Here is a 66,949-nt window from a genome sequence, read left to right on the forward strand (position 1 = left end):
TCGTAATGACCATACCGAGTCTTGAAAGCAGTCTTCAGGATATCTGGCTCCCGAATATTCAACTGATGGTAACCTGAGAGCAAGTCAATCTTAGAAAACACTTGTGTGCCCTGAAGCTGGTCAAACAGATCATCAATACGAGGCAAAAGATAACAGTTCTTCACTGTAACTTTGTTCAACTGGCGATAATCAATACACATACGCATAGAACTATCCTTTTTCCAAACAAGACAGGAGCATCCAAAGGTGATACACTGGGCCGAATAAAACCTTTATCAAGCAATTCCTGCAACTGATCCTTCAACTCCTTCAACTCAGGAGGAGCCATGCGATACGGAGGAATAGAAATGGGCTGAGTGCCCCGCAACAAGTCAATGCCAAAATCAATATCTCTATCGGGCGGCATGACCGAAAGATCAGCTGAAAACACATTGGGAAAATCTCGTGCTACTAGGACTGAATCAACTGAAGGGGTATCAATACTAACATCTCTCACATAAGCTAGATACGCATCACACCCCTTCTCAACCATTCGTTGAGCCTTAAGGAAAGAAATAACTCTACTGGGAGTGTGATATAAAGTACCCCTTCACTCAATACGCAGTACACCTAGCATAGCCAGCGTCACGATTTTGGTGTGACAATCAAGAATAGCATAATGGGGCGACAACCAGTCCATGCCCAAGATAATATCAAAATCTACCATGCTGAGTAATAATAAATTGGCTCTGGTCTCAAAACCACTAAGAGCAACCAAACACGACCGATAAATGCAGTCCACAACAAGAAAGTCTCCCATAGGAGTAAAAAAATAAACCGGGGAACTCAAAAAATCCTGAGGTACACCCAAATATGGAGCAAAATAAGAAGACACAAAAGAGTAAGTGGAGCCTAGATCGAATAGAACTGATGAATCTCTATGACAAACCAGTATAATACATATGATGAACGAATCGGAGGCAACAGCCTCGGTACAGGTAGGAAGGGCATAGTATCAGGCCTGGCCTCCCCTTCTAGGGAGACCTCTACCTCCCCGACCTCCACCTCTAGCTGGCTGAGCAGGTGGGGTAGCAACTAGAGCTGTAACCATAGCTTGAGAACTCTGCGGGGCGCGCTGTGGCTGAGAAGTCTGTGGAGGCACACTCCTCCCAAGTCTAGGGAAATCCCTCACCACATGGCGTATGTCACCACACTCAAAACAAGCTATGGGAGGACATGGCGGTTGTGACTAGCTCGGGCTAGGTCTACTGGACTGACCCCTGAAAACTCCCCACGTAGGAGGCGCGCTAGATATCGGAGGTGCATAATAAGGCTCTTGAGGCCTAGGAGGAGCTGGAATACCACTGACTGCTGGAAAAGCTGAATGAACAGGGTGACTCATATAACCCCCACCATGACAACCTGCAACTGGGGCACGGGCACTAGAATAATGGGTCGACTCTCGAGACCTCTTGGCCTCCCTCTCCTCTCTCTCCCTAGCATGCATACCCTCAATCCTCCTAGCAATGCTCGCCACCTACTAATAAGAAATATCCATCTCCAACTCACGAGCCATGCTAGACCTGATGTTAGGAATAAGCTCTTAATAAACCGGCGAACCCTCTCACGAACAGTAGAAACCAAGGCTGGGACATGTCTAGCCAAACTGGTAAAACGGACAGCATACTCCGAGACAGTCATAGCACCCTGGCACAAATACTCAAACTCTGCACGCCATGCATCCCTGAGGCTTTGAGGAACAAACTCCCTTAGGAACATATCTGAAAACCGAGTCTAAGTCAGTGAAGCTGCCTCATCTGGACTGTCTAACTCATAGGTGCGCCACCACTCATAGGTGGCTCCTCGAAGCTGGAAGGCAGTGAAAGAAACCCCACTCGATCCTGATATGCCTATAGTGTGGAGGATACGGTGACACTCCTCCAGAAATCCCAGGGCATCATCTGAAGCTAACCCACTGAATATAGGAGGATCATACTTCTTGAACCTCTCAAGCCTCCGTTGTTCATCTTCTGAAACCGTTGCCCTATCCTCGGGCTGACCTGGGGCTGCTGGCGGTACAAGAATAACCTCTGGAACCTGATCCATGTGCACTCGCTGCTCAGGAGTGCGGGCGGCAGGAGTCTATGCTCCTCCCCCGGCCTGAGATGTAGCTGCAGCAAGGGGAAGCAACCCTGCCTGAGCCAAAGTGGTGTACATGCTCATAAACTATGCTAGAGTCTCCTGAAGTGCTGGAGTGGTAGTCGCAGTAGGCATATCAGGTGCCTGGACTCCGGCTGGAAGTGTTGGTGGTAATGCGGTGGCAGCTCGAGTAGGTGCTCTGGCTGCACCACGTGCGCGTCCTCGGCCTCTACCCTGGCCTCGGCCTCTGACGGCTGCAGTAGGGAGCGCGGGTGCCTGATCATCTCGGGTAGCACGTGTCCTCACTATCTGTGAGAGAATAGAACACAGAAGCTTAGGATTGTGCTATCAAAATCTCGCACGACAAGGAAGTCAAATGAAGTGGAATCTTCCTAACAGTTACATAGCCTCTCGTAGATAAGAACAGATGTCTCTGTACCGATCAGCGAGACTCTAATAAACCGGTTTGTGATTCATGACTCCTATGAACCTAGAGCTCTGATACCAACTTGTCACGATCTCGGTACGCCCTCCATGAACTATCGTGACGGCACCTAGTCTCTATGACTAGGTAAGCCTAACAATACGGAAAAATAAACCAATTTGCGGAAGAAATAATTAAAGAAATGAAATAGTAAAATAAAACAGTGTTTAAAAGTGCTGCTTGTCATACACAATGACGACTTTAGAAAACTAAATACATTTTTCCAAAACCCAAAATATTATGATCACAAGACTTTGAATGTTTACAAGTATCTAACTCCAGAATATCTAGCAAAGGAAAGAAAATACATAAGGGCTAATACTTAAAAGGGAGAGTAGAAAGGGACTCTTCGGTCTGCGGATGCGGCAGATATACCTCGGAGTCTCTACGAACGCCTCATCTCAAGCATGATAAGTCTAAGTGGAGGTACCTGGATCTGCACATGAAAAACATGCACTGAAAGGGCATGAGTATACCACAGCGGTACTCAGTAAGTGCCAAGCCTAACCTCGGACGGGTAGTGACGAGGAAGGTCAGGGCCCTACTGAGGTTAAATGAAATATAAGATGCGTCAGTATAAGGGAAAGCAGTACAGTTTAAAGATAATAATAAGAATCAATACATGATAATAAGGATAACTACAACTAAAATAGAAGTAGAAATAATTACCAGGAATACCACTCTTCACCAAGATAATAACCAGGGATCTCTTAGTACCCTCAATATATGCCAGGGATCTCTTGGTATCCTGAGGATCTCTTGGTATCCTCAATATATGCTAGGGATATCTTGGTATCCCGAGGATCTCTTGGTATCCTCAATATATGCTAGGGATCTCTTGGTATCCCAAGGATTTCTTGGAATCCTCAATATATGCTAGGGATCTCTTGGTATCCTCAATATACGTGTTGGGGATCTCTTGGAATCCCGCACCTCAGCTCAAATCATAAAATACGTACAGGGGATCTCCCGGGATGCCATCCCGTAGTCCCAAAGTAAAACACACAGCAATAACACAAGGAGTACTCAATTAAACTCAATTTCGTACCAAGTAAAACAGGTAATTCTAACCTAACATGCTTCACATAATACAATTAAGGCAGTTCAAGCAATAAGGAAATTAAGTCAATTAAACATGCTTCTCTAAGCTAATAGCAGGCTTAAATTTGAAGTAGAATAAGCATGAAAGGAAAACACAATTAAAGCTACTTTAGTGAAAACAAGATTTTTCAATAATTAGCACAAGTACTTACTCGTCACCTCACGTACAAGGCATTTTAATTACCACAATACCAAATCCTAAGGGGAATGTCCCCCACACAAGGTTAGGCAAGTCACTTACCTCAAACCAACTCAAAATCAACCCGAAACCACGCTCTTGCCACGAGTACTCGACTCCAAATGGCCCAAATCTATTCAATTCAATTGCATAATGTAAATAACACTTCAAATAACTGATTTCACAAAGAAATTCTAAGCTAATACACGAAATTAGGTAAAATGACCAAAATGCCCTTCGAGCCCATGTCTCGAAATCGGGTGAAATTTAAATTTTTAGAATCCTCACACTCTCACGGTCTTTACATATTAAGAACACTGAAATCGGAGTTCAATTGACCCCTCAAATACCCATTTTAAGGTCTCTTAATCTCAAGCCCTAATTACCCATTTTGCATTGATTTTTTCCTAATATTTCACCACTAATTAGGCCTTTAATCACATATAAACGAGATACCTCCAAGAGATTCTCCTTTGGTTTCCTCAAGAATCTCCCTCAAAAGATTCAATCACGTTCAAAAATGGTGGAAAAATGAAGAAGGGTTGCGGATGGGCTATTTAAATACTGTCTGGATATTCCTTCTTCGCGAACGTGGATGGACCCTCACGTTCGCGAAGTACAACTTTGCTTGGGTCCTGCTACCTTCATCGCGAACGCGATTCCCAGGACGCGAACGCGATGCAACATCTCATCCAGCTTCGCGAACGCGGGAGAATCTTCGCGAACGCGAAGCACTAAAACTCTCCCAGCTCTTGTTCGTGAACGCGAGACCCTACTCACGAACGCGAAGCACTAAAACTCCCCCAGCCCTAGCTCCTCTTCCCGTTCGCAAGTCGCTAGAACCTACTTGCGAACACGAAGAAGGAAACCAGAACTGGGTTGCTGTAGTTTTTCTAAAATTCCAACAAGTTCCAAAATGAGCCGTTGAGCATCCGAAACACACCTTAGGCCCCCAGGACCTCAACCAAACATGCCAACCAATCCTAAAACATCATTCAAACTTGTTCCAATCTTCGAAATGCTCAAAACAACATCAAAACACCAATCTAGCATCGGATTCAAGCCTAAGAACTTCAAAAACTGTCAAAATACGCTTTCGATCAAAAAGTCTATCAAATCTCGTCCGAATGACCTAAAATTTTGCACACACGTCACATTCAACACTACGGAGCTACTCCAACTTCCGGAATTCCATTCCAACCCTCAGATTAAAATCTCACTATCGAACCGGAAACTTCAAAAATTCAACTTCCGGCATTTCAAGCCTAAATTAGCTACGAACCTCCAAAACACCATCCGAACATGCTCCTAAACCTGAAATCACCCAATGGAACTAACGGAACCATCGAAATTCCATTTCGAGGCCGTCTTCACACTATTCTAACCACAGTCAAATTTCTTGAACTTAAGCTCTCATTTAGGGACTAAGTGACCCAAAACTCTCCGAAACACCAAATAATTCCTCCCGGAAACTCACAATAGTAGCAACAAATACGGGAAAAGCAGTTAATAGGGGATCAGGGCATAAATTCTTAAAATGACGGGCCGAGTCGTTACAATAAATATTATAGATTTTTTACTCCTGAGAAAGTTGATTATTAATTTGTTACTCTTTTACTTAAAATTCATTCATTGTTCTATATCTTTTTATTTTTGACTTTATCTATTATGATTTTAGTTATGTTTTATTATTTATATGAATTTTCTCATCATAATTTAAAAGTTACTTTTTATCTTGTCACGGCCCGGTTCGCCCTTCGTTAACCATCGTGACGGTACCTAGTCTCTACAACTAGGTAAGCCTAACTATGCAGAATATAAACAACAATTGCGGAAGAAATTATTAAAAACTGAAATAGTGAAATAAAACAGAGTTTAAAGTGCCACTCGGCATACAAAATAACAACTCTCGAACCTAATGATATTTCCCAAAACCCGGAATCTCATGATCACAAGCCTTTGAATGTCCACAAGCATCTGACTCTAGAATATCTAACAAGTAAACGAAAGTATAGAAGGGCTAATACAAAAAGGGAGAGTAGAAAAGGATTCCTCGGTCTACGGACGCAGCAGATATACCTCGGAGTCTCTACAAGCGCCTCGTCTCAAGCGTAATAAGTCTGAGTGGAAGTACCTGGATCTGCACATGAAAAGCATGCGCAGAAAGGGCATGAGTACACCACAACGGTACTCAGTAAGTGCCAAGCCTAACCTCGGTCGGGTAGTGACGAGGAAGGTTAGGGCCCTACTGAGGTTAAATAAAATATAAGGTTTAACAGTATAGAAAAAAAACAATGTAAATAAGTACAACAGTAAAAGTAACACAGGATATAAAGGACATCAACAACTACCATAGAGGCCAAGTAAACACAGATAGAAACACAGCTCAGCACAATGATAAAAACCGGGGATCTCCCAGGATACCGTCATGTAATCCCAAATATAAATATCCAGTGGATCTCCCAGGATATCGTCCGGTAGACCAACTCATAATGCGAGGGGATCTCCCGGAATACCGATCCGTAGTCCAAAATGTAAATACTCAGTACAGGGGAATCTACCGGGTGCAATCCCGTAGTTCCAATGTAAATGTGCAGGGGGATCTCCCGGAATACCATTCCGTAGTCCCAAAGTAAACATACAGGGGGATCTCCCGGGATGCCGTCCCGTAGTCCCAAAGTAACACAAAGTAACAACAAGAAGAGTACACAGTTCAATTCAAGTTTCATACCAAGGTAAAGCAGGTATTTCTAAACTAGCATGCTGCACGTAATCCAAATAGGTAGTTTGAGCAAGTAAAGCAATTAAGTCAATTAGACATGCTTTCCTAAGCTAACAACAGGCTTAAATTTCAAGTAGTATAAACAGGAAAAGAAACATACTAGTAATTACTTAATGATAATCGGATTTTCAATAATTAGTACAAGTACGCCCTCGTCACCTCACGTACAAGGCATTTTAATTATCAATAATACCAAATCCTAAGGGAAAGGTCCCCACACAAGGTTAGGCAAGCCACCTACCTCGAATCGGCTAAAAATGAACCCGAAACCATGTTCTTGCCACGAGTACTCAACTCCAAATGGCCCAAATCTATCCAATTCAATTGCATAATGTAAATAACACTTCAAGTAACTAATTCTACAAAGAAATTCCAAGCTAATACGCGAAATTAGGTAAAATGACCAAAATGCCCATGTGGCCCACATCTCGGAATCGGGTAAAATTTATATTTTTAGAATCATCACACCCTCACGAGTTCAGTCATATCAAAAGTACCAAAATTGGACCTCAAATGGTCCCTCAAATTATCACTTAAATGGCTCTAATTAATCAAGCCCTAACCCCCAAATTACCACTGATTTTCCTTAATTTTTCATGCTTACAATGATAAAAATCACCTCAATAACGAGTTTAAGGACCAAAGACCTTACCCCAATGAATTCCTCTGAAAATCTCCCTTGAAAATGCTCCCTAAGGCTTCTTCCCGTTTGAAAAGTGGTGAAAAATAACTCAAATTCACGAAGACAACTATTTATATGTTCTGCCTAGCTAATCCGCTTCTGCGGTCATAGGACTGCACCTGCGGTCCCACTTTTGTGGAACAAATGTCGCATCTACGACAACTCACTAAACTAAACTTTTAGCACATGCGGCTTCCCATACACAGATGCGGTACCGCTTTTGCGGTGAAGCTCCCGCTTCTGCGGCTCCTGCTGGTTCTCCCCTTTTTGCTTCTGCGATGATACCACCGCTTCTGCGGCTATGCAACTACGGGACCCAACCGCAGGTGCAGTTATGACAGAAAATCAGCAGTTGAATATGCTCAAACAACTCCCAATCCTTTCGATAACCTTTCGAAACCATCCCGAGGCCCCCGGGACCTCAACCAAAAACACAAACAAGTCTAATACCACTGTCCAAACTTATACCAATCCTTAAAACACCTAAAACAACATCGAAACGATGAATCAACTACGGATTCAAGCCTAAGAACTCCAAAACTCTAAATTTACGCTTTCAATCAAAAATCTATCAAACCTCATCCGAATGACCTGAAATTTTGCACACACGTCATATTCAATACTACGGAGCTATTCCAACTTCCGGCATTCCATTATGACCCTCGGATCAAAATTTCACTATCAAACCGGAAACTTCAAAATTCGACTTTCGACATTTCAAGCCTAAATTAGCTACAGACCTCCAAAACATAATCTGAACATGCTCCTAAGCCCGAAATCACCCAACGGAGCTAACACGACCATCAGAATTCCATTTCGCTTCACACTTTTCCGACTACGGTCAAATTTCTAAAACTTAAATGTCCACAAGCATCTAACTCCAGAATATCTAACAAGGAAACGAAAGTACAGAAGGGCAAATACAAAAAGGGGGAGTAAAAAGGGACTCTTCAATCTGCGGACGCGGCAGATATACCTCGGAGTCTCTACAAGAGCCTTGTCTCAAGCGTGATAAGTCTGAGTGGAAGTACCTGGATCTGTACATGAAACACATGCGCAGAAAGGGCATGAGTACACCACAGCGGTACTCAGTAAGTGCCAAGTCTAACCTCGATCGGGTAGTGACGAGGAAGTTCAGGGCCCTACTGAGTTTAAGTAAAATATAAGGTTTAATAGTATAGAACAAAAATAGTGTAAATAAGTACAACAGTAAAAGTAACACAGGATATAAAGGACATCAACAACTACCATAGAGGCCAAGTAAACACAGAAAGAAACGCAGCTCAGCACAATGATAATAACCGGGGATCTCCCAAGATACCATCATGTAGTCCCAAGTGTAAATTCCCAAGTATAAATACCGTAGTCCAACTCATAATGCGAGGGGATCTCCTAAAATACCGATCCGTAGTCCCAAATGTAAATACTTAGTACAGGGGGAATCTACCGGGTGCAGTCCCGTAGTTCCAATGTAAATGTGCAGGGGGATATCCCGGAATACTGTTTCGTAGTCCCAAAGTAAACATACAAGGGGATCTCTCGGGATACCGTCCCGTAGTCCCAAAGTAATACACAGTCACAACAAGAAGAGTACACAGTTCAATTCAAGTTCCATACCAAGATAAAGCAAGTATTTCTAACCTAGCATGCTGCACGTAATCCAAATAAGGCAGTTTGAGCAAGTAAGGCAATTAAGTCAATTAGACATGCTTTCCTAAGCTAACAACAGGCTTAAATTACAAGTAGTAAAACACAAGAAGAGAAACATACTAGTAATTACTTAATAGAAATCAGATTTCCAACAATTAGCACAAGTACGCTCTCGTCACCTCACGTACAAGGCATTTCAATTATCAATAATACCAAATCTTAAGGGGAAGGTCCCCCACACAAGGTTAGGCAAGCCACTTACCTCGAACCGGCTCAAAGTCAACCCGAAACCACGTTCTTGCCACGAGTACTCGACTCCAAATGGCCCAAATCTATTCAATTTAATTGCATAATGTAAATAACACTTCAAGTAACTGATTCAACAAAGAAATTCCAAGCTAATACACGAAATTAGGTAAAATGACCAAAATGCCCCTCGGACCCACGTCTCGGAATGGGGGAAAATGTACATTTTCAGAATTCTCACACCCTCACGAGTTCAGTCATACCAAAAGTACCAAAATCGAACCTCAAATGGTCCTTCAAATCATCACTCAAAGGGCTCTAATTAATCAAGCCCTAACCTCCAAATTACCTCTGATTTTCCTTAAATTTGCATGCTTACAATGATAAAAATCACCTCAATAGCGAGTTTAAGACCAAAGACCTTACCCCAATGAATTCCTCTGAAAATCTTCTTTGAAAATGCTCCCCAAGGCTTCTTCCCATTTGAAAAGAGGTGAAAATAACTCAAATTCGCAAAGGCAACTATTTATATGTTCTACCCAGCTAATCCGCTTCTGCGGTCATGGGACCGCACCTGTGGTCCCGCTTTTGTGGAACAAAGGTCACATCTACGACAACTCACTAAACTCAACTTTCCGCACTTGCGGCTTCCCATACGCAGATGCGGTACCGCTTCTGCGGCTCCTGCTGGTTCTCCCCTTTTCGCTTCTGCGGCTACGCACCTGCGGGACCCAACCGCAGGTGCGGTTATGACAGAAGATCAGCAGCTGAAGCTGCTCGAACAAGTCTCAATCCTTTCAACAACCTTCCGAAACCATCTCGAGGTCCCCAGGACCTCAACCAAAAACACAAACAAGTCTAATACCATTGTCCAAACTTATACCAATACTTAAAACGCATAAAACAACATCGAAACGATGAATCAACCACGGATTTAAGCCTAAGAACTCCAAAACTTTAAATTTATGCCTTCGATCAAAAAGTCTATCAAACCTCGTCCGAATGACCTAAAATTTTGCACACACGTCACATTCAACACTACGGAGCTACTCCAACTTTCAGAATTCCATTCAGACCCTCGGATCAAAATCTCACTATCAAACCGGAAACTTCAAAATTCGACTTTCGACATTTCAAGCCTAAATTAGCTACGAACCTCCAAAACATAATCTGAACACGCCCCTAAGCTCACAATCACCCAACGAAGCTAACGGGACCATTGTTGATACCTAATTTTTCCCTAAGTATTTTTTACACTCAAAATACTTTCAAAATAACATATATGTGCATACATAAGCATGCCCAAGTATTTTGGTATTTTTCTCAAATCTCTAAAAACTTTCAAAACCAATTTATTGTCTATTTTAGCAGTGCAAAATTCAATAATTACTCCCAAAATTATCATTTTTGGTGAATAATTTATTTATTTCTTGTATTTACACCAAAATATAAGTAAGGTGATTTTTTGCAAATTTTTACAAATTTATTTGGTATTTAAAAGCTAAATTGCATGTAATTGCAATTATAGCCTATTTTACAATTAACAGCATTTCATTATTATTAAATTATTTTCAGTATTTTTAAATTAATACTTATACCTTATTAATTAGTTCAATGCTTTTAATCTGTTTTAAAAATCATTTTAATTATTTTATATAAAATAAAAAGGGAAGAAATGGCCGTTTAACATTTAGCCTCATTTATTTCAATTACAGCCCCTTTTATATTTCAATTTTAACCACCATTTGACCCAATCCCAACCCCAACCGGACCGGCCCACTTTTTAACCTGACCCAACCCATAACCCAATCTAAATGACCCTACCCGATTCCCACCTACCCTTCCAAATCTGGACCATTGATCATTCAAGATCAACGGCCATAACCCACCCTTCCATAATTAAAACCAAAGGACCTACCCTAATTCCTTCATTTTCCACCTGACCCGCCACCTTTGAATCCCAAACGCTCTCAGACTCTCTCAAGGTTCTTCGGAACCCTAGCCTCCTCCTACCTTGTTCCACCGTGTTTTCACCAGAGTCCATGGCTTCTCAGGCCATGAATAGCCTATACTCACCTCCTCCGGCTCTTGCATGCCTGATGCTCGAAGGTTCGAGGCCAGACCTCGAAGGTCTTCACTCAACCCTTCACCGATTTGAAGATTCCGGCCATCTCCGGCCATGCTCCGACATATTCAAGACTCAGGAGACTGATTCTTGACCTTTCCGACTCAAGATCGGACCTGTTTCCAAGCCTTTCTCATTTCTAGGGTTTCTCCAAAACCCTAAGCTATTCGAGGTTCTTTCTTTGTTTGTTTGCTTAGATCTATGCTTTATTTGACATTTTAAAAGGTTTTCCCCAGATTTTCTTTTTAAAATCGTTTACCTTCGATTTAGGGTTTCTGAAAGGTTTTTCAAAAAGCATCTTTCTGATTCTTTCTGTTCTTTCTTTACGTGTGTTTGTCTGTGTTAGGCTCGTATGACCTCTTTTACTACGCATGCACTGTTCTTCCACTTTCTTTTTCTACTATACATGTTACTCCAGTACTCACATGTTAATCCGTGTTATGTTTTCCTTACTCTTTTACTATATATGATTACCGTTGAGTTCTTTGATTTTTTCTTTACTAAACTCTGTTTGTGTTCTTGCTAAGTATGTTTCATCTACTTTTGTTTAAGTTCGTATCCTCTCTTCTCTTCTAAACTTGCTTAAGCCCCGACTTTTCTAAAACATGTTCTTTTATGCTCTTAAATCGGCTTTCTTGCTTTGCGTTTCAAACCTGCTATCATCCCTGTTCCAATGACTTGCTTTCTCATTTTCATGTCTGATTCAATTTTGAAACCCTAGGATTTGGGGGTTTCCTTTGACGATTTTGATTTTTTTTGTGTTCGAGTTGAGGCTCCACTTTGGGACCCTGAACTCTCAGACTCGCTATGAGTCTGCAAATTGAACATATATCTCATTGCTTATGATTCTGAACTTCTCTTCAATTAAACCCTCTTTTAAATAATTTGACAGCCTCTTCTTGATTTGTGTGCTTTATATATGAGAACTCTGCTTTCAAAGGTTTTTACTAACTCATTGATTGATTCTGAAATCCTCTAATGGGGTTTGATTGATTGTCACTGATTTTCTTTGATTAAACCTCATTTACCTTTTCTTGACTTGGTTCATTCGAATTGAGCTTGTAATTCTAATTTCTTGGCTATTAATTGATTTTCTTTCATTAAATATTACAGCCATGTACTGTCAAGACCCTGTCCTTAAATAGCCTTTATGTATTTACCCCTTTTGTGCTACTTTGAAAAGGCTTTAATCAAAATTCTTTCCTTAATTATCTTCTACCCATTTGAGATCAAATCCCTTAACTGAAGGGAAATTCTATGTGATTGATTGTAAACTATTTTCTTACCTTTCTTACTTGCTTCTCTGCACTATAAAAGGGACTACCCTTCCGCATTTTTTAACACACTAACAATTCAATACTTTTACAACACACTTCGAATTGCATGCTCTTACACACTACTACTACTTTCAAAAACCTGCATTCCCTCTTGCTCTTTTCTCTATTGTTGTTCTATGCTCCTGCTTATTATTAGTCGGCTGAAAGTCAAGGCTAATACACTGCTATTACTTTGTCTTTGCATCCTGCTCTTACTCTTTTACTGGTATGTCTCTCTTTGTTTACATTCTGCCTCTCCACTACATGTTTATTCCTCAGCCTTTCCTCTGTTTGTCTTATTATTTCGATGCTGTAATTTCTGCAAGTTTACTTACTTTTCTTTTCTTTGTACTTACATGAACTCCCACCCCCAATTCCCTTTGTATGTTGAGTTATGGTCCAGAAAGCATGACAACACTTGACATTGTTGTTCATGTGTATGGGCTGGGCTCCTTGAGTCCTAAACTCTTTCAATTCCCATTCCCATTTCCCTTTATGTGTATTTTGAGCCTGAGACTTTGGTCTGGCAGTGTCCTAATCATTGTCCAGACCATAGTCTGACCTTCAATAGGTCTGTGCTCTTCTGTGTTGGCTGAACAGGCCTGGTCAGGGGTATGCCAGCCTATCCTATGGCTAGGCATGACCACCAGCCTGCCATGGCACTCCCTAACCCCCCTCTACTGAACTTGCACTCACTCATAGAACTTAAGTTCTGCCCCTCTCTTGTGAGTCTTGCTTTGGGATCCATGAGCTCCCTCTGAACTTGGACACCTGAGGGTTGGCCCTTCCACACTGCACTATAACTCTTTCTAATTAAAATCTTGGGTGTAAGCACTGCCTGGAGTTCCTGAAACTCCTTGGATCTCTGAAACACCCCAGATAAGAGAAGGCTTTGGAAATCTAGATTTCGGAAATGGTTCAATTTCATATTGTTAGACACTAAGTCTAAATTAGGCTGCTCGGATGTAGCTGTGATTTCTTATGTACTTTTAATTTCTGTCTTATTTTTATTGGCCTGGAATAATTTGTATAAACTCATGGGGATTTAGAGAAAAGGGAGGGGGTTACTTTATGCACAAAGGGTAGAGATCATGCCTATAGGATTTAATTTTTGATCTATGCAATCTCACAAGTAGAAACCATGCTTATAGGATCTAACTTTCTGATTTCTACAACTATGCATATAGATACCATGCCTATAGGGATTTGCATTTCTGCATTTATAATGACATTAGGCAAACCGTTAGGTTTAACAATAAGCCAGCATATAGATATCATGTTTGTAAGGCTGTTAACATTTGAAAGGTATTAAAATCAGTAACTTGTAGAGATCATGCCTATAGGAACTTCAAATCGGAATTGTTTCACTTGTCTAAAACAGTATTGCCCCTTTTTGCTAAAACAAGCGACTTTCTGCATGTTTTCTGAACCCTTAAAACTTTTCTTGCAACCAAATCAGTGCATCTTTTTCCTTTTTGATAAATATTCTCAAATCAGTGCATATTTTCTGAAAACTTATTGCTTTCCTGATAATTTGACAAACATTTTTTTCAAATCAATCTGAATTCACTTCTTTATACTTATCTGATAAACCTTTTGAATCAGTCTGCAATTCAGTTCTTTTGTTAAAACTCGGCAATTCTTTTTCTTAAACAAGTATGTTTTCTGAAACTCGTTTTAAACCATTTTCTTTGTATTAAGTCTGCAATCTTTTCTGAAACTTATCTTATTCTGCAACTCCTTTACAATCAGTAGTTTTGTCCCACATTTAAGGTAAAGTTGACTAATTAAAGTGGCTCAGTCTTTGACAACTGCATTCAAGTGAGCCATAATGTGGATTTCCTGTCTAAAAGTATGTGTTGAATCAGTCCGCTTATCGCTTTAATTTTAAAGACCAAACCAGTACATGTGAGACATGCTAAACCCTATGGCTTATCTGATTTAAGGAGGTTTACTTGAGCCTTACTTGCTTATCTGCCTCCACTTTTACTTGTATTATGTGTTTTGATTGATGCCTTAGTATTTTGTCCTTTGAAACTCTCAAAAGGCCCTAAATCCCTTTCCCTTTAGGATTAGTAGTCCTAAATTCCTCCGGGACTGATAGGAGTGGGACGGGTACTAGCATGCAATAAGTAACAAAACTTTCCGCGCTTTAATACCTTAACGGGGTAGGAAGGGTAGAATATGGATATAATGACCGGTGCGCTAATATCACGTGCGACCCCTCTTCTGAGGAGTGATTGCTGGATATTGGATTGATGTGATCCATATTAATCGTAAACCTAAGACCCCCCCCTCCCTTTATGTGCTTTCATCTCTTCTTGTAAAACTATTCAAATCTTTCTTTCATAAATTTTTGCCCTCTCTACTTACCTTCAAAAGTTTCAACCTAATTGCAATGTTATATGTGAATCCTTATTTGAGCCTTGATTGTTTACTTGTAAAGTCACAATTTTAACATGGCTGGGAACCACACTAGTGGATCTTGAAGGGTGCCTAACACCTTCCCCTCGAGATAATTTCTAGCTCTTACCCGAACTCTGACTTTCCAACTCAAACTCTTCTAAAAAGTGTCCTAATGCACTATAATCATTAGGTGGCAACTCTTCAACTGCTAAACCCAATTCTCGAAAGGGAATAGAGTTGTCCTTCCCAATGTCGTATACCCGATTTCTGACCCCACGGTTAGAGAAAAAGGGTGCGTCGACAACTATCGGAATTCCATTCCGCTTCACATTGTTCCGACTATTGTCAAATTTCCAAAACTTAAGCTCTCATTTAGGGTATAAGTGTCCCAAAACTCTCCAAAACTCCAAATAATTTCTCTCGGCAACTCACAATAGCAGAAACAAACACGGAAAAACAGTTAATAGGGGATCAGGGCATTAATTCTTAAAATGACCGGCCGGGTCGTTACATCCTCCTACACTTAAACATTCGTTCGTCCTCGAAAGAGCATAGAGACATACCTGAAATAGTGAAAAGATGAGGGTAACAGCTACGCATATCCTGCTCGGTCTCCCAGGTCACCTCCTCGACCGGTTGACCCCGCTACTGAACCTTTACTGATGCAATATTCTTTGACCTCAGCTTTCGAACCTGCCTGTCCAATATCGCCACTGGCTCCTCAACATAAGATAGATCCTTGTCCAACTGGACTAAACTGAAATCCAACACGTGCGACGGATCGCCGTAATACCTCTGAAGCATCTAAACATGAAATACCGGATGAACTCCTGCCAAGCTGGGAGGTAAGGCAAGCTCATAAGCAACCTCCCTAACACCCCGCAATATCTCAAAATGGCCAATAAACATTGGACTCAACTTCTCTTTCTTCCCAAATCTCATAACGCTCTTCGTAGGCGAAACCCGAAGCAGAACCCGCTCTCCAACCATATAGGAAATATCACGAACCTTCCGATCCGCGTAACTCTTCTGTTGGACTGGGCTGTATGGAGTCTATCCTGAATCACCTTAACCTTCTCCAAAGTATCTTGAACCAAGTCCGTGCCAAATAATCTAGCCTCACTCGGCTCAAACCAACCCACCAGGGATCTACACCGCCTACCATATAAAGCCTCATACGGTGCCATATGAATGCTGGAATGATAGTTGTTGTTATAGGCAAACTCCGCCAGTGGCAAGAACTGATCCCAAGACCCTCCAAACTCAATCACACACACACGGAGCATATCCTTAAGAATCTGAATGGTGCGCTCGGACTGTCTGTCCGTCTGAGGGTGAAATATTATACTTAACTCCACCCGAGTACCCAACTCATGCTGAACGGCCCTCCAAAATCGTGATGTGAACTGAGTACCTCTATCTGAAATGATGGAAACTGAAATACCATGCAAACGAACAATCTCCCGGATATAAATCTCCGCCAATCGCTCCGAAAAATAGGTAGTACACACAGGAATGAAATGACGGACTTGGTCAGCCGATCCACAATCACCCAAATGGCATCGAACTTCCTCAAATTTCGTGGGTGCCCAACGACAAAGTCCATGGTGATCCGCTCCCACTTTCACTCCGGAATCTCTATCTGCTGAAGCAACCCACCCGGTCTCTGGTGCTCATACTTCACTTGCTGACAATTGAGGCTCCAAGCTACAAACCCAACTAAGTCTTTCTTCATCCGCCTCCACCAATAGTGCCTTCTCAAATCCTGGTACATCTTCGCGGCACCCGGATAAATGGAATACCGCGAGCTATGGGCCTCCTCTAAAATCAACTCCCGAAGCCCATCAACGTTGGGTACACATATCCGGTCCTGCATACTCAATACCCCGTCATCACCAAAAGTCACATCTCTGGCATCACCATGTTGAACCTTGTCCTTGAGGACAAGCAAATAAGGGCTATCACACTAACGTTCCTTGATACGATCAAATAAAGAAGACCGAGAAACCACACAAGCTAGAACACGACTGGGATCCGAAAGATCCAATCTCACAAATTGACTGGCTAAGGCCTGAACATCCATTGCCATAGGCCTCTCCGATGCTGGTAAATAAGCCAAACTCCCTAAACTCTCTGCCCGGCGACTCAAAGCATCATCCACCACATTGGCCTTGTCTGGGTGATACAAAATTGTGATATCATAATCCTTCAGCAACTTTAACCATCTCCTCTGGCGCAAATTAATGTCCTTTTGCTTGAATAGGTGCTGCAAACTCCGGTGATCAGTATAAATTTCACAAGGCACACCGTAAAAATAATGATGCCAGATCTTCAAGGCATGAACAATGGCAGCTAACTCGAGGTCATGGACAGGGTAATTCTTCTCATGTACCTTCAACTGTCTGGACGCATAGGCAATCACCCTACCGCCCTGCATCAATATCGCTCCAAGGCCAATCCTCGAGGTATCACAATAGATAGTATAAGACCCCAAACCTGTAGGCAATATCAAAACTGGGGCTATAGTCAAAGCTATCTTGAGCTTCTGAAAGCTCGCCTTACACTCTTCTATCCACTAGAACGGAGCACCCTTCTGGGTCAACCTGGTCATAAGGGCTGTAATCGATGAAAACCCCTCAACAAAGCGACGGTAATAACCTACCAAGCCAAGAAAACTGCGGATCTCTGTAGCTGAGGATGATCTGGGCCAGCTCTGCACTGCCTCTACTTTCTTCGGATCCACTTGAATACCCTCACTCGACACCACGGGGCCTAAGAATGCCATGGAATCTAACTAAAACTCACATTTCGAGAACTTAGCATATAACTTCTTTTCTCTCAAGGTCTAAAGCACTGTCCTCAGGTGTTGCTCATGATCTTCCCGATTCCGGGAATACACTAGAATATTATCAAAAAAGACAATGACGAATGAGTCAAGATACAGCCGAAACACATTGTGCATCAAATGCATAAAGGCTACTGGGGCATTAGTCAGCCCAAATGACATAACAAGGAACTCGTAATGACCATACCGAGTCCTGAAAGCAGTCTTCGGGATATTTGGCTCCCGAATCTTCAACTGATGGTAACCTGAGTGCAAGTCAATCTTAGAAAATACTCGTGCGCCCTAAAGCTGGTCAAACAAATCATCAATACGAGGCAAAGGATAATGGTTTTTCACTATAACTTTGTTCAACTAGCGATAATTAATACACATACGCATAGAACCATCTTTTTTTCTTCACAAACACGACAGGAGCACCCCAAGGTGATACACTGGGCCTAATAAAACCCTTATCAAGCAATTCCTATAACTGATCCTTCAACTCCTTCAACTCAGGAGGAGCCATACGATACGGAGGAATAGAAATGGGTTGAGTGCCCAGCAATAGATCAATGCCAAAATCAATATCTCTATCGGGCGGCATGCTTGGAAGATCAGCTGGAAATACATCAGGAAAAACCCATACTACTGGGACTGAATCAACTGAAGGGGTATCAATACTGACATCTCTCACATAAGCTAGATACGCATCACACCCATTCTCAACTATACGCTGAGTCTTAAGCAAAGAAACACGATCCAGGAACTTCCATAACGTTGGCGTGATTCGGTTTGAGCAACAGATCCTGACTATAACTCTACTAGGAGTGTGATCTAAAGTACCCATCCACTCAACACGTGGTACACCTAGCATAGCCAGCGTGATAGTTTTGGTGTGACAATCAAAAATAGCATAATGGAGTGACAACCAGTCCATGCCCAAGATAATATCAAAATCTACCATGCTGAGCAACAATAAAATGGCTATGGTCTCAAAACCACTAAGAGCAACCAAACATGACCGATAAACGAGTCCACAATAAGAATATCTCCCACGGGAGTAGAAACATAAACAGGGGAACTTAAAGAATCCTGAGGTACCCCAAAATGAGGAGCAAAATAAGAAGACACATAAGAGTAAGTCGAGCATAGATCGAATAGAACCGATGCATCTCTGTGACAAACCAGTATAATACCTGTGATGATAGAATCGGAGGCAACAACCTCGGTACAGGCAGGAAGGGCATAGTATCTGGCCTGGCCTCCCCCTCTAGGGTGACCTCTACCTCCCCGACCTCCATCTCTAGCTGGTTGAGCATGTGGGGTAGCAACTGGAGCTGTAACCATAGCTTGAGAACTCTGCGGGGCACGCTGTGGCTGAGAAGTCTGTGGAGGTACACCCCTCCTAAGTCTGGGGCAATCCCTCACCATATGGCGTGTATCACCACACTCAAAACAAGCTCTAGGAGGACGTGGTGGCTGTGACTGGCTCGGGCCAAGTCTGCTGGACTAACCATTGAAAGCACCACGCGCAGGAGGCACACTAGATACTAGAGGTACATAATAAGGCTCCTGGGGCCTAGGAAGAGCTGGAGTACCACTGACTACTGGAAGAGCTGAATGAACAGGGTGACTCATATAACCCCTACTATGACGACTTGCCACTGGGGCACAAGCACCAGAATAATGGCCCGACTCTCGAGACCTCTTGGCCTCCCTCTCCTCTCTCTCCCTAGCATGTATACCCTCAATCCTCCTAGCAATGCTCACCACCTACTAATAAGAAATATCCATCTCCAACTCACGAGCCATGCTAGACCTGATGCTGGGAATAAGCCCCTCAATAAACTGGCGAACCCTCTCGCGAACAATAGAAACCAAGGCCGGTGCATGTCTAGCCAAGCTAGTGTAATGAACAACATACTCTGAGACAGTCATAGCACCCTAGCGCAAATGCTCAAACTCTGCATGTCATGCGTCCCTGAGGCTCTGAGGAACAAACTCTCTCAGGAACATATCTGAAAACCGAGTCCAAGTCAGTGAAGCAGCCTCGTACGGACTGTCTAACTCATAGGTACGCCACCACTCATAGGCGGCTCCTCGAAGATGGAAGGCACTGAAAGAAACCCCACTCGATCCTGATATACCCATAGTGTGGAGGATACGGTGACACTACTCCAGAAATCCCAAGGCATCATCTGACGCTAACCCACTGAATACAGGAGTATCATACTTCTTGAACCTCTCAAGTCTCTGTTGCTCATCCTCTGAAGTCGCTGCCCTGTGCTCGGGCTGACTTGGGACTACAGGCCATACAAGAATAATCTTTGGGACCTGATCAACATGCACTCGTTGCTCAGGAGTGCAGGCAGCGGGTGTCCGTGCACCTCTCTCGGCCTGAGATGTGGCTGCAACAAGGGGAAGCTCCATGTTTGAGCCAAAGTGGTGTACATGCTTATAAACTGCGCAAAAGTCTCCTAAAAAGCTGGAGTGGTAGTAGTAGTAGGCGTATCAGGTGCCTGGACTCCAGCTGGAATTGTTGGTGGTACCTAGGCGATAGCTCGCACGGGTGCTCTGGTTGCACCACGTGCGCGTCCTCGGCCTCTACCCCGGCCCCGGCCTCTGACGGCTGCAATAGGGGGCGCGGGTGCCTGATCATCTCGGGTAGCGCGTGTCCTCACCATCTGTGAGAGAATAAAAGACAAAAGTTTAGAATTGTGACATCAAAAATCTCGCACGACAAGGAAATCAAATGAAGTGGAAATTTCCTAACAGTTACATAACCTTTCGTAGATAAGTACAAACGTCTCTGTATCGATCAACGAGACTCTAATAAATCGGCTTGTGATTCATGACTCCTACGAACCTAGAGCTCTAATACCAACTTGTCACGATCCTGGTTCACCCTCCGTGAACCATCGTGACGGCACCTAGTCTCTACAACTAGGTAAGCCTAACAATGCGGAATATAAACAACAATTGCGGAAGAAATAATTAAAAATTGAAATAATGAAATAAAATAGAGTTTAAAGTGCCGCTCGCCATACACAATAACAACTCTCGAAACTAATAACATTTCCCAAAACCCAGAATCTCATGATCACAAGCCTTTGAATGTCTACAAGCATCTAACTCCAGAATATCTAATAAGGAAACGAAAGTACAGAAGGGCTAATATAAAAAGGGAGAGTAGAAAGGGACTCTTCGGTCTGCGAACGCGATAGATATACCTCGGAGTCTCTACAAGTGCCTCGTCTCAAGCGTGATAAGTCTGAGTGGAAGTACCTGGATTTGCACATGAAAAACATACACAAAAAGGGCATGAGTACACCACAGCGGTACTCAGTAAGTGCCAAGCCTAATCTCGGTCGGGTAGTGACGAAGAAGTTTAGGGCCCTACTGAGGTTAAATAAAATATAAGGTTTAACAGTTTAGAACAAAAATAGTGTAAATAAGCATAATAGTAAAAGTAACACAGGATATAAAGGACATCAACAACTACCACAAAGGCCAAGTAAACACAGAAAGAAACGCAGCTCAGCATAATGATAACAACCGAGGATCTCCCAAGATACTGTCATGTAGTCCCAAATATAAATATCCAGTGGATCTCCCGGGATACCGTCCCGTAGTCCAACTTATAATGTGAGGGGATCTCCCGGAATACCGATCCATAGTCCTAAATGTAAATACTCAGTACATGGGGAATCTACCGGGTGCAGTCTCGTAGCTCCAATGTAAATGTGCAGGGGGATCTCCCAGAATACCGTTCCGTAGTCCCAAAGTTAACATATAGGGGGATCTCCCAGGATACCGTCCCGTAGTCCCAAAGTAACACACAGTCACAACAAGAAGAGTACACAGTTCAATTCAAGTTCCATACCAAGGTAAAGCAGGTATTTCTAACCTAGCATGCTCCACGTAATCCAAATAAGGCAGTTTGAGCAAGTAAGGTAATTAAGTCAATTAGACATGCTTTCCTAAGCTAACAACAGGCTTAAATTGCAAGTAGTATAAATAGGAAGAGAAATATACTAGTAATTACTTAATGAAAATCGGATTTTCAACAATTAGCACAAGTACGCCCTCGTCACCTCACGTACAAGGCATTTTCATTAACAATAATACCAAATCTTAAGGGGAAGGTCCCTCACACAAGGTTAGGCAAGCCACTTACCTCGAACCGGCTCAAAGTTAACCCGAAACCACGTTCTTGCCACGAGTACTCGACTCCAAATGGCCCAAATATATTCAATTCAATTGCATAATGTAAATAACACTTCAAGTAACTGATTCTACAAAGAAATTCCAAGCTAATACGCAAAATTAGATAAAATAACCAAAATGCCCCTCGGCCCACGTCTCGGAATCGGGTAAAATTTACATTTTCAGAATTCTCACACCCTCACGAGTTCAGCCATACCAAAAGTGCCAAAATCGGACCTCAAATGGTCCCTCAAATCATCACTCAAAAGGCTCTAATTAATCAAGTCCTAACCCCCAAATTACCACTAATTTTCCTTAAATTTTCATGTTACAATGATAAAAATCACCTCAATAACGAGTTTAAGGACCAAAGACCTTACCCCAATGAATTCCTCTGAAAATCTCCCTTGAAAATGCTTCCCAAGGCTTCTTCCCATTTGAAAAGTGGTGAAAAATAACTCAAATTCGCGAAGACAACTATTTATATATTCTGCCAAGCTAATCCGCTTCTGCGGAACAAAGGTCGCATCTGCGACAACTCACTAAACTCAGCTTTTCGCACTTGCGGCTTTCCATACGCAGATGTGGTACCGCTTCTGCGGTGAAGCTCCCGCTTCTGCGGCTCTTACTGGTTCTCCCCTTTTCGCTTCTGCGGCTATACACCTGCGGGCCCCAACCGCAAGTGCGGTTATGACAGAAGATCAGCAGCTGAAGCTGCTCGAACAACTCCCAATCCTTCCGACAACCTTTCGAAACCATCCCGAGGCCCCCGAGACCTCAACCAAAAACACAAACAAGTCTAATACCATTGTCCAAACTTATACCAATCATTAAAACACCTAAAATAACATCGAAACGACGAATCAACCACGGATTCAAGCCTAAAAACTCCAAAACTCTAAATTTACGCTTTCAATCAAAAAGTCTATCAAACCTCGTCCGAATGACCTGAAATTTTGCACACATGTCACACTCAACACTACGGAGCTACTCCAACTTCCGGAAATCCATTCCGACCCTCGGATCAAAATCTCACTATCAAACTGGAAACTTCAAAATTCGTCTTTCGGCATTTCAAGCCTAAATTAGCTACGAACCTCCATAATCCGAACACGACCCTAAGCCAGAAATCACCCAATGGAGCTAACGGGACCATCGGAATTCCATTCCGAGGCCGTCTTCACACTGTTCCGACTTAAGCTCTCATTTAGGGACTAAGTGTCCCAAAAATCTCCGAAACTCCAAATAATTTCTCCCGGCAACTCACAATAGCACGGAGAAAACAGTTAATAGGAGATCAGGGCATTAATTCTTAAAACGACCAGCCGAGTCGTTACACATCTCAAATTCAAATAAATTTTATTTTTATAATTTATAATAAAATTTTTGTTTTTCATGTGAGTAAGTTTATTTATTTTATTCATTATTTAAAATTCTTTCATTGGTCAATACTAATTGATTTTGATTTTATTAAGATTTTAATTACATGGTATTATCTATTGTATTTTTTATCATAATTAAAATATCACTTTCTCATTTGAAATTTAAACAAGTCTCATCATTCTATATTTTTTACTTTTTCTCAATGCGCCAATTGACTTCATATCAAGTTTGACTATCATCTCTTTAATATAATTTAAACAAATTTTAATATATTATCTTTATATCAAGCTTGACTGCCACTTGACTTCACTTTCAAGCTTACTTAATTCTTCAACAGTCTAAATTTATCAATAATATATTGAGTATTATTTACTTACTTTATTTTATTTTTTAAATTTAGTATTTATCTATAATTTATAGCTGAAATAATTTTATAGTTAATACTAATTTTGATTTTTTACTTCGTCCAAAATATATATTCTTTTATTACTTTATATAAAATGTATTAATATTTTTAATATTTTTTCTACATTATATGGAATAAGCAATTGTAATTTTCTTCTATTTGATTTTCAATATAATGTTTTAATTTTTATATTCTTTACTATGTTGGTTGTAATTATTTTATTATTATATATTGTTTATTTTGTTTAAATTGACAATAACCTCCAAGACAAATATAAATGGAGAAGAGAGAAGAATGTATTTTTTATTAAATTAATTCAATTATTTTTATCTCTCGATTCAAATTTATAAGCTTTGTCTCCATTCAAATATTTTTGTATATTAATTCAAACATATACAAAATCTAGAAATGATATAATATAATAAGAATATTAGCGATTGTGCATTTTAGATTTCAATTACAAATACACTCTTAGTAGTACAAATTATCTATACAAATCTGTAATATAAATATAGATTAGATTTTATCATAAAATCTAGTTAAATTTTATCTTTAAAGTGCGAAGTATCATTTTTTCTATCTGACACTTTGGATGACCTCATTCTTCACTACTATTCTTTTAATATAATATATGAAGTTATATTATATGGTGGTAACTTTTTAGTTTAAAATAGAATAAATTTCAGAATAAATAATTTTTATAATATATAACAATTATTGTTTCCGTAAACAAAATAGTTAAGTATGTTTAAATTCAAATTCAAAAAGAGTGACTAATTATTAACAACACATAATGCATAATTTAAACTCATAAAGAGACTAATTATTACCTAACCTTAATAACTTTACCCTACATTGCCAAGTGGCCTATTGTGAGACTGTCACTTGGTTTAATGTTGAGGCTTTTTCCTCTCCCTTTTAATAATATAAATATATAGAAGATATGAATATTTTATCAAAAGCTTTGTAGTTCTGCTGTCGATAAATCTATTTGGGGGATAACTATTACACGTAATTGAAAATAAATGTCAAACTAGGAAAGTACATGTCTGATATTATCCATTATTATTGAGCTAAAGGAAGTAAAAGTGCTTATCAACGTGTATAATCTCTTTATCATGATAATGATTATATTTGCCTATAAAGTAAGGCATAAGAAGCAAAATCTATTCCTAATAAAATTTAAATAACATGGTATATGAGGACTTTTATAAAGTAGAGATCTTCCTTTATTGAGTTAGATAAGTAGGATGGACGTTTATCATTTTCAAAAATTTGTTTTCAAAAATAATTCAGACAATTTTTATAAAAATATCTACTATATAATTTCTATAATAATTTATATTTATTGGTGCATGGTATAGGCATAACGCACGTGCTCTAGACTAATAATAACAAATGTTATGAGACGATGAGAGTAATTTTATAATGTCCACTTTAATCCACAAAATTTCCCACTGTAATGAAACAATAAAAGAAGAAGAACAATATTGCAGAGAAAGAGAGAGAGGAAATTCTTATTGAATTTTGGGATGATTTACAATGGGGTAACACCCCTCTATTTATAGGGAGAAATGACTTAGCCACAAAGTAAAACTCTTTACAAGATAGACATTCACTCTAAATAGAATTTTATTCATAACACTCCCCCTTGAATGTCTACTCAATAAGTAATGTGCCTCGTTAAAACCTTAACTAAAATAAAATCCAATAGGAAAAAAAATTCTAGAAAAGGAAAAAGAGTACACATATCTAACAATACGCCTTTTGGTTGCCTCGTTAAAAACCTTGTAAGGAAAACCAAGTGGGACAAAACCTTATAAGGGAAAAAGAGTGCAACGCGCATTAAACTCCCCCTGATGAGAGCATCATTTCACATCCTTGAGTCTTCGCATCCCAATCTTGTGTATTAGCTTCTTGAAGGTTGACGTCGGTAGAGATTTTGTGAACAAATCAGCCATATTATCACTTGAACGAATTTGTTGCACATTGATATCACCATTCTTTTGAAGATCATAAGTAAAAAATAACTTTGGTGAAATATGTTTTGTCCTATCTCCTTTTATGAATCCTCCCATCAATTGGACTATGCATGTTGCATTGTCTTCATACAAAATTGTGGGTAGTTTGTCACATTTTAAACCATATTTGTCTCGAATAGATGTATTATAGACCTCAATCATACACACTCTCGACTTTCTTCATGAATAGCAATTATCTCAGCATGATTAGATGAAGTAGCCACAATTGATTGCTTACTCGATCGCCAAGATATGGCAGTGGCTCCACAGGTAAACACATAACCTATTTGAAATCGAGCCTTATGTGGGTCAGATAAATACCCAGCATCAGCATAACCAATAAGATCGGAATTGCACATATTGCCATAAAATAAGCCATATCGGTAGTCCCTTTTAGATACCGCAATATGTGTTTGATTCCATTCCAATGTCTCCTTATAGGAGCAGATCTATATCTTGCTAAGACATTAACTGAAAAAGTTATGTCAAGCCTTGTAGTATTAGCAAGATACATTAGTGCACCAATTGCACTAAGATATGGTACTTCAGGACCAAGTAGCTCTTCATTCTCTTCTTGAGGTCGGAATGGATCCTTATTCACATCAAGTGATCGAACAACCATCGGAATACTTAATGGATGTGCTCCATCCATGTAAAACCGTTTCAATACCTTTTCTATGTAGGCAGATTGATGAACAAAAATTCCGTTTGCCAAATGTTCAATTTGCAAACCAAGACATAATTTTGTCTTTCCGAGATCTTTCATCTCAAATTCATTCTTTAAATAATCAATTGCCTTTTGAAGTTCTATAGGAGTTCCAATAAGGTTTATGTCATCAACATATACGGCAAGTACAACAAATTCCGATGTTATTTTCTTTATAAAAATACATGGGCAAAATGACATCATTTATATAGCCTTCCTTTAATAAATACTCACTAAGACGATTATACCACATTCGTCCTGATTGCTTTAGATCATACAACGATCTTTGTAATTTGATTGAAAACATTTCCCGTGACTTTGAATTATTTGCTTTAGGCATTTTGAATCCCTCGGGAATTTTTATGTATATCTCATATCAAGTGAGCCATAAAGGTTAGAGGTAACCACATCCATTAAATGCATGTCAAACTTTTCATAGATAGCAAAACTAATGAGATAACAAAGCGTTATAGCATCCATAACGGGTGAATATGTCTCTTCATAGTCGACACCAGACCTTTGTGAAAATTCTTGTGCAACAAGGCGTGCCTTATATCTTTGTACCTCATTTTTTTCATTCCTTTTACTTACAAAGATCCATTTATAGCCAACAGGCTTAACACCATTAGGTGTTTGGACTACAGGCCCAAAAACTTCACGTTTTGCAAGTGAATTCAACTCTGATTGGATTGCTTCTTGCCATTTTGGCCAATCAAGTCTTTGCCGGCATTCTCCAACAGATTGAGGTTCAAGATCCTCACTTTCTTGCATAATGCTAGATGCAATATTTTATGCAAAGACATAATCTACCACTATATTCACTCGATTCAAATTTGTCGCAATATCAATTGGATTTATTGATAGTTCCTTATTTTCTTGAGTCTCGGGCTCAGTGGATTCCTCATGAATCTCAGAATTTATAAAATTGTGGATTTCTTCATGAGATTCTTTCGTAGTGTCATTTTGATCATTTGTTTTCCTTTTTCTAGGATTTCGATCTTTGGAACCTAATGGTCTGCCACGTTTTAGGCGTGCTTTTGACCCATTAGCTATGACACTAGAAGATTGTCCAACAGAGACATCAATACGGATTGGAACATTCTCTGCAAGGATATGTGATTTTGTTATCCTTTTCAAATCCATAAATGCGTCTGGCATTTGATTTGATATTCTCTGCAAATGGATAATCTTTTGCACATCTTTTTCACAAATAGAGGCACGTGGATCAAGATGAGATAATGATGGGGTTTTCCACAAAATTTTCCGTTTGGTTTCACCAACTTCTCCCCCTAATTTTGGGAAAAGTGTCTAATCGAATCGACAATCTGCAAATCTAGCAGTGATTAAATTCCCTGTTAATGTTTCAAGATAGCGAATAATGTAGGGCGATTCAAACCCAACATATATTCCTAACCTTCTTTGGGGACCCATTTTGGTGTGATATGGCGGTGCTACAGGCACATATATTGTGCATCCAAAAATTCTTAAATGGGATATATTAGGTTCATGACCCAAAACTAATTACAACGGGGAATATTTATGATAATTTGTCGGTCTTAGACGAACTAGCATTGCTGCATGCAAAATGGCGTGACCCCAAACAGAAGTGGGCAACCTCGTTTTCATGAGTAACAGTCTTGCTATCAATTGTAGACGTTTAATTAAAGACTCTCCAAGACCATTTTGAGTGTGAACATGAGCTACAGGATATTCCACTTTTATCCCAATTGATAAGCAATAATCATTAAATGCTTGGGATGAAAACTCAGCAACATTATCAAATCTAATAGACTTAATTGGATTATCGAAAAAATTGTGCCCATAATCGAATTATTTGTGCCATTAATTTTGCAAACCCGAGGTTGCGAGATGACAATAGGCACACATGAGACCATTTAGAAGATGCGTCTATTAAGACCATAAAATATCTAAACGATCCACTAGGTGGGTGAATAGGTCCACAAATGTCCCCTTGTATACGTTAGATGGGTGAATAGGTCCACAAATGTCCCCTTGTATATGTTCCAAAAATGTTGGGGATTCAATTCCAACATTTGTTAGTGATGGTCTAATAATTAACTTGCCTTGATAACAAGAAGTGCAAGAAAATTCATTATTTAAAAGAATCTTTAAATTCTTTAATGAATGCCCATTTGAGTTTTCTATAATTCGTCTCATCATAATTGATCCAGGGTGTCCCAATCGATCATGCCAAAATACAAAAGTATTGGAATCAGTAACCTTTTGGTTCACAGTATAATGTGCCTCAATTGCACTAATTCTTGTCCAATACAGGCCACAAGATAAAGATAAGAACTTCTCAATAACCCTCTTTTGGCCAGAAACATTCTTGGTAATGATGAGATATTCAAGATTATTCTCATCTATTGTCTCAATATGATATCCATTTCGGCGGATATCTTTAAAGCTCAACAAGTCCCTCTTGGACTTGGAGGAGAACATTGCATTCTCTATGATAAGTATTGTTCCCTTAGGCAGAGTTATAGTAGCTCTTCTAGAGCCTTCAATTAATTTACTACTACCAGAAATTGTAGTAACATTTACCTTACACATACTTAAATGAGAGAAATATTTCTTCTCTTTAAATATTGTATGTGTCGTACATGAATCAACTAAATAAATATTTTTACAATTGAACGTTGATCCATATTTGCTTTGTGAGATATCCATATTTGCTTCCCATATTTTGACATACAAAAGAAATATACTAATAAGCATTAGTATTTTCAGAGAAAATGGGAAGAAAACAAAGTTAAACCAATGATAAATAATGACATCTTAATAATAATTACGCAACTAATAATGTACTATGAACTATTCAGTGAGTATATTATTATTTACATAATTTCTATGCATATGACTGTTGATAACAAAATAACAACTTAATTACAACAAAACAAGTCAAACATTGATAATATAGCTGTCAAGCAAATTAAAAATTATACAGTTGTTTTGTATTTTTAATTTTGTTTCTTTAATTATTCTACATACACAAAGCTGCATGCGTGTGTTATATATATTCTACTAAGTCATTGTTCATCAATCAAGCATTAATTAAGAATTGCATAAAAAAAATATTGCTATTAAATTTAAAATTTCTTTAAAATATAGACAATATATATAAATCATAGTATAATTACTTTATCGGTTAAACATGATAATGTCATGTATCAAAGATCACATGCACACTCCGATTTGAAACAATATTTACTATGAGTTATTTAAATTGCATTAAGTATTAATAAAACCAAATTACCTACTTATTTAATTACACAACAATGTAATGGTAACAATGTTTTTTTGATACTGCGACTTTAGAGTTGCATTATACAAGTCACACTAAAAAAACGATGAGTCACGTTAATTGCAAGCAAACATCTCAGTTTATACCATTATCTGACAGTGTTATCATATTAGAACACATAAACACTAGTTGTGAAATCATCATCTACATTTTCAGAAAATTCATTACTAAAGTTAAGATGACGCTTTTTCTATGAGCTATACTATTTTATAAAATAAATAATACTAATGACTACTACTCATGTAAAAAACTATGGTTACATGATGTTTATTCACTAGCTAATACAAATAAGCAAAATCAAACTACTCAATCTTTTTTTACCACAGATCCATCACCGATCAAGTGGTCTATTTTTCCATCAGGGCGCTCAAAGAAGTCTGCCATATCTAAGTGGGTGATGTCAAATTTATTGTCATAGACAAAATTAGCTTTAGGGCATTTATTCTTTAGAGATGCTTGATAAAACTCAACCAAATGTCTTGGTACACGACAAATATTTGCCCAATGCCCTTTTCCACTTTTGGTGGTTATTTCTCTTTGGAGGGTGATTAACACCAGGAAAATTTCTTCCTTGTCTACGGCCACGACCATGACCACGACCACGACCACGAATAGGGCCACGACCTTTTCCACGCTTAGCATAATGGGAATACACCCCATCCACTTCAGGCAATGGTGTAGACCCAGTGGGTTGATTTTCGTGATTTCTCATGAGCAAGTCATTTTTTCGTTCAGCCACAAGGAGAAGAGAAATCTACTTAGAGTACTTTTTGAAACCTTTCTCTATGTACTGCTATTGCAGGACCATATTGGAGGCATGAATCGTTGTAAACGTTTTTTCAAGCATATCATAGATAGTATCTCCTTTCTCTTATATATTGTTGTTATTTTTAATACGCATTTTTATGGTACTAATATATCATCTCCTATTGCTTTTTGAGCCGAGGGTCTCCTGGAAACAGCCTCTCTACCCTTCGGGGTAGGGGTAAGGTCTGCGTACATATTACCCTCCCCAGACCCCACTTGTGGGATTATACTGGGTCGTTGTTGTTGTTGTTGTATCATAGATAGTATCTCCACAGAGTTTCAATTTAGAAGTAATTCTGAACATCGCAGAATTATATTCTGAAATAAACTTAAAGTCTTGGAGCCTCAGATGAGCCCAATCATATCGTGCTTGTGGAAGAGTGACCAATTTTGAGTTGTCATATCTTTCCTTTAAGCTATTCCACAAAACACGTGGATCTTTGACTGTGAAATATTCTATTTTCAACTCTTCATCAAGGTGATGGCTCAAGAAAATCAAGGCCTTAGCACAGTCTTGGGTGGATGCTTTAGTTTTGTCTTTAATGGCGTCTCCAAGACTCATTGCATCTAAATGGATTTCAGCATCCAACACCCATGTCATATAGTTCTTGCCCGAAATTTCAAGGGCAACGAACTTTCTTTTCATAATGTCAGTCATAGTTAAAAAGAGGAGAAAAGTTATATCTTAGTCTTCCCAAAGGCTTCTTGAGACGGTAGAGTCTCGTGCTGATAACGTGTAATGAAACAATAAAAGAAGAAGAACAATATTGCAGAGAAAGAGAGGAAATTCTTATTGAATTTTGGGATGATTTACAATAGGGTAAGACCCTCTATTTATAGTAGGAAATAACTTAGCCACAAAGTAAAACTCTTTACAAAATAGATATTCCCTCTGAATAGAATTGTATTCGTAACGCCCGCAAAGTTTTGACTAATAAAACCCAAAAACACGATTGTCAAGAAAACCACAAGGACTAATATATTAGGCTACTGAAAACCCAGTAACTTTTGGTTCCAATTACCAAAATGACCTTGAACTCGGAGTCGCCGTCAACGAGCAACCGAGACTGGTTTTTCCCTTCACAATCGTTCAACGTTCCCCGAAGTCCGGCCCGGAGATTCTTTTCTCCTTACCCTCGAACGACGACCTCCTTCCAGAATTCTTCTTCAAATTTTACTTCGCCTCTGGCTGTACCCCGAACTTTACGACGCCGTATTAGTCACCGCCGCCGGATTCAGAACTCTGCTGGTGCTACTACAGATGAAATCGGCGGAAATTCAAACGATGCCGTTCTCATCCAGTCGGAGGACTGTCCAAGCTCCGGTAACAAAACGACAACGTCGGCTCATAAGAAATATACCGACTTTGTTCGTTGGCGAATGGCGTGCGTTATTGCAGTAACCTCTCTCTCTCCACATTGGCTAATTTTTACAAGATTATTGTTATTATGGAGAAGATTGCCGTTTTTTCTTCTTCGTTTGAATAGTTTTGTTTGAACTGCGTACTAGAAAGAAAATAGTTCGGTGGCGTTAGTTTTAGAAAAAGGTTGAGATATTTCCTTTTTGAATTTTTTTCCCTGTTTTATTTTTTCAACCAAACCCATTAAGAAACTGTAAACCTTTTCTCTAATGGTTTTTGGTCGAGAAAATTTTCCCAATTCTTTTTGATAAAACAAAATATGTTGCCGAGTTCTTTTTTACATTTTTGTAAAATATGGAAAAACAATTCAACATTGTTGCAAAATAAATGCTTCCTTAATTGGGGTTGAGTATGTAAATTACGATTTTGGTATATATTTTGGGTGCAGATGGTGGTGATGTGCTTTACATCTCTTCTGCACAAAAACTTTTCTTTGCAATATCAAGTTAGTGATTTGCAGGTAACTTCCAGTATCAAGATTTCTGACATGCATATAATTGTGTGTGTATGTATGTAAGTACGTTAGCAAGTTCGTGTGAAAGTTATACTACGTTGATACAATGATCATAGAATTACTACTTCTTCCAAAGGCTAAAGTTACGATGACCATGTTGATTCCATTTGTACCTCACTGTTGTTATTTGAAAAGTTCAAACGTTTTTCCTCTACTCCGGTTTTCTTAAACGTCTTTTATGCATTTTAGTTTTTCTTTTTCTAAATTTGGTCTGTACTACTCCTACTTATAAGATTTCTAGATATGTAAATCTTATTTCCCAAAAATCAAAGGCAATACTGGCCAAGGTCAACCGTAAATAGATATTTTGACCTTACACTTCAAGCCCCATCATTATTTTTTGAGGCGGAAGGGGTGGTCTGTTATTTATTGGACTGCCAGAATAACCCCAGGAAGGAAAGGGGAAGGAACCACAATGTAGGAATTGAACATGTTCAAAAGTTCAGCTCTAATCACGCAATTTTCCATTTTCCATTCTTTAGACTAGATATGATTCTACTTGAATCTAAGTTGGCATTCAATTTTTTGATAATAAATGGTAAATCTTATTAGACAAATAGTGCTAAGAAGGGACTAAAAATTTTCAAAAGTTCCTGTTGCCCTCCTCCTATGCAAGGACTCCATTAATTCCAAGATATCTTCAATGTCATTTGCTATATATTCCTTTTACTCCAGATATGCAAATTTTAACTACATTTCAACTTTACATAAGAGATACAGTCTTTTCTCCCCTAATCTTTTCTCCCCTAAAATATCCTGCTAGTTCTTTTTACTCAAATGTCCACAGTATACACCATTGGATTGTTTTCCATGCTTCTTTGCGCCTTTTCTCTATCTTCTGCCTTTTTCAGCAGCTTAGTATTTGTCTCAAATTTACAGGCATTACTGATTGGAGTCCATATAAGTTTAGGAATTCCATATCGGCCAAATAACTAGGCAATGGAGTAAAAAAAATGACTGTCTTATTCAGTTGCTTCCTTGCATTTGCTACATCTGCTGCACACACTGTAGCCTCTTCATTGTGAGTTACTTTGTGTCAAACAAGACTCTTGAAATGGCTACTTTAGGTGGAGCTCTTACTTTCCAGATCATCCTCCAAGGCCAACTCAAGTACTATCCATGAAAAGAAACCGTACGAATGTATAGCATTCACCTTTTCCAGTTATAAATTGACTTAAGTGTGCTTAATTTACTTTCTCGTAACTTTTCGCATGTGCAATTATATTGATGCTATAAATCTGGGCATTTGAGAAGTATAATTTGGCTGACATACATGGAAGATATTACTGGATCAGTCCCCTAACTGTCTACTTGTTTCTCTTTTCCTTCTTGTTATTCAGGATGAGTTTTCAACGCTCAATGCCAGATTGAGACACTGCAACATTTCAGATTCTATTGACATTATTGACTCAACGCCAGAACATAATATTTCCAGTGCAAGTTTAAAAATTACGGCATTGATTCTCTCACTCATGATGTTGTCCCTTCCTCTTGTTTTTATTAAATATATGGAGTATATCTCCAACGTTAGAAGACAGTTGGACAATACGACGGAGGAATTATCTCTGAACAAGCGGCTAGCTTACCGGGTGGATGTATTCTTATCGTTTCATCCTTATGCTAAACCACTAACCTTGTTAATTGCCACTTTGCTCCTGATTTCTCTTGGTGGCTTAGCACTTTTTGGCGTGACAGATGATAGCATAGCAGACTGCCTTTGGTTATCATGGACATATGTTGCAAATTCAGGAAATCATACTAATTCTGAGGGCATTGGTCCTCGTCTAGTGTCAGTTTCTGTTAGTTTCGGTGGAATGCTGATATTTGCCATGATGCTTGGACTAGTTTCTGATGCAATCTCAGAGAAATTTGACTCACTCAGGAAGGGAAGAAGTGAAGTAGTTGAGCAGAATCACACACTTATACTTGGTTGGAGTGATAAGCTGGTGGGTTTTGTAAATTTACTAGTCTGTTTTCTGACAAGCTCATAAGTTTTTCTTTTCCCTAGATAACTGTCCTCAAACTGTTTTTAGCACCTGATCTGCATCACAATCTACCTAGTAGGGGTTTTCTTATTTTGCATTGTTCAGAAGCCCTCTCTAAATTGCTTAAGATATCACCTCTCATTACTCCAAGAAAATGAGATGAAGCTCCAAAGGTTTGAATTTTCCTTTTATTTCTATAATAATAACTTTCAAGTGAATGGAGTAGAATCAGAAGAACCACATTAATTTTATTGCTCCAATTATTGTCCTGGTCAATCTTGTTTTTCTTTCAATTGGAGACAACCACATTAATTTTATTGATTGTCCTTTCCCTATTATTGACCATGCTCCATGACAATAACGAGATTACCAGGACAACAGTCGTCATTATTATGTAAGCAATTGGAACACAATTGAAAACTATCATCTAACTTTGATTAGTTGGCCTTGCAAAAAACTTATTTACATAGTGCAGCTGAGTATTACTGATATTTGCTGGAGATCTCTTAATAGCTCTGTATATTCTGGACAATATAAAGTGCCTCAGAGAAGTACCGGCCTTGTTCACAAAGAGTACATCTGTATACCCAGGGATCATTGCTGAATCAACTCGCAATAGCTAATGAGAGTTTGGGGGGTGGAACAGTTGTAGTCATGGCTGAGCGAGACAAAGAAGAGATGGAACTTGATATTGCTAAAATGGAGTTTGATTTTAGAGGAACTTCTGTCATATGTAGAAGTGGAAGCCCCTTGATTCTGGCTGACCTGAAAAAGGTATGCATTAAGTTTTGTTTCCAAACATAAATTATGTCTTAAAAGACCTTTTGTTCCCTGTTTTACATTGGTATAGAATGTAATTTTTATTTTAGAGATCTGATTCTCAATGCTTTATCCTGAAATTTTGCTAGTGTTTCACTCTTCTGAGTTTAAACAGCTTCTCATCAAGAGCCCACTTCTTTTCTCATGCTTTGATTGTTTAGAGAATGCTCCTGTAGTTTTCCAGAATTTGTAAGTTAAATAATTTTTTGAACTCACTAGATAAATCTTTAGTAGGTGTCCGTCTCTAAGGCTCGTGCAATAGTTGTCCTTGCTGAAGATGGGAATGCTGACCAGGTCAGAGCAATAACTATTTTTAGTAACTCATTTTCAGGATTGAAAGTTGTAGCAGGTATTAATAAAAAATTTATAATGTAGAGTGATGCCCGTGCTCTGAGGACAGTTTTAAGCCTGACAGGAGTAAAGGAAGGTCTTCGGGGGCACATAGTGGTTGAACTCAGTGATCTTGATAATGAGGTTCTTGTGAAACTTGTTGGTGGAGATCTTGTTGAAACTGTGGTGGCTCATGACGTAATTGGGCGATTAATGATCCAATGTGCTCGACAGCCAGGCCTTGCACAGGTCAGCTTCTTAGCTATGATCAAATTTGCTTTGTGACTAATGTCTAATTTAAACCTAGCTACTAAATTGAGTGGGAGATGAAATACTATCTGTGTCAATGAATCAAATTTTTTTCTCTATGGACTTGGCAATGGCAGATATGGGAAGACATCCTTGGATTTGAGAATTGCGAGTTCTACATCAAGAAATGGCCACAATTTCATGGTATGCAATTTGAAGAAGTCCTAATCAGTTTTCCTGATGCTATTCCTTGTGGCATCAAGGTGGCATCATCAGGTGGAAAAATAATACTGAATCCCGATGATTCCTATCTGTTGCAAGAAGGAGATGAGGTCCTTGTTATTGCTGAGGATGATGACTCATATGCTCCAGCACCACTGCCTATGGTGCGTACCCTGTTCTTAATATAACTATGTTCTTAATTTAACTATCTTCGCTTGTTTCTCTGCTTGAAACGTAATCAACCCAAATTGCAAGTTATAATGATGATAAAAAGGTGAATGAATAGCGTATTCATCAATAAAAAGGGTGGTCTTTTGGTGTAACTTAAGATTTAGATATATGTTGACTGTCGAGAACCTTTTGCTTGACTTCTATTTAGATGAGATGAACTGCATTCTATGTTTATTTATAGTCAATGTGTAGATTTTGAGAAGAAGAAAAGGCTTCTTATATTTTTGTGTTTGTTTACATCCCATGAACAGAGAAATTTATACAAAGCTCCTAATATTAATTAAGGAAATAAAATAAATTCATACAATCAATCCAGCTATTCGTAAAATTATGCTAATCAACACTCATAAATCAAATCTCCTTGAATCATGCTAATCAACACTCCCACTCAAGTTGGTGCAAAGATGTCGCACATGCCCAACTTGCAACTCAAAGTATAGAAAGTTCGCTTGTTGAGACCTTTGGTAAACACATCAGCTAGCTGTTTTTTCGATGGCACATGAAACAAACTCAACACACTAGTTGTAACTTTTTCTTTGATGAAGTGTGATCGATTTCCACATGCTTTGTTTGGTCATGCTGGACTGGATTATGAGCTATACTGATGGCAGCTTGTTGTCACAGTACAAGGAAAGTTTTTCTTTTTCAGACGGTCTCAATTCCTGTAGTAGCTTTTGTAGCCAAAACAGTTCGCAAACACCCTAGGCCATAGCTCTATATTCTGCCTTCACACTTGATTTAGCAACTACACTTAGCTTCTTGCTTCTCCAAGTAATCAAGTTTCCTCCTACGAGTGTACAATAATCGGATGTTGATCTTCTGTCATCTAGAGATCCAACCCAATCTGTGTCCGTAAAGGCTTCTATTTGGAGGTGATCATGTTTGGAGAAAAGTAGGCCTTTCCTTGGAGCAAACTTCAGATACCGCAAAATGTGGAAGACATCTTGCATATGAGGATCTTGGGGATCATGCATGAACTGACTCACCAGGCTAACTGAATAGGCTATGTTTGGTTAGTGTGGGAGAGATAAATGAGTCTTCTAGCCAACCTCTGATATCTCTCCTTATCAACGGACTCTCCAACTCCGCTTTGTAACTTGTGATTGCTTTCAATGGGCGATTCTACGGGTCTGCAACCTATCATACCAGTTTCTTTCAAGAGATCCAGAATATATTTCCTTTGAGAAATAAAGATCTCTTTTTTTGGATCTAGCAACCTCAATTCCTAAGAAGTACTGCAATTTTCTTAGATCCTTGATCTCAAATTCATGTGCCAACAAGTTCTTCAATCGTGCCATCTTCTCTTTGTCATCTCCGGTTATTACTATGTCATCAACATAAACTATGAGAAGAGTGAGTTTACCCGTTTGATATCTTATGAAGAGGGTGTGATCAACATTGCTTTGTTGGTAACCGAAGGAGATTATTGCTTTGCTGAATCTGTCAAACCACGCTCTAGGGGATTGCTTCAGTCCGTACAAGGCTTTCTTCGATCTGCATACCTTTCCTTGACTCTATGCAATATCAAATCCAGAGGAATCTCCATATACACCTCTTCTTCTAAGTTTACACGAAGAAATGCTTTCTTCCCATCAAATTGTTGCAAGTCCCTATCAAGATTAGCTGCATAAAACAAGAATTCTAATAGTGTTCATCTTAGCAATAGGGTCAAATGTCTTTTGATAATCCACTCATAAGTCTGAGTGAATCCCTTAGCAACCAATCTTGCTTTGAATCATTCAATTGAGTCATCAGCTTTGTGCTTCACAGTGAAGACCCATTTACAGCCAACCAACTTCTTGTCTGGTGGTGAAGTGACAAGTTTCCAAGTCTCATTTTTTTGACAAGGCCTTCATTTCTTCATCCTAGCTTGTTTCCATTTGAGATCTGCAAAAGCTTCCCTCCGATTCTGGGGAATAGACACAAAAGAAATAGACTAGCCAAAGGCTTTATAGGAGGGAGACAGAATTATAGGAGATAAAATTAGATAAAGGGTATTTGATTGTGCAAGATTTGACTCCTTTGCTGTGAGCAATAGGCGCATCTAACTCATTAGGAAATGTAGATAAATCACCGGTAGAAGAAGATTCAGTTTCGGTAGATTGTATGATGGCTTCTTCTGCTCCATTTCTCCTTGAGTAAGTTTTCAAATTAGGCCTATCCGAACGCCCAATAGTCTCTCCCTGAATTCTTTCTCCAATTTCACTTTCTCCTGTGACAATGTCATCAAGAGGTCCAGTAGTGGAAGTAGGTAGAATTACCTCTTCCTCTTTACTGCTCTTGCCCTCCTGAAGAGGTGATGAGGTAATACTGAAATAGGGCTCAGATTCTCGAAAGATAATATCCATGCTAACAAAAGCTCTCCTAGAGGGAGGATGATAATATTTATAACCTTTATGTGTCGGAGAATACCCAATAAAAACACACTTTATAGCTCTAGGATCAAGTTTCCCAAAATTTCTAGTGCGGACTGTGAGAACGCATGAGAGAAAAATATTCTATTGATTTATTAACAATGATACAATGAGCCCTATATATAATATATGTTCTACTCCTACTACACATGAGACTAAGATTATTTATTCATAACTATCTAAAACTCCCCTGAAGCCGGTGCATTCAAATCATAAACACCGAGCTTGTTACATATGTAACTAATACGAGGACTAGTGAGAGACTTGGTGAAAATATCTGCAAGCTGATCATTTGATGCGAGCTGATCATTTGACGTCACAAACTTTGTAGCAATGTCTCTTGAGAGTATTTTTTCTCCGACAAAGTGATAGACAATCTCAATGTGTTTAGTTCTCTCATGGAACACTAGATTTGACGCAATATGAAGGGCAGCTTGATTACCACGCACAAGTTCCATCTGGCTGATTTCACCAAATTTCCACTCCTTGAGCAACTGTTTGATCCAAGCTAGTTCACATGTTGCCATAGTCATTGCTCGATATTCTGCTTTTGCATTAGACCGAGCAACCACATTCTATTTCTTGCTCTTCCAAGACACAAAATTACCACCAACCAAAACACAATATCCAGACGTAGAACGTCTATCAAAAGGTGTTCCTGCCCAATCAGCATCTGAGTACCCAACGATCTACTCATGGCCTCGTTCCTCAAACAATAACCCTTTGCATGTAGCTGACTTTACATACCGAAGAATGCGAATGAATGCATCCCAATGACTATCACAGGGAGAATCCATAAACTGACTTACAACATTCACAGAAAAGGAAATGTCAGGTCTAGTCACTATGAGGTAATTTAATTTACCAACCAGTCGCCAATTACCTATCATTTAATTTAGAATTTGGATCCATCAAAGTGTCCACAGGTCTACAACCTGTCATTCCTATCTGCTCAAGAATGTCTAAGGCATACTTCCGTTGTGAGATCACAATATCGGAGCTAGATTGAGCAACTTCAATACCTAGAAAATATTTTAATCTGCCTAGGTTTTGACATACCTTCAGATATTTGCACGTTATGGAATCTGCAACTATTTAGTCTAAAGTGTTGAAAGAGATGTTGCTTCAACTTAGTAATACCATCCTGATCATTGTCGGTAATAACAATATCATCAACATAAACCACCAGATAAATACAGATATTTAGACCATATGAGTCATGCCAAACTCCTGAATAACTGTGCTGAACTTACCAAACCAGGCTCGAGGAGAATGCTTTAGACTATAAAGTGACCGGCGCAAGCGACATACAAGACCACTAGACTTTCCCTTAACAACAAAACAAGGTGGTTGCTCCATATAAACTTCATCCTCAAGATCACCGTGAAGAAAAGCATTCTTAATGTCCAACTGATAGAGAGGCCAATGGTGAACACGGAACAACAACCATGGATAGAAAAAGAGGGGTCATCCGGACCAACTTTTGGTATATCCTTTGGCAACAAGAGGGACGTTAAGTCGATCAACCTGGCCATCCGGACCAACTTTTGACTGCATAAACCCAACGACAACCAACACTAGATTTACCTGAAGGAAAAGGAACAAGCTCCCAAGTATCACTAGTATGTAAAGCAGACATCTCGTCAATCATAGCTTGTCACCATCCTGGATGAGACAATGCTTCACCTGTAGACTTAGGGATGGAAACAAAGGACAAAGAAGATACAAACGCATAATGGGGTGATGATAGACGATGATAACTTAATCCGACGTAATGGGGATTAGGATTAAGTATGGTCCGTGTACCTTTCCGAAGTGCAATTGGTTGACTAAGAGGAGACAAATCTGCAGTAGGAGCAGGGTCAGGTGCAGGACGTTAATCAATTGGGCCTGATGCTGGATGCAGACACCTATGATAAGCTAAAAGAGGTGTTCCTGTGTTCAGGGATCTGGGAGGAACAACACTAGATTCCTCAATGCTCAGTATGGGTAAGACTTCTATGGCGGAAGATGTAGAAGGAGTTATAGTTAACTTCTCAAAAGTCGGTATAGGTAAGACCTCTGATATATCAAGGTGATCAGAATAGGTGAAGTAAGGTCGAGACTCAAAAAATGTGACATCGGCTGACATAAAGTACCTACGAAGATCAGGTGAGTAGCAACGATATCCCTTTTGAACTCGAGAATAACTAAGGAAGACACACTTGAGAGCACGAGGAATTAACTTATCTTTTTCCAGAGCTATGTTATGAACGAAACATGTGCTCCCAAACACACGAGGGGGAAGAGAGTATAAGGGTGACTGAGGAAATAATACCAAATACAGAATCTGACTATGGATGGAAGATGAAGGCATTCGATTAATCTAGAACTACATCACCCCAAAAATGCAGCGGAACATGAGATTCAATTAGAAGTGTGCGAGCAGTCTCAATAAGGTGTATTATTTCTCTCTGCTACCCCATTCTGCTGAGGGGTATACGAACAAAATGTCTGATGAATAATTCCTTGTGAAGTCATAAACTGTTGAAATTGAGAGGATAAGTATTCTAAGGCATTATCACTATGAAAGATACGAATAGAAATGCCAAACTGATTTTTTATTTCAGCACAAAAACTTTGGAATGTAGAAAACAACTCAGAACATGTTCATTAGGAAAATCCAAGTACATCTTGAGTAATCATCGATGAAACTAACAAAATAACGAAACCATAAGGTTGAACTGACTCTACTAGTACCCATATATCAGAATGAACTAAAGAAAAAACAGACTCTGCATGACTCAACATTATGCGAAAAAGTGGCTCGGGTATGTTTTCTAAGTTGACACGACTCACAATCTAATGTAGACAAACTAGATAAACTAGGCACCATCTTTTGAAGCTTGGATAAACTTGGATGTCCTAAACGTTTATGAATTAGGTCTGGAGAATCTATAACTGGACATGCTGTGGAAGGATTGAGTGAGTCAAGGTAGTAAAGGCCTTGTGATTCACACCCTGTGCCAATCGTCTGTATCGTACTGCGGTACTACATAACAAAATAGTCATAAATAAAGTATATACCACAATGGAGGACACGAGTCAACCGACTAACCGATGCAAGATTAAAAGGATAACCAGAGACATAAAGAACAGACTCTAAAGTGACAGAGGATAATGGATTAGCTTGTCCAACTCCTTTTGCTTTTGTTTGGACTCCATTGGGTAAAGTAACACTGGGAAGAGACAGTGAATAAACAATATTTGACAAAAGTGGCCTATTACCATAAATATGATCAGAGGCGTCTGAATCCATGACCCACGATCCAAGAGTAGTAGACCGGGAAATACAAGCAAGAATTACCAGCAACAGAAGTATCAGTCTGAGCAATAAAGGCTACTTGTGGAGGTGTTTGCTTACTTGCTCGATACTGAAAGAACTCATTATATTTCCCTTCAGATAAAGAAAACCTCTGGTTACTTGCCGTCTCTGTTTGAGCAATATGAGCATTTTTAGGTGGTTGACCATGCAAGGAGTAACACACCTCACGGGCGTGTCCACGTCTATTACAATAAGAATACCTGGGTCGAGACCTTCCAAAACGAGCTACTCCTCGTCTATTCTCCATAATATGAGATACCCGATTTTCCACTGTCTGGGATGCGAGAACAAGGAGTCAGCTAGCTGTCTGTGATGAGATCACTATGTGACTAGGCGCTGCAGCATGGCGAAGTAATCGACAGAATAGTTCATCAACTGTAGGGGCAGTCGGACTAGCCAAAATCTGGTCACGCACTGAATCAAGGTCATTAGGAAGTCCAGTGAGTGTAAGAACTAGAAACATCTTTTGTCGTTGCTCTTGATGCTTTTTAACAACGGCATCAACTTCTCAAATTCCTCCCTGACTGCCCGTACTTGTCCCAAGTAAGTCGACATATCCAATTCCCGTTTTTTCAAATTTGTCATTCGCGATATCACATCGAAGAAACAAGATATGTCATTAGCGTATAAAATACGAGCCTTTCCCAAACTAAATGACATGCTTGGAACAGACGAAACAAATGCATCAACTTGGAATCAATAGATCACCACAAGATACTACATAACTGGGCATCGATCTTTTCTCATTGTGCTTTGGCCTTTTAATCTCCCTCACTAGCCTTTTTGGTTAAGTGATCTTGAACACCTTGACCTTTACATCACAACTCCACAGACGAAGCCCAATATAAATAATTTGAACTTCCAAGTAGGGGTTCAGAAGTAATCATAAAGGCTGAATTTCCAACTCCACTGTTTTTGGAATCAAAAGCATCAATTTCGAGAGACATGATTGGATCAAATAATTACGAAGTCACAAAATTGGTGGCAAAGTTGGTCCAAAATTGTGTTAGGTTACAAAACTTCCCGAGGACTTTGAAAATTGAGGGGTTTAATTGGCATTCTGTTGATAAGATAGACAACTGCTAAAATAGCATCCGGTAGTAAGGTTTTGGTAGATGCATGGTGAAGATAAGATATTTTGCTACTTCTAACACATATTTTTTCTTTCAACGACCCCATGTTGTGCACTAGTGTAAGGACAACTAGTTTGAAGGACTACCCCATTGGACTCCAAATAAGTACCAAATCTTTTATCCATGTATTCGCTGCCATTGTCAGTTCTTAAAATTTTTATTTTGGCATCAAGCTGAGTATAAATCATCTTATAAAATGACTGAAAACAAGAGAAAACTTCACTTTTGTCTTTTAACAAATATAACCAAGTCATCCTAGTGGACCAATCAATGAAAGTAACAAATCCTCGATTACCAGACAAAGAAACAGTTTGGGTAGGACCCCATACATCAGAATAAATAGTCATAAACGGAGTTGTACTTCTATTATCACTCACAGGATAAGAGTTTCTAGTATGCTTGATATATTCACACACATCACAAAACAAAGATTCAAATCGAGTCCTTGAAAATAAATCGAGATATAACTTCTTCAAAACAAAAAATGATGGGTGTCCTAACCGTCTATGCCACTGTATTATTTCTTGGTTGCCATCCTTGCTTTCCCCAAAAAAAGCTTGACCAGAGTTTTGAATTCCATCTAATATATACAAGTCATCACGCAATCTACCACGGCCAATTTTTCCTGTTTGATGATCCTGAAAAATACAATGATCGGGAAAGAACTCGATTTTATAGTTTAGAGCTTTGGTGATGGCACTAACAAATAAAAGATTGACAGGGAACTCAAAGACATGGAGCGCGGATGATAGTTTAATATTAGAAGTACAAATAACAGAATCTGTTTTAGAGATAGGTGTTAAAGAACCATTGGCTATTTTAACATTATCTCCTTTGGAACACGGAGAATAATTTTGAATGCCTTTAGAAGAGCCTATCATGTGTCTATTTGCACCAGAATCAACAATCCAAGAATTAAGGTGAGTAGTAAAGGCAATACCTGAATGCACATGGTTGGATGTGGCAAAATTAGCGGAGTCAAGTTTGGCTAGGAGGTGGCGGAGAAGCTGAATTTCATCCGAAGACAAGATTTTTCCAGAAATTGTCTCCTTGAATGTCTCCATATTGCTGGCCAATCAGAAAGAAATCTGAAGAAAATTGCTCAAAAATAATCTGCCTCGCTGGCAACCAAATCTGTCTCGAGCGAACCTTAGCTCCAGTGAACGGAAAAATCAAAACTGGTAGGGATAGGCTCGGAATGTTCCAACGACCCTAATAGAAAGGAAAATTCCAAAAATAAAACTGACCAGACCTCTACCTCTTTGATAAATACGGACCCTAGGGCTGCGAGGGAGATAACTCACCTCAAAAAGCCAGGAATGGATCTGATACCATGTAGATTTTGAGAAGAAGAAAAGGCTTCTTATGTTTTTGTGTGTATTTACATCCCATGAGCAAGGGAATTTATACAAAGCTCCTAATGCTAATTAGGAAAATAAAATAAATCTATACAATCAATCCAGCTATCATATCAAATCAAATAAAATTAGATCTCCTAAATATAATCAAATCTCCTGAAATCATGCTAATCAACACTCCTAAATCAAATCTCCTTGAATCATGCTAATCAACACAACAGAATCTAGGTTATGACTTTGGACCACCTTAAATTAGATTGGAAATTTTCGTGCTGCAGAGAAAATTGAGCTTGGATAAAAAAATTAGCAATGTCGACCTCTCAGAATACAAGAAAAAGCTTTTATTAGGTTCATGATAATCATGAAAAAGCTTACTTAAAAGTTGAGAGGAAAAACTCGACAACTTTATTGTTTCAGTGGATCACTTGAAGGAAATCCTCTTCTGCTTTGTAATTGAGAGGGTATTCCAAGCATGGAATTCAAGCAAGCAGAACATGGCATGAATAGACTTTTTAAGGTTTAATTAATTTGGTTATTCAGGTCAAAGAAGCATCTTTGATGCACATTGTCCGACCAACAAGAAAGCCACAGAAGATCCTACTTACTGGATGGGGACGAGACATTGATGATATGATTGTGGTGAGTTTGAATCAAAGCTCCTAATCCTTTTCATTTAACCTGAATTCTGCAGGTTCAGGGAGGAAACTTGCCAAAGAACTTAATTATTCCAAAGACTACAGAGCGGATTCTGTTTTGTGGTTGGCGACGAGATATGGAGGATATGATACTGGTAATCTTGTGAGGAGCTAACTGTATACTTTCCTTACTCATGCAAGCATTTGTCTATAGATTATGGCGGTAGAGATCCCTCGCTTGTTTTCCATATCTTCCTACTTCCTTTCAGGCTGTATATTTGCTTCCATGTTTTCTAATATCTGAATATTTTCTCATTCCATATCTTAGTTCCAGAGACTGATGAAAGAAGCCAAGAAAAAAAAACAAAGTATTTAAAATCTTTAAAATGATGCTCAGTAACTCCAACAACCTCAGCTGTTCATTCTAGGTATTGGATGCCTTCTTAGCGCATGGGTCAGAGTTGTGGATGTTCAATGAAGTTTGCGAGAAGGAAAGAGAAAAGAAGCTAACAGATGGTGGCCTAGATATTAGCCGGCTGGCAAACATAATACTGGTAAACCGCGAGGGTAATGCTGTGATACGGCGACATCTAGAAAGTCTTCCCTTAGAATCATTTGGCTCGGTGAGTAAGATTCGCTAACTATGCACAAAGATGCAGTTTAGGTAGAATGAAGTGATTGTGTGCTGATGTTAACGACACTCAGAAGGATTGGATCCTTTACTCTCTTCTGCTAGAATGGGTGGGAAGTTGGGTGGGGTTGCTGGTGTTCCTGCTCATATTGTGTTTTTTATAACTTGTATTGCTGTTCTTATCTTATCTCTTCTGTGAATATTTTGTCTTCCCTTCTAAGTTTCCACTATTCTTATTTTTTGTTGTTGTGTAGATCTTAATTTTGGCTGATGAGTCAGTGGAAGATTCCGCAATTCAGGCAGATTCCAGATCACTTGCCACATTACTGTTAATACGAGACATTCAGGTGCTTTGTGGAAGGGTTATTTTATATCTTTTCCAGTGCCACATTTATGTTATTTTGTGCCCCTTTACTTCTATTAATGTCTCATGTTTTGTTGTTTTGTTTTATGTAAAGCCAAATTCACCAATTGGCTATCCTGGCCTGTGGTGCTGGGGATTTGGTATTGGCCCCTACCTTGTATATTAAAATCCAAAAATAAATACATAAAGGAGGGGAATATGGAACCTTATCTCCTCAAATCCTAAGCGAGTGTTAGACATGCCCAACACTTTTCATCGATGAAGCTTATAAAAGAATCCTCTAGTGTAACAATACATGTCACAACTATTTGTTGATTGGTTGTACTTTTAGGAAGATTTTATTTTATTTGGTAGTTTGATTTTAGGAATTTGATAGGTGTATTGATTGTATACTAATTGTGCTGATTTATTTAGTTTCATTAATTAGTAATAGGATCTTTGTATAAATTTCCTTGTTCATGGAATGTAGCAATCATCACAGAAATCTCTTCTTGCTAAAGATCTTCATGTTATCACAGCAGGACCCATCCCAACCTGATGTTGGGCCGTTATATTATATTGCTCGCGCTCCAGATGTCCAGTCCTTGGCATTGTGTGTGTGTGGGTGGATGGGGGGGGGGAGGGACCGGGGGACGAGGTGAGAAGAGCCCAAATCTCTAAGGTGTCGTTTGGTAGGGCGTATAAGAATAATGCTAAATAAGGTGTAATAGTAATGCAGAGGTTAGTAATGCAAGCATTAGTTATACAGAGATTATTTCTTATGCATTGTTTGGTGTGGTGTATTAAAAATTAAAATGCATTGCATAACTTTTAGGGGTCGTTTGGTATGATGCATTAGATAAGCTAATGCATGCATTAGATAAGCTAATGCATGCATTAGCTTTGTGTATTAATAATACAATGTTTGGTAGACATTTTGAATCTATGCATTAGTTATGCAGGCATTAGTTATACATCCTATTTGGTATTATCCTATGCATAACTAATGCATAGAAAACAATGGTATTAACAATGCAATGGGTTTTAATGCATGCATTAGCTTAGTTAAAGACAAAATTGTCCTTCAAAATTTATGCTTGATTAAAATATGCTAGTTAGTATATTAATGCAAGTTCAAAATAATCCAAATAGTGAGAAATAAAATTATATCCCTAGTAAATAAATAAATACTTAGCATATTTTCTTTTTTATAAATAAATATTTAATTTTATTTTACAATATAGGTAGACAAATAAAATAATTTTTTTAAACTTTTTCATATAAAAACATTTCTCAACATATGTTTCTTTTAAAAAAGTTAGAGTGTGGACTAGTTTTGAGAGCATTTTTGTAAACAAACAATTCTTTTAGAAATTGTGCAATACTTTAATACATCAAACCAAACAATGGATAAGAAATATGTCAGCATAACTAATACTTGCATAACTAATGCAAGCATAACTAATACCAGCATTACTAATACACTCTATTCACCATTATTCTTATGCACCCTACCAAACAACCCCTTAAGAAATTTAGTTGTTTACAAAAATGCCCTCCATATTCTTTAACTTAAAGAACTTTAAGGATAATTTTGTCTTTAACCATGCTAATGCATGCATTAATAGCCTTTGTATTGCTAATGCCATGGTTTTCTATGCATTAGTTATAAATAGGATAATACCAAATAGAGTGTATAACTAATGCTTGTATTAATTATACATAGGTTGAAAAAGTGTACCAAACAAAACATTACTAATACACAAAGCTAATGCATGCATTATTTTCTCTAACACACTCTACCAAACGACCTCTAAGAAATATTTATTGCTTGATACTACTGAAAGAATGTAGAATTCAACTAGGCGCACTTACTCTCGTAAGGGAAATGATGCCTAGATCTTTGAGATTCAAAATAAAATTCATGCCACTAAGCAAGGTGAGTTGACTATCACTGATTACTATTTCGAGTTAAGTGGGTTATGACAGTAGATTGACTGCTATCAAGATCTCCAAGCAAATTGTATCAAAGATGAAGTTCTCTTTCAAAAATTGATTAAAAAGGAAAGTGTCCATGATTTTCTGGACGGTTTGGATCAAGAGTATGATCAGATCAGGGTTCAAGTTCTTGTAAAATTCCTTTTCCTTCTCGGGAGGATGCATATTCTTATGTTTAACAAGAAGATAGTCGACGAGTGGTCAATGTTTTATTCAAGACTAACTGAGAAGTTTGGGTTAGTTGTGTTTCTGGAGCAACCAAGGGCAACCACCTATAATAAAGATCACCTACACTTTGATTATTGTGGAAAGCCAAGCCATACAAAGGAAACATGCTGGAAACTACATGGTAGACCAACTAGAAGTTGTGGGGGAAATCGTGTAGCTCTGGTAAAAGGTCAGGCTAATATTGCAGAAAATGTGGAGACATCCAAGTAAACTGCTTTTGGAGAAACTGTCTTTAGATGAAGTTCGGCATCTTTGCCGTCTCTTGAACAAAATTGACTCTTCTAATGTTGTCACTTCCAATTATGTGCAGTCAGGTATTGCCTTTAATGTTCGCATTAATTCTTGGATTATTGATTCTGGTGCGAATAGACATATGACAGGCTCCTCTCAAGGCTTTCAAAACTACTCTCCTAATCCCAAAAAGGATTTTGTCAGAATAGCCAATGGCTACTTAACTCCTGTCTCTGGAACAAGTTCTATTGTCTGTACACCTGTTATTGCATTATCAGCCATTCTCCATGTACCTGAGTTTCCTGGTAGAACCATCACCAAAAACTAAACTATAGTGTCGAGTTCTTTCCTATCATTGTGTTTTTCAGGATCTTCAAAGAAGGAAGAGGATTGACCGTGGTGGATTGTATGATAACTTAAATTTGACTGATGGAACTCGAGACTCTTGGTCAAGCCATTTTGGAGGAAATAAGGATATCAAACAAAAAATAATACGGCGGCATAGACGGTTGGGGCACCTATTATTTTTTTGTTTTAAAGAAGTTATATCCTTATCCTAAGTTTATTTTTCAAAATCGAGTTTGAATCTTTGTCTTTGTGATGCTTGTCAAGATGCCAAGCATACTAGAAACTATTCTCCTTTGAGTGATAATAAAAGTACAATTCCTTTTTCAACTATTCATTCTGATGTACAGGGTCCTATTCAAATAGTTTCTCTGTTTGGTAGTCAACAATTTGTTACTTTTATTGATTGTTGCACTAGGATGACTTGGGGATATTTGTTAAAGACCAAAAGTGAAGTTTTCTCCTGCTTTCAATCATTTTATAAGATAATTTGTACTCAATTTGAGGCTAAGATAAAAATCTTGTGATTTGACAATACCATAGAATACATGGATAAAATTTTTGCTGCTTATTTGGAGTATTATGAGATAATCCGTCAAATCGTACTAGTTGCACAAAATGGGGTTGCGAAAGAAAAAATAGAAATTTATTAGAAGTGGCAAGATATCTTATGTTTACCATGAATCTATCAAATCCTTATGGGGGTTGGCATTCTAGAAGCTGCCTATCTCATCAATGGAATGCCACTTAAAGGGTAAGAATGATTATATTGTTCCTCTGAAGGTATTTGGGTGTGTCTGCTTTGTTGTTCACACTAGGAACTCTGGAAAACTTGATCCTAGAGCTCTTAAATGTCTTTATTGGATATTCTCCAACACAAAAAGAGTACAAATTTAATCATCCTCCCTCCAGGAGATCTTTTATCACCATGGTTGTTACCTTTCGAGAAGTTGAACCCTCTTTAGAATTACACCATCATTTCTTGGGTGGGGGTGGGGGGGAGAAAGAAGTATAAGGAGGAAGAGATGATTTTTCCAAGTTCTACTGTTGAAACCACTACCACTACCATACGAGGAAAGTGAAATTGGAGAAAGAATTTAGGGAGACTATTGGGCGTTTGGATAGACTTGATTTGAGAACTGACTCAAGGAAAAATAGAGCAGAAGAAGCCATCATGCAATTTGCCAAAGCTGAACCCTTTTTTACTGGTGAGTTATCTACATTTCTTAGTAAGTTAGATTTCTCTATTTCTTACAAAAAAAGAGTCAGATCTTGTACCAAACATCATTTGTGTAATTTTGTTTCTTTAATTCCCTGTCTCCCTCCTATAAAGCCTTTGCCTTGTTTTTTTTTTTGTGTCTATTCCTAGAATAGGAGAGAAGCTTTTGTAGATCCTAAATGGTAGCAAGCTATGATTGAAGAAATTAAGGCCTTGTCGAAAAATAAGACTTTGGAATTTGTCACTTCATCACCGGATAATAAGTTTGTTGGTTGCAAATGGGTCTTCACTATGAAACACAAAGTTGATGGCTCAATTAAAAAATTCAAAGCAAGATTGGTGGCTAAGAGATTTACTCAGACTTATGAAGAAGAGGTGTGTATGGAGATTCCTCCTAGATTTGATATTGAACAGAGTCAAGGAAAGGTGTGCAGACTGAATAAAGCCCTATACGAATTGAAGCAATCCCTTAGAGCTTGAGTTAACAGGTTCTGCAAAGCAATGACATCCTTTAGTTTCCAACAAACCAATGCCGATCGTACTCTCTTCATAAGACATCAAAGCAATAAAGTCACTCTTCTCATAGTTTATGTTGATGACATAGCAATGACAGGAGATGACAACAAGGAGTGTCCGATTGAAGAAGTTGTTGGCACAGGAATTTGAGATCAAGGATCTTGGAAAATTGCAGTATTTCTTAGGAATTGAGGTTGCCAGATCAAAAAAGGGAATCTTTATTTCTCAACAACAACATGCCCAATGAAATCCCACAAGTGGAGTCAGGGGAGGGTAGTGTGTATGCAAACTTTACTCCTACCTTGTGTAGGTAGAGAAGGTAGAGACGTTTTCGATAGACCCTCGGCAAGTTACAAATTGCAAACTAGCAGAATCGCCTTTTGAAAACAATCACAAGTTACAAACATGAGTTGGAGAGTCTGTTGATTAGGAGAGATATCAGAGGTTGGTTGGAAGACTTATTCATTTTTTCCACACTAGACCAGATATAACCTATTCAGTCAGCTTGATAGGTCAGTTAATGCATGATCCCCGAGATCCTCATATGCAAGTTGTCTTTTACATTTTACGGTATCTGAAGTTGCAAAGGTCTACTTTTCTCCAAACTTGATCACCTCCAAGTAGAAGCGTATATAGATGTTGATTGAGCTGGATCTCTAGATGACAGAAGATTTACATTCGGTTACTGTACACTCGTTGGAGGGAACTTACTTAATTCAAGAAGCAAAGTGTAGTTGCTATATCAAGTGCGAGAGCATAGTAGATCTATGACCCAGGGTGTTTGTGAACTTCTTTGGTTGCAAAAGTTACTAGAGGAATTGAGACTGTCAAGAAAGGGAAAACTTTCCTTATACTGTGACAACAAGGCTACCATCAGTATAACTCATTATCCAATCCAGTATGACGTGTTGAAATTGCACGACACTTCATCAAAGAAAAAGTTATGAGTGGGAACTTTATATAAATTCCCTTGTTCATGGGATGTAGCAATCATCATAGAAATACAAAAAGCCTTTTCTTCTTGCTAGAAGTTTTCACTATTTACATTTGATCCTAGTGCTAATCTAACTAGGCACAGAAAAGGAAATAAGGAGGACTCCATGTAGAATTTCTAATCTGACATAAGAAGAGAAAGAGGTAGAAATCCTGTACAATGATTTTCACAAAAAAATAGATCCATGTTGTTTCATGTCGTTTAGTATATGACATAATATGATTCTCTCCGAATGACATCCAGTCTACTATACACCCTGTAACCTCATGAGTACACCAAAAATAAACTAGGGATGAGGGGCTATTCCTCAAATGTACGTAGTTGTTCTCTATCCCGTTAAAAACTTTTTCTCTATCCCACCAAAAGATCTCCTATTTCCTTCCGTTCACAGGACCCATATGAGTGCTAGTGGAGCAACATACCAAGCTCTTCAAAAAAATTTCCTTGTGAATTTCCAGCTGGAGAGTAACTCCTTCACTGTGCGGGGCGTCATCATTGCGTCCCAAACCTAATTCGAAATCTCACACCATAAGCGAATTGCCACGAACAAATGTAGGGGTAGGTTGTCCACATCTTCACCTGGACATTTGCACATGAAGAGCCAGCTGACATATAATCTGCTTTTTTCTCAAATTTTCAGCTCAGTATGGCTCCTCTCATTGCCAACCAAGTGGAAAATTACACCTTTTTAAAATTTTATGTGTAGTATATTTCAAGTTTCCAGGTTCAACCAGGTTCTGTTTTCTTTTTCCCTGTCCCCCATGTCTAGCCGATCAGATTGCCTCATAATTCATGACTGATTTGTCAGTCTTTGTCATCAACCACCTGCATTATTTCCTTTCTGGCATGGGTTCTTCCAGCAGTATTACTACATTCATGTGCAAATTTTGGTGTCTTCCCTCAACAGAACCGGTAGTTTGCTCTTGATAAGTAACCTTGGACCCCAATATACTTTACTCAATGAAGGACACTATTGGCAGGATCAGGAATGGAAGTACAAGTCCTCTTACCCATTGAACAATTAGAAATTTTTCCAAATTTAACTGCAAAGATATAAGATTTCTCAAGGAAGAATCAAGTCATCTGCCCCATTGAGTTTCATTTCGATGCATGATTTCTGTTCCAGTAAAATGGCAATGTTTTTGTATTATCTTGTTAAAGCTGCGACATCAGATCTTGCACTCAGAAATCTTTTTTCTGGTTTCGCAGGCAAAACGCCTTCCATATAGAGAAGCTATGGCTTCCAAAATTCACAGGGGTAGCTCCTCCCAAGGCTCCTGGAGAGAGGAGATGCAGCAGGCTTCAGATAAGTCAGTTATAATCAGTGAAATTTTGGACCCAAGGACTAAAAACCTCTTGTCTATGTCAAAGATAAGTGACTATGTTTTGTCAAATGAGCTTGTTAGCATGGCATTGGCCATGGTGGCAGAGGACCGTCAAATAAATGATGTTTTGGAAGAACTTTTCGCTGAAGAGGTGAGGCAACTGGCATGAGTCATGCTTACTGGGTTTCTTGATTTTCTCTGTCAAGTATTAGAGGAGCCACATTCTGCCCCAGTACACAGTCTAAGTTGCTCCGGCACGGCAGTTTAGGTGTCGCACTCGTGTTGGCACGACACTAGTATGGGTGTGGGTATGGGATCTGTACCGGATCTGGTCAAATAATTTTGGGTATTTTGACCATGACGGACGAAAAAACTTGAGACGAGATATAATTTGATTCCCGAAATCAGAACCAAAATTAGGGTAAATTTGAAGAAAATAGCATGACCTTATCTAGGAAATCAATCATTTACTTATCTACAACTTGAGAATTAAAAAAAGAATTGACACTTTACAAGCTATACGTAAGTATTCCACAAATTTCTCATAATTTGGATATATTTATTTTTTTGAATTATTTTCAGCCGCATCCCCGCACCCGTATCCGTTCTAGGATCCGTATTCCCGAATCTTAAAATTTGCATCTTGAAGGATCCGACCTCTAGATCCGCACCTGTGTCCGAGCAACTTAGCATCCAGTATGCAGACAGTGAGCTTTTAGGGATTATGTACATCCGGGTTATTATAGGAGATCCAACACTCCGTTTATTAGGGAAAGCTAACAACTCAAGTAACATGACACTATACATATATCTTTAAACATATCAAAATAGAAAAGAAAAAACAAAAACAAAATACAAGAGTGAAAAATAAAAGAGTACAAGCTATACCGGACTCCATTTTCTCCGTTGATGTTAGAAACAGAACAACAAACCAACGAACCATATTAGCCATGGAATTAGAAAGAAAGAGTCACTTTGCTGTAGATTTCCAAAATAGGGCTTTAATACCCTTTACGCTGCGTTGATTGGAATCCATCTCTTTTAGCATATTCCACTTATAAAGAGTTTATACTTTCCTAAAAAGAAATTGAAAAGGATCTGACATCCAAGTTGAAGCAGAATCAGAATCAGAAAAATAAAGTACCATGTGAAACTTTCACAACATTTGACTCTCAGTTGTGTTATCAAACCTTCCATCCGTAAATGTCAGTTAGGACACATTCCTCATTTTTATAAACTTGAGACAGTTATATCACTTGCTTCAAAATTTTAAAAATTGAGAGTATTCAATGTTTCTCTAGATGTTGAAGCATGAAATCCTTTCCTATCATGCTAGTATTCTGCGACCTATATTAAGGCTGCAGTTATTATTGTTGTCCATGACTAATAAAAACCTTTTTGACATTGCAGGGAAATGAGATGCAAATAAGAGGGGCAGATCTCTACCTTTGTGAGGGTGAGGAGTTGAGTTTTTACGAAGTGCTCCTACGTGCGCGACAAAGAAGAGAGATTGTGATTGGTTACCGTCTTGCTAATGCAGAAAAAGCTATCATCAATCCCCCGGCCAAAACAGAGAGAAGAAGGTGGTCAGTTAAGGATGTTTTTGTTATAATAGCTGACAAGGAATAAAATATACCAACAGTGAAATCCTTTTAGCCACCTGAATTTCTCGCGTATCACTGGTAATGCAAGGTGCTGTAAGATCTTGTCAGATCACATCTCAAATAAATGAGCTATGGATGGAGATGAAAGAGCACTGAGCACTGAGAACCAATTTGTTGCCTCATCAGCTCTTGTTGTTCGTTCACGGAGTGTACTAGGATAATTGGCTGAACATAATTGGTTACAGTTTTCTCTAAATGCCATACGCAGTAGACTCTTTCCTCTCATGAAAAGGTGTAACAATGTCTCTATAACGATGCCAATTCTGTTGTATATCAAGCCTTCAATGTGTTGTACCACTACACTAACTGTATCGGCACAAATATTTATGTTAGCACTTCGATCTATAATGCAGAAAGGTATCATCAAATTCTTGGGCTATGTTTCGACATCTTTTATTTATAATTTTGTTTTGACTAGACATGTCATTAAAGATGCAACCTGCAGGTGGAAAGGTAAAAAGGAATAGTAAAGGTAACCTTTCAACCATCAAGTGGAATGTGAAGGCTATCATGGGAACACTAGCAGAGAAAGCAAGTGTATCAGACTGGGGGGCATGTTTTGCTAAATTCGTAACACAAACTAGGTCGATATGGTAATTCACTGTTGCCCAACTACTTTTTTTTTTTCCTCCATAATCTGCCATTTTCGGCCTCCAGAATTAAAAAAATTCCCCCCCCCCCCCTTAGAAATTTAAAAAAGTTACATCCTTACCCTTTAAAAAACTATAAATAGCCTCCCCTCTTTATTTTTCACACACAACTCTCTCAAGTTTTATTCTTTCCCCCTCTTTCTCTTTATATTGCTTTCAAAAATCTATTGACATAATGGATAGTCCTACGTGCCTAGAGCCGAAGAAGAAGTAAGATGTGGAATAATTTTGATCAAATAAATAAATTGTGAACTTTGTACGCAAACATATAAGCATGAGCCCAGGGCAAATAGAGGGGGGACGTGTACTCTGGTTAGACACTTATTGTGAAAATACTGTCACGACCCAAGATCCATGTGACTAGCATTAACACACTACTCAGCCCGAGCAAATCGAATCTATGTATAAAGAGAAATTTTCATAAAACACTATTTTTAGTAGTAATTAGCCATCTATAGATACAATTTGCTATATTATGGATTATAGATACCTTTTATTTGGTTATAAGATGTATTTGATGTATTTAAGCTATTGTATTCATGAATACAGTAGCAAAAATATGCGTGAATCAGGGAAGTCCAGCTAATCAGTTGTTGTATTCGAGTGTATTCGATTGTATTCATGGAGTGAAACATGGGATTACAGCTGGACAAATTATTGTATTCGACTGTATTCACGGCATGAAATAGGGGATTATACTGTTTTTAAAATGGAAAGTGAATCAATTAACATAATAGACTCCTAATATAACTCAACAAACTCAATTATAACACAAAATTTGTATTTTCAGTTACAAAAAAGATTCTCAACCAAAATATACCCCAAAAATATAGCAATCTTCAGAGAAATTATATAATACATCTGAATACATAAATTATATTAATTAAAATAAACTTATGAATACATTCATGGCATATAGCGAGACAGTGAATAAGATGAAATACATAGAATACAATGGGATACATTGAAATACAATGAAAAAAAGACAGAGAATACAATAAAATACATGGAATACAGCGAGATACATTGAATTACAATTAAAAAAAAGGCAGCGGAAGGATCATTGAGGAGTTTAAGGACTGCTTGTGAGAGGGTGAGAAGGACTCTGTCATCGACTGCACAGACCACAATTGAGATTGATTCTTTGTATGAAGGTATTGATTTTTACTCGACTATTACTAGAGCGAGATTTGAGGAGCTGAACATGGATTTGTTCAGGAAGTGTATGGAGCCAGTGGAGAAGTGTTTGAGGGATGCTAAGATGGATAAGAACAATATTCATGATGTGGTTCTCGTAGGTGGATCAACTAGGATTCCCAAAGTTCAGCAATTACTTCAAGATTTCTTCAATGGGAAGGAGCTTTGTAAAAGCATCAACGCGGACGAAGCAGTATCCTTTAAAGAGGGTCTTAAAAGAGGTTTTTCGGCGACCGAAAAACCAACCAAAAACGGCGGCGGAAGGATCATCACGCCGGTGTAAAGGGAGGGGAAAGTGGGAAGGGATACAAAGAAAATCGGTGGAAGGAGGAGGAGATCGGAAATTTTAATGGGATGAGGGAAGAGAATGAGATGTATCAAAGTAGAGAGAGAAATAAAATAGTGTAACTGATTAGCATATTTAGCGGCTTAGGGCTAGGAGGTAACCAAAATTAAATATTTTGCTATAAACCTTAAAAGGTATCTATAGAATATAATTTTTTAAATGATATTTATTTAAAATAAATAAGGTGTTAACCTTTGCTATAGGAGGTAAAAATTCCATATATAAACCCTCTCTTATATGCATGCATAAGCCTTTCGAAACATAAATATTTTAAACAATAAAACCCATGCATGAAACTTAACCTTTAGAATATTTTTTTCATTAAACAAAAGACATAAAGGTAATTATTTATTCATGCATGCCATGTGAGTAACCATAGCTTTACAACCAAAAGAATAAACTACTATTGTCTGTGGGATCTTGATGACACAGAACGAAAATAGTCAATCGTGATAGGCCCTAATGACTCAAAAGTATAAAATAAATGTTACTCCACGATACTAAGATTGGAGCCTCACCAAAAGTATCAGTTGGAGATGTGGAGTTATTCTATCTGCGGTGCTAGCACTACTTTGGACCGGTGCCAGAACACAAAAATAGAAATTTGGCCAACTAACCTAAGCTCCACATGCCTAGTATGAATCATGAACCATTTATCCAAAAAGTGGGACAAAAGAGGAAATAAAGATCAGGAGACATGTAAAATATTGACATAGCAAGGAAGTATTTATATCAATTCACAGCTTGAACAAGAAAGTGAAATAATAATGTAAAAATATATTTCAAACTCATTTCCTTTAGCATTTCAGTTTAACCAAAATCTATGTGATTTAAATTTAACGCATAGCATTATGCCAATGCCGATGTAATAGTAACAACACCAAGTGTTTAACCTAGTCACAAGTATTGGGCCTTATTTGTCTGGACGGCTTTTTGTAGTACTGTACGAGTCAACTTAAACTCACTACATTTAATAATAAACAATTGAACACAAAATTTCTCAAATTCCATGTTAAAAGTAATTAACAAAATGAAAATATATCTTTTATTTTAACAAGTGTCACTCCAACATGTAAAGGTATTTCAAAAACATTACACTTTTTATTTCAATATAAAGTTATGACAATTGCATTTAAACATTTACACCGCAAAGAATGGTACAATCACAACACGCTCGTCCCTACAAGATAGGATTCACAATTTTTTATAGCTAATATACCAATAAGTAGGATGCTTAGTGGCTATTTTCTTAATAACAAGAACAAAAAGAGATCCACTAAATATGCGAATTTATGAAAAAACTCCATGAAATATTAGGTTTCTAACATACTTCAATATGCTTACAAAATTTTATCACAAGTATCCTAGGTCTTCAAGCAATTACAATCTTAACAATTATATGCAACATCAGTCAAGAGTTGCTCAACTTGTATAGCCTACGCAGCTTGACTATATAGTCTTGCTTAGCCTACGCAGCTTAAGCCTTCCCTTCACATGCATTCAGTTTTTGCTAATGCAAGGCTGGGGCTAGGAGGCTATGCAATGTGCTAGAATCCCCTCCTCTCTCTTTTGGCTATCATTCCAAATTATGCCTTTATCCATTCAACTTGGGATCTTTAACCCTCATGACCTTCATGTCCAAGTATCGCAATGATCCTATTACCCTTGTGTGGATCTGCATGTACTTCGAGCTATCACTAATTATTCTCTTAAATTTTAATTAGGCTCAATCGTTAGAAAATTTTGGGGCTTCATAATCTCCCCCACTTACAAACATTCTTCCTCGAATATCAAGCTGAAGCCGTAATCAAGTTCAAAGATCCAACCATAACCCTCCTAGACCTCCTTACCAAATGACCTCTTATTAGTCATAATTTTTAGCTAACTCTTCAACTTTTTAAATTTTTTGATAGAGTCTCCTTATATATATATATACACGCACAAAGGAGACCCCACACAACTCGCATTCAACACAATGCATCTCCATATACCAACAAATCATAATATACCATAGCAAATCACAAGTGATTACAAGGAAAGTCTCAATATGAAATACAAAATACATTAGTAAAAAATTCAAGCCTAAGCTTTATTCTCTTGAAATAAATAGGGGTATATTTTATTCATGTCCACCTCCACTTCCTATGTTACTTCCTCAATATCTTGACTCCACCACAATACTTTAAACGATGATACCTCTCCTATTTTCTTAAAAATTTTGTAAGGCCCAATAAACCTTGGATTTATTTTTCTTTCTTTCCAATACGCATCACACCTTTCATTGGTAAAACCTTCATGAAAATATATTCACTTTCCTTAAAGGTCAAATCATGACGTCGAACATCTAAATAGGACTTTTGACGACTTTGAGCCATTTTTGTAATGACCCCACCATTCGTTTTGAGCTATATCATCTCATTCGGAGATTTGAGACTTTGAGTAGCTTCATATTATGCATTATTACTTGCATATATAATTGATTTTGACTTTCGAAAGGTTTAGAGTTGATTTGGAAGAGTATTTTTTAATTTAGAAGCTTTAAGTTGGAAGAGTTGACTTTTAAATAAACGGCCTCAGAATAAGGATTTGATGGTCTAAATAGGTTTGTTTGGTGATTTTGGACTTATGAGTATGTTCGTATTTGAATTTTGATGTTCCTAGAAGGTTTTGGCTATATTTGGTAAAAGTTGGCAATTTGAAAAATTGGAGAATTCATAAGTTTGATCGGAAGTTGACTTTGATAGTATCGGGTTTGGATTGTGGTTTTGAAATTTGAAACAGGTTCATTTTTTCATTTGGGATATATGTGCATAGTTTGGTTAGAATCCGGATTGGTTAGGCATGGATAGGACGTTTAGTTGCAAGTTGAAAGTTCTTGATTAAGAGAATGAACTTGATCTTTGATTTGTCATTTTGATGTTATTTGTGGTGTTTTGAGCCTTTAGATAAGTTAGGTATTGTATTTGGGATCGTTGGTATTATAGAACGGGTTCCCGAGGGACTCAAGTGCATTTCGAGTTGATTTCGGGCTATTTTGGGAGATGAGATCATAACTGGTTTTGGTGCATTCGCACATGCGAAGTGGTTGGGCAGGTGCGGAGAGTCGCATCTATGGTGCCTTGTACGCAGAAGCACATGTTGGCCATGCTGGGAGAAAATTGCCAATGCGGAGCTTTTGTCGCGCCTACAGTGCCACATTTGCGGAGGCTAGACCGCAGATGCGAGGTTGTTATCAGCATAGGGGAGGACCGCATATGAGTGAGATGAGTCGCACCTGCAGAGCCACACCTGTGGTGGTTTTATCGCAGAAGCGATGTTTGGCATGTGGAATGAGTTCGTAGAAGTGAGGTTGAGGTTGGAGAAGTGACGTCCCACCTTCGACTTAATAAGCGCAAATGCGAGGACGACTGGCAAGGGCATATATTCATAGGTTTAGCTCATTATTTCATATTTTGAGACTGGAAGCTCGAAGTAGAGTGATTTTTGAGGTGATTTTCACCCACTTAGTTTGGGTAAGTGTTCTTAACGCGAATTATTATTCATGATTTTATATTCGATTTTGGCATTCGATTGGTGAATCTAAGGAAGGGGGGTTGCCTACATTTTAAGAGAGGGTATTTTACGAATTTGAGTACCGATTTGGACTTGGTTTGGGAAACTAATTACACATTTGGACTTTGGAGGTTATGGTTCATCGAATTTTGGTATTGGTTTTAGATTTTGGGCACGTGGGCTCGGGTTGACTTTTGGAAACTTCTTCAAAGATCGAAGCTTTATGGATTGGGATCGCTTCTTATGGCATTCTTGGATGTTATCTGGCTTGGATTTGGGCGATTGGAAGGCTAGATCGAGGTTTTTGATGAGATTCGAGGTTGAATACTAGCCGGATGAGGTAAGTATCTTTATTAAGCTTGGTTTGAGGGTAATTTCCCCATCAACTATGATATTTGTAATGTGTTGAGGGTGACGTAAATGCACAGTGATGAGCGTATATGCGTGCACCGTGGTTATTCATGATACATGTAGTTATTAGGCCATTAAATGCTTGATTTTGCTATCATGCTTATTTGATATCATATTGTCACGACCCAAACCGATAGACCGTGATGGGTGTCTGAGTCCTACCTGTCAAACACCCCTAAGGATGCATCTAAGATATGAACCTGAATAACATCTGCTGCATTACGAAAATAACATACATGAAGAAAACTTGTCATCAAGGCATATGTATGTATACATGCAGAACACACTGGGCGAGTCGGCAAGGCTGCTATAGACAACTATACATCCAAAACTGAAAGCCGACAAGCCCACATACAACCCAACTAGACATACTATCTACAGACCTCTAATAGAAACATAACTGTACAAAGACGGGACTGAGCCTCGTCATACCCATATACATACATACATATATATATATATACACGAACGTATCGTACCAAAATCAAAGCAGCTCCGGATCAAGTGGAGCACACCAACTCTCGCTGATCAGGGATCCTAAGAAGGGGGACCGTCAGCTTGCCTACCTGCACCTGCGGACATGAAACACATGCCCCGTGAAATAGGGCGTCAGTACGAAAAATGTACTGAATATGTAAGGCATGGAAATTAGTACGTAAAAGACATAGATGAAACATGGAATAAAGAAATACATCTTTAAATCTGAATAACTTTGTAAATTCTGAAACGTTTATAATGTCATGCACGTGCGTATAAATGTCGTGCCATGCATAGGTGTGGGTGTATATTATATTATCTCGGCCACTGTGGGCAACATCATCAACATATACCAGCTGATCAGGTGGTGGTGCGTATATAACGTCGTAACTTTTTTCCCATATCCCATATCCCATATACATATATTTACATATATATGCGTATATAACGCCATTTGGTCATGGGTCAATGCACATGTATAAATAGGTGAAATGCATGAAAAATACGTAAAAATTTCAATATTCCTCTCGGATAAACTTTTCAACTGCGTATTATTCTGAGATTCATGAACAGAAGATAATAATAATTCTCTTGGGGAATCAAGAATATAGACACCTCTAGTATCTCTATGAATAGAGTAATATATGAAACTGTGCGTTTGCTCATTTCTTTAGTATAATTTGGACCATGCCAAAAGAAAGAAGGGATGGCCTAAACATACCTGTTCCTGGAATTATTTGAACGGAATGAAGCTTCTGCTTCTGTAAAATATGTTGAACGAAATTCTTCTTGAATCCCTTGAAATTTTGAAACGAAATTGTGGTTGCTTCTTTGAAATTTCAATCAAAATTTTGGCTAAGGATTTGGACGAAATGGTTTCTGTTTCAACGTTCTTGGTTTCAAGCCAAAGACACGAAATAGACACGAAATGAAGCCAAAGACAGATTGTCTTCATGGATAAGATTTTACAAGTCTTATTAAGACTTAACTTTAAGTCATGATTTGGTTACATTACCTAATAGCCATCTGGCAAAAGTGACAAAGAGTCATCTTTTGCCATTGTGGCTTTATGCCACGTGGGAGGGTGGTATAATGTATCCACTTATTAGTTAACTAGGTAATGTCCTGTTACCCGATAATTAATCAATTACCTCTATAATTTAAAAATTGTCCCAAATCACTTAAAATTCTATTTATTTTTAATATATATATATATATATATATATACACTCTATGCATTATACTACCGTGTTCATATGGTACCTTGCATGGTACTAGTTCATAATTATCGGGTATTACCGCTCAATTCGTATTTTATCCAAATTGGCCACTTTCAACGAAACTCGTTTTCTTTAATCCATGTACCCCTTTATCCTTTATAATACTTATTTATCGCTTGTTATAAATAGCATAAGTACGTTAACGTCAAGATTATCTCATCCCCAAGTCTACGTCGGTTAACTGAAAACGAAATTTTAACGTACGAAAATGCGAGATGTAACATCCTTCCCCCCTTAGAAACATTTTTCCTCGAATGTTTAACTCTTCGGGATTTATATAACCTTGGTAGAGTCGCCTTTGTAACAATGCTACTACCAACTCTTCTTGTATAAACCCAATAATTTAACGCCACATAGGACCACAATCATTAATAACGATGATGGCCTCACACGACCAATAACAATAGCTAGCACAAGAATTCGTACACGCACCTTAGGTTATGATGTCTCAGTCGGACCCTTCTCTGGAGGAGGAAATAAGTAGGGATATCTATACTTCATGTCTTCCTCGGCCTCCCAAGTCATTTCTTCCACATTGTTGTTCCTCCAAAGTACTTTTATGGAGGTTACCTCCTTATTCCGTAGCTTGCAGATTTGTCGGTCTAGAATGGCAACCGAAATTTTCTCGTATGACAAGTCCTCTATAATCTGTACATCATTCGTGGGCACCACTCGGGTAGGATCGCCAATGCACTTCCGTAACATAGATACGTGAAAAATCGGATGGATAGACTCCAATTCCGAGGGCAATTCGAACTCATAAGCTACTTGGCCCACTCTCCGAATGATCATATAAGGCTCAATATACCGTGGACTAAGTTTACCTTTCTTGTCAAACCTCGTCACACCCTTCATAGGTGACACCTTTAAGAATACCCAGTCATCAACCCCGAACTCTAAATCTCGTAACCGCACGTCAGAATATGACTTCTGACGACTCTGATCTGTCAATAGTTGATCCCGGATAAGCTTTACTTTTTCTAAAGCTTGCTAAACCAGGTCTGGCCCATGTAATCCAGATTCTCCAACATCAAACCACCCTATAGGCGACCTACACTTCTGTCCGTAAAGAGCTTCGTATGGAGCCATCTGAATACTTGAATGGTAGCTATTATTATATGCGAACTCAACAAGCGGCAGATGATCATCCCAGCTACCTTTGAAGTCCATTACACAAGCTCGTAACATATCCTCCAGTGTTTGAATAGTACGCTCAACCTGTCCGTCTGTCTAGGGATGAAATGTTGTACTAAGACTTACTTGAGTCCCCAATCCTTTTAGGAAGGACCTCCGGAAGTTAGCTGTAAATTGATCTCCTCTATCCGAGATAATAGATACATTGACACCATGCAGTCATACTATTTCCTTAATATAAAGTCTTGCATAATCCTCTGAGGAATATGTAGTTCTAACGGGCAGAAAATTGGTTGACTTTGTAAGCCTATCAACAATCACCCATATCGAATCAAACTTACGCTGGGTACGAGGTAAGCCTACGATGAAGTCCATATTGATTACTTTCCATTTCCAAGTCGGAATCTCCATAGCTTGCAATAACCCACCGGGTTTCTGATGCTCAATTTTAACCTGTTGCCAGTTAGGACACTGAGTAACAAACTCTGCTATATCCTTTTTCATTCCGTTCCACCAATAGACTTCCCTGATATCATGATACATCTTTGTTGCTCTTGGATGGATAGAATAACGAGAATAGTAAGTTTCTCCCATAACTTGCTGACGTAGCCCTGCAACATTAGGCACACATAATCGTCCTCGATATCTGAGGACCCCATCTTCTGTAATTTCAAACGGCATCTTCTCCTTCTGAAGGGTGGTATTCCTGTAATAAACTAACAGAGGATTCTCGTACTAGCGTTCCTTTACTTCGGTTACTAAGGAGGATGTTGTCGTATCCTGCAGAGTAATTCAAACGTCACCTGAGTTCAGTAACTGAACTCCAAGACTAGCTAGTTGATGAACCTCATAGGTTATTCCCCTCTTTTCTGGATGTAAATACGACATGCTACCCATAGATCTACGGCTGAGGGCATCGGCTACTACGTTCGCCTTCCCTGGATGGTATAAAATATCAACGTCATAGTCTTTAAGTAGCTCAAACCATATCCTTTGACGTAGATTCAATTCCTTTTGCTTAAAGATGTACTGGAAGCTCTTATGATCCGTATAGATATCAACATGAATGCCATACAAGTAGTGCCTCCACATCTTTAGTGCATGAATCACTGTAGCTAACTCTAAATCATGGGTCGGGTAGTTCTTCTTGTGCTTTCTTAGTTGTCTAGAAGCATAAGCCACAACCTTACCATGCTGCATCAACACACAACCCAATTTGATGCCTGAAGTGTCGCAATAGATAACATAACCATCGGTCCCTTCTGGGAGCATTAGAACCTGTACTGAAGTTAATCTATTCTTTAATGCCTGGAAACTCCGTTCGCAAGCATCAGTCCATTGAAACTTTGCTCCCTTCTGAGTCAATTTTGTTAAAGGTGCTGAAAGGGAAGAAAATCCTTCCACAAATCTCCGGTATTAACCTGCCAAACCGAGAAAGCTACGGACCTCCGTCGGTGTTGTGGGTCTAGGCCAAGTCTTTACTGCCTCAATCTTTTGTGTATCCACCTGGATACCTTCACCTAAAATAACATGCCCAAGGAAAGAAACAGAGTTCAACCAGAATTCACATTTAGAAAATTTTGCATACAACTTTCCTTCTTGTAGAACTCTGAGCATAGCACGCAGATGGTCTACATGCTCAGCCTCTGAACGAGAATATACCAATATATCGTCAATAAATACAATTAGAACAGATCTAAAAAAGGCATAAACACACAGTTCATCAAATCCATGAATACTGTTGGGGTATTGGTCAGACCGAATGACATAACCCGAAACTCAAAGTGCCCATATCTAGTCCTGAATGCTGTCTTTGGAATATCTTCATCCTTAACCCTTACTTGATGGTACCCGTACCTCAAGTCTATCTTTGAAAAACACTTGGCACCTTGCAACTGATCAAATAAATCATCAATTCTCGGGAGTGGGTACTTATTCTTGATCGTCACCTTATTCAGCTGCCTATAATCAATACACATTCGTAAGGAACCATCTTTCTTTCTCACAAACAAAACAGGTGCTCCCCACGGTGACATACTAAGTATGATAAAACCTTTTTCAAGTAAGTCCTTTAATTGTTCTTTCAACTCTTTCAACTTGGGGGGCATTCTATAGTGAGGAATAGATATTGGGTGAGTATCTGGTAGTAGGTCAATAGAAAACTCAATTTCTCGCTCTAGCGGGAGACCCGAAAGTTCATCGGAAAAAACATCGAAAACTCATTAACCACTAGGATGGACTGAATGGTTGGTGACTCTACTTCCATATCCTGAACTCGAACTAAGTGATAAATATATCCCTTATTGATCATCTTCTTTGCCTTGAGATAGGAAATAAATCTACCTCTCAACCATGCCGTGTTACCTTTCCACTCCAAAACAGGCTCCCCTGGAAATTGAAATTGGACTATCTTTGATCTACAAACAACGTTGGCATGACAAGACCCAACCAATCCATACCCATTATAACATCAAATTCCACCATATCTAACTCGATTAAGTCTGCTACGGTAGGTTGACCATGAACTACTATTATACAACCCCTATATACTTTCTTAGCTATCACCGAGTCCCCAACATGTGTAGATACCTCAAAAGGTTTAACCAACCCAAGTTTTATTCTAAACTTACCAGCAACTAGCGGAGTAACGTATGATAAGGTGGAACCTGGGTCAATCAGTGCATATATATCATATGAGGAGACTGATACTATACCTGTAACAACATCAGGCGATGACTCCTAGTCATGTCATCCTGCCAACGCATAAATGCGGTTCTGAGGGTTGCTCGAGCTAGATGCTCCGCCTCTGCCTCTACCACGACTCATTGGTGCTTGGGGACCTTGCCCCAGGGGGCGTACTGATGATGACGAACTAGCTGCAGATCCCGGCAGTTGATCTATGCTTGCATCACCTCTCATCGGACAATCCCTCATAACGTGGCCCGGATAACCACAAGTATAACAAACA

At 38.7% G+C, this 66,949-nt stretch overlaps 1 protein-coding gene across 6 annotated transcripts; it reads left to right on the forward strand.

The window, feature by feature from the left end:
• Positions 1–31,721: 31,721 nt before the first annotated feature.
• Positions 31,722–55,302, forward strand: LOC104249859 (ion channel CASTOR-like). Of its 6 annotated transcripts, XM_070150194.1 has the most exons (13): positions 31,723–32,164; positions 32,575–32,646; positions 34,041–34,646; positions 35,277–35,459; positions 35,739–35,798; positions 35,880–36,083; positions 36,221–36,287; positions 36,405–36,469; positions 45,497–45,595; positions 45,869–46,063; positions 46,326–46,418; positions 53,155–53,421; positions 54,681–55,234. In XM_070150194.1, exons 1-13 carry the CDS (start codon positions 31,793–31,795, stop codon positions 54,897–54,899), a joined length of 2,502 nt encoding a protein of 833 aa, XP_070006295.1. In that variant the 5' UTR covers positions 31,723–31,792; the 3' UTR covers positions 54,900–55,234. The 6 variants fall into 6 exon arrangements, with proteins under 6 accessions (XP_009804668.1, XP_009804667.1, XP_070006296.1 ...); XM_009806363.2 differs by having other exon boundaries at positions 36,221–36,469; positions 54,681–55,302; XM_009806368.2 differs by having other exon boundaries at positions 32,052–32,151; positions 36,221–36,469.
• The last annotated feature ends 11,647 nt before the right edge of the window (positions 55,303–66,949 follow it).

Source organism: Nicotiana sylvestris, chromosome 6 (assembly GCF_000393655.2).
Source record: "Nicotiana sylvestris chromosome 6, ASM39365v2, whole genome shotgun sequence".
Classification (NCBI taxonomy): Eukaryota; Viridiplantae; Streptophyta; class Magnoliopsida; order Solanales; family Solanaceae; genus Nicotiana; species Nicotiana sylvestris.

What these genes read in the sequence shown, in the direction of transcription:
- LOC104249859 (XM_009806363.2), top strand. Translation starts at nt 31,793, where the DNA reads ATGACCTTGAACTCGGAGTCGCCGTCAACGAGCAACCGAGACTGGTTT. An exon ending in GAATGGCGTGCGTTATTGCA is followed by an intron (nt 32,165 to 32,574) that starts GTAACCTCTCTC and finishes TTTTGGGTGCAG; the next exon opens with ATGGTGGTGATGTGCTTTAC. An exon ending in TTCTGGCTGACCTGAAAAAG is followed by an intron (nt 35,460 to 35,738) that starts GTATGCATTAAG and finishes AATCTTTAGTAG; the next exon opens with GTGTCCGTCTCTAAGGCTCG.